General features: G+C 39.3%; 1 protein-coding gene and 1 long non-coding RNA gene across 3 annotated transcripts; one reads left to right on the top strand and one right to left on the bottom strand.

Annotated features, from left to right (window-relative positions):
• Positions 1-53172: 53172 nt before the first annotated feature.
• Positions 53173-56670, bottom strand: irx5a (iroquois homeobox 5a). The gene is made up of 3 exons (XM_047363734.1): positions 55973-56670; positions 54763-55168; positions 53173-54172 (listed from the first exon to the last, which is right to left on the bottom strand). Exons 1-3 carry the CDS (start codon positions 56213-56215, stop codon positions 53472-53474), a joined length of 1350 nt encoding a protein of 449 aa, XP_047219690.1. The 5' UTR covers positions 56216-56670; the 3' UTR covers positions 53173-53471.
• Positions 56671-57664: 994 nt separating this feature from the next.
• LOC124867331 lies at positions 57665-65492 on the top strand. 2 transcript variants are annotated; one of them, XR_007038022.1, is made up of 3 exons: positions 57682-58466; positions 59260-64951; positions 65164-65492. It is a non-coding gene; the product is annotated as an uncharacterized LOC124867331 (long non-coding RNA). The 2 variants fall into 2 exon arrangements; XR_007038021.1 differs by lacking the exon at positions 65164-65492 and having other exon boundaries at positions 57665-58466; positions 59260-60918.
• The last annotated feature ends 6597 nt before the right edge of the window (positions 65493-72089 follow it).

The raw sequence follows: 72089 nt of genomic DNA, 5'->3' as shown, positions 1-72089 counted from the left end.
GACTGTAATTCTAGCTAGTGAACTTTGTAGAGAAAAATGTAGGGACAGAAAAGTGTGTTAAAATCCCCAAATACCTTTCATTTTTAATACATTTCTTATTTTACTGTAGAAATTTATAAAATAAAAACCAAATGCTATCAGACAGAAATCCAACAACTTTTCTTTAAGGACAGATGAGAGGGAGCAAAAAAAATAATGTTTAAGAAAAAGAAACTTCTGGGAAAACAAAGTCAGGCAATGATTGTCTGTCTGAAGTAGATACAGGTTGATCTATCCTCTAAACAGTATATATATATATTTATTTTAGGCAAAGAAATTATTTCATAGTCATTAAATCTGAATTATTCACTATTCTTTTGTGTTTTTGTGTGCTGAAGCAAGGGGATTGGCTCCCTAAGCAGGACCAAACAGGTGACAAGTATATTTGTATTGCCATGTAAAAGTGTTTGTACCTCATGATCTTTTTTTTTCTTTTTTTCTTTTTCTTTTTTCTGTTTTTTTACATTTTGTGACATTACAACCACAAATGTCAATGATGGATTTTTTGAGGTGTTGGGACCACAGCCATGGGTTTCAACACTAAAACTCAGGTATATACTTTCCTGGAACTTTTCAAAATAAAGTGCATTAACCTTCTTCCAGCACAGCCAGGAAAGGGGGTAACTGCGGACTTCCTGTGGTGCCATTACCCAAATAAAAGCCCCCACCTTTCCACAAATCTTTCTCTTCCACACGGCCTTCCAGAGGTACCGGATAGGAGGGAAACACAGCGCACTGATGTATTTTGCTGGCAAAAAGACATAAATTCAACTGGATCCGAAGCCATACGATCACCGATCATATGCAAAGTTAAGTAGAATGAAATACTGTCTGTGTATCCAGTATTTTCATTCATGAACGGGGAAATTAAGGTGTAAGAGTTGCTTACATTTTCTCTTCGAGGCCCCACAGAAGCAAACGGTGTTCGAGAGAAGCCCCGGTGGAGAAGCTGTTTCGACAAGCCGAGTCTGGAGGAAAGACTACGGCCCACAACCGTGTTTACGGTAACGAACAGCTGGTCACCTTCTGATCGGGAGAAACTGAAGAAGTTAGCGGGAAGCTAACTCTTTGTTCACGACGGATATCTTCTTCAAACTTCGCCCTTGGACAACATTCCCTCAACAGGTTCAGAGGTTGGGTTTGGGCAGATTAACAGATTAACAGTTAGGATGAAATAATCTGAACGTTTTCATTCTATGAAGTTTGTTTTGTGGAACCTGGCGATCTTTAGCGCTAGTAGGCTAGCTACGGCACGCTCCGGTTCCGTGTTCTTTGTATGTTTTAAAGCTAAGATAAACTTTATTTAAAGGGTGGTTTTAACCAGAACATTGCTCATAACGCGCCCTCCGCGCTTATGCATTTTAACCCTGGTATTTTAAAGGTATGTGTTGATTCTGGTGCTAAGCTATCTTCTAGCTTAGCACTTTAGCTAACTTCTTTGTTAGCCAAACGGCCAGCCGGTAAGAACACGTGTGCTAGCATTAAGGCTAGTCAACAGAAAGGTTGTTAGTTTTCAAGCTAGTGAATAATAGTCCCTGAACATCATTTGCTAGAGTTGATAACTAAGTAAACACCATTAAGCCCCATTTCTCCAGAAAGATTTGGCTCTTTTCCAAAATACTCAATAATATTTTTCCAAATATTATTTTAATAAATAAAGGCAGTTAATTAGACACCGTTGATAATTAGTCATCCAGGAGGTTGGTTTTATTCAGCAGATCATTATTTAAAACATTATTTTATTAAAATAATATTTAATCTGATCTTGCATTGTGAAGGGTTGTCTAAATGTTGCTGATTATTTTCTAAGTTAGTGCCAAAACTAACTTAACTTCATTTCCAGATTCTTCAAGATAATCCTTGGTTCTCAAACATAAACTTTGCATGGTAATGTTGCATCACTCTTTTTGGTCATGATTTCTAATCATCTTTAATCAACTTGTTTATATTGTACATAGCCCATTAGTCTTCATTATTCTTTAATTCTGCTTGGTAGTTTAGTTGGATTGTTTTAGCATAGTAAAGAGTTTGTTGATTGAAATATGTTTGACTTTGAGTTGACGTATTTTTGTTAATAAATTCTTGTATTTTAAGAAATTGTGTGAATTCATTCCATATGTGTGCAGAGTTTATGCTGTTCAATAATGCCAGAGCTCGTCTCACACCTTTCTATTCTGTCCTAATACCATCGCCTTAATGGGGCTGGTATTCACAGGACAATCCTTAACAGACCGGAATATTATTTGGTAAAATATTAAAATATTAATATTAAAATATTAAATATTAAATAATATTCTCAGATTCATATTTCCAATAGAGGAAATGTATGCAAAATACCAAAACAAAGTACGGTAGTATTCAAATGTGAATAATATTATGTAATATTATTCAAATTGCAATATTATTTTAAATTTGTTAACAGATTTCTGAAAGTTTTGGCATGAATATTTTTCAGATCTCCTAGTCATCATTTTGTAGAATCACTTTAACCTCCATTGGCAGCTGGAGATCTTTTAAGCAATGTCTCTACAGCCTTGCACATCTACTTAAAACTTATGAACATTATACTTTGCAAAATAATTTATTCTTATTAATAGATTTAGTTCGGTACTTTGTCAATGTCAGAAAGAGTAAGCATTTATACAAACCATTTCAATACAGCTCTGGCTGTATGTGGAGGGCTGTTTCGATCGACCTGGTATCAAGTCTTTCACAGCCTGCAACAGCTTTTTTCCAGGATTGCACTGTAGTTTTGTTCAATGCCTGTGTACAGGTAGAAATGCAAGCACTGTGATTGGCTGAGTATGATTGCATGAACAGGAAGATTGTCCTTTCTCAGAAATATCCTAGGAGAGCTTCTTGTTGTTGTTCCCACTTTTACAAATACCATACCTCTGTCTGAATCTGTAACCTTGCTATAACAAATACAACATGACAACAGTTTCCTTTATAAAGTTATTAAGTCTGACTGATTCCTTTTAGTTTTTTTCACATTTGTCTCAACACCAATCTTCCGTAAAAGCCAGATTTGTGAAGTGTACATTCTGATGTTACATACAGGTTCTTTGACATTAGCTGTGGATCTCTGCTGCCCCTCTAGTTAATTAATAAATTAATGATTTATTTTCACAGACAAAGTGAAGCACTGTGCAAGATAGAAAATAATAATCACAAGACTGCGGGCTGGGGTGGGTTTGCTTGTCGCCCCCCAGCTCAGTCGTCTCGTGTTGGGGTTTACCCCAGTGGATGAGAGGGTCGCATCCCTGCGTCTTCAGGTTGGGGAGAGGTCTCTGACTATCATTTCAGCCTACGGGCCAAGTGGTAGTGCAGAGTACCCGGCCTTCTTGGCATCCCTGTCGGGGGAGCTGGATAGTGCCCCTCCTGGGGACTCCATTATTCTGCTGGGGGACTTCAACGCCCACGTGGGAAACAACAGTGACACCTGGAGAGGCGTGATCGGGAGGAATGGCCTCCCTGATCTGAATCCGAGCAGTGTTTTGTTATTGGACTTCTGTGCTAGTCACGGATTGTCCATAATGAACACCATGTTCAAACATAAGGGTGTCCATCAGTGCACTTGGCACCAGGATACCCTAGGCAGGAGGTCAATGATCGACTTTGTTGTCATATCATCAGACCTTCATGTTTTGGACACTCGGGTGAAGAGAGGGGCTGAGCTGTCCACTGATCACCACCTGGTGGTGAGTTGGATCCGCTGGGGGAGGAGAAAGCCGGACAGACTTGGCAGGCCCAAGCGCATAGTGAGGGTCTGCTGGGAACGTCTGGCGGACCCCTTGGCCAGGGATGTATTCAACTCTCACCTCTGGGAGAGCTTTGACCAGATTCCGAGGGATGTTGGAGACATAGAGTCCGAGTGGACCATGTTCTCCGCATCTATTGTCGATGCTGCTGCCCGTAGCTGCGGCCATAAGGTCTGCGGTGCCTGTCGCGGCGGCAATCCCCGAACCCGGTGGTGGACACCAGCAGTAAGGGACGCTGTCAAGCTGAAGAAGGAGTCCTATCGGCTGTGGTTGGCTTGTGGGACTCCTGAGGTGGCTGACGGGTACCGTGGGGCCAAGCGTGCCGCGGCCCGGGCGGTGGCAGAGGCAAAAACTCGGACCTGGGAGTGGTTCAGTGAGGCCATGGAGAAGGACTACCAGTTGGCCCCGAAGCGATTCTGGCAAACCTCAGGAGGGGGAAGCAGTGTGTCGCCAACAATGTTTACAGTGGGGGTGGGGAGCTTCTGACCTCGACTGGGGACATTATCGGCCAGTAGAAGGAATACTTCGAGGATCTCCTCAATCCTGCCATCACGCATTCCCTGGTGGAAACAGAGGCTGGGGACTCGGGGTTGGACTCTTTCATCACCCAGGCTGAAGTCACCGAGGTGGTTAAAAAGCTCCGCGGTGGCAGGGTTTCGGGGTTGGATGAGATCCGACCTGAGTACCGCATGTCTTTGGAGGTTGTGGGGCTGTCATGGTTGACACGCCTCTTCAATATTGCGTGGCAGACAGGGACAGTGCCTTTGTATTTGCAGACTGGGGTGGTGGTCCCCCTACATAAGAAGGGTGACCGGAGGGTGTGTTACAACTACAGGGGGATCACACTCCTCAGCCTCCCTGGTAAGGCCTACGCCAGGGTATTGGAGAGGAGAGTCCGGCCGATAGTCGAACCCCGGCTTCAGGAGGAGCAGTGTGGTTTTCGTCCCGGCCGTGGAACACTGGACCAGCTCTATACCCTCTACAGGGTACTCGAGGGTTCATGGGAGTTTGCCCAACCAGTCCACATGTGTTTTGTGGACCTGGAGAAAGCATTCGACTGTGGGGGGTGCTCCAGGAGTATGGAATCGGGGGCCCTTTACTAGGGGCCATCCGATCTCTGTACAAGTGGAGCAGGAGTTTGGGTCGCATTGCCGGCACTAAGTCGGACCTGTTCCCAGTGCATGTTGGACTCCGGCAGGGCTGCCCTTTGTCACCGGTCCTGTTCATAACTTTTATGGACAGGATTTCTAGGTGCAGCCAAGGGCCAGAGGGGGTCTGATTTGGGGACCAGAGGATTTCGTCTCTTCTTTTTGCAGATGACGTGGTCCTGCTGGCCCCCTCTAGCCAAGACCTACAGCATACACTGGGGCGGTTCGTAGCCGAGTGTGAAGCGGCTGGGATGAAGATCAGCTCCTCCAAGTCCAAGGCCATGGTTCTCGACCGGAAAAGGGTCGGTCTACGTTCCTACCCTCACCTATGGCCATGAACTTTGGGTCATGACCAAAAGAACGAGATCCCGGATACAAGCGGCGGAAATGAGCTTCCTCCGTAGGGTGGTCAGGCACTCCCTTAGAGATAGGGTGAGGAGCTCGGCCATCCGGGAGGGGCTCGGAGTAGAGCCACTACTCCTCCACATCGAGAGGAGTAAGTTGAGGTGGCTCGGGCATCTATACCGGATGCCTCCTGGACGCCTTCCTCGGGAGGTGTTCCAGGCACGTCCCACTGGGAGGAGGCCCAGGGGACGACCCAGGACACGTTGGAGGGACTATGTCTCTCGGCTGACCTGGGAACGCCTTGTGCTCCCCCCGGAGGAGCTAGAGGAGGTGTCTGGGGAGAGGGACGTCTGGGTGTCTCTGCTGAGTCTGCTGCCCCCGCGACCCGGTCCCGGATAAAGCGGAAGACGACGAGTACGAGTAATCACAAGACAAAAAACTAAACAAACAAAATAAAAAAATAAAAAACATGACAACATGCATATGAAAGCTCACACAACAAAACAAGCAAAAAGAACGAGCGCAAGATAACAGATATACAGTACATAAATACTAAGGCATAGAGCACTATAAAAATTCTGGATTAAATATGTGTTCAGCTCTTTTTTTTTAAAGAATCCAATAAATAAACCAAATGCAGATGGGCTATTCCACAGCTTGGAGACAGGCTTGATCACCTTTAGTTATCAGACTAATAGCTAACAAATTTGATCCGTCTTGTTAACAGAGAGAACGGGAAACTGAATATTTAGTGAAAGATATTTAGTGAAAGAATCGGACAAATCGATTTTTGCCAGACCATTCACTGCTTTATACATGAACACTTGTATTTTATGACCAATGCCACAATGGGGCTCCTTGCTGTTTCTCTAATTAACGCTCACTTTTCCAGGGTTTTCAGTTTGAGTGGATGGTCATATCTTAGTAGATTTGCAGTTGTGTCCCACTCTTTCCTGTTTTGGATGATGGATTAAATCATCCTCTGCCAAATATTTAAAGCTTGGAATGTTGTTTAATAACTTAATCCTGTTTTAAAGTTTTCCAGAACTTCTGGTTTTGAGATGCTGTTTGCTCACTAAATGTTTTCCCACAAAAGTACAGTTTGCTCTGTCCCTTCTTGTAGATGGCTTCACAATTGCATCTCCACTCCAGTCTGTTGTCCAGGTGAACACCGAGGTATTTATACTCCTCCACCACCTCCACCTCTTCTCCCATGATGGAAATAGTTTTTGACTTATTCCTGTTTCTCTTAAAATCTACAATCATCTTCTTTGTTTTAGTCACATTCAAGATGGGATGATGGTTTTTACACCATGCCACAAAGCGGTCCGCCACCTTCCTGACTCAGCTTCTTGTCCATCTCTTATCCACCCCACAACTGCAGAATTATCCGAGTATTTCTGCAGATGACAGGAGTCTGTCTTGTACTGGAAGTCTGTGGTGTACAGAGTGAAAAGGAATGGTGAGAGTACAGTCCCCTGTGGTGCTCCTGTGCTGCTGACTACCTGGTTAGACACACAACCCTTCAGTCTCACAAACTGTGGTCTGTTGGTCAGGTAGTCTTTGATCCAGGAGACTGTTGAGGCCTCCACCTGAGTCTTCTGGAGTTTCTGACAAAGCAAATCAGGTTGGATTGTATTAAATGCACTGGAGAAATCAAAGAACATGATCCTCACAGTGCTGCTGGCTTTGTCCAGATGACAGTGGGTTTGTTGAAGCAGGTGTATGATGGCATCTTCAACTCCAACTCCACAGCGCTAAGCAAACTGAAGGGGGTCCTGATAGTTTAATGTTTGCTTACTCAGGTGGGCCAACAGGAGTCTCTCTAGGACCTTCATGATGTGGGATGTCAGGGCAACTGGTCTATAGTCATTGAGGACTGATGGGTAAGTTTTCTTTGGTACTGGTACAAGACATGAGGTCTTCCACAACACTGGAAACTTCTTCTGGGCCAGGCTAAGGTTGAAGAGGTGCTGCAGAATCCCACAGAGCTTCTCTGCACAGCCCTTCAAGACTCTAGGGCTGACACGATTTGGACCTGCAGGCTTATTCCGATTCAGTCTCTCCAGTTGCATCTTCACCTGACTTCTTGAGACACACAGGTGGAAGGGGGAGTCAAAGGGAGCATCAGCATCTTCTGATATGGTTGAAGGCAAACATGTAGAAGCAGAAGGGTCTACGGCTGAGGTGGAAGATAAAACATTTGAGATGTTACTGGACAGCTGTGGGTCCTGTGAGTCAAAAGAGGGTGGGATGTTTGGCTGTGAGCAGGAGAGGAGGTGGCTGAGCTTGTTTTTGAACTGAACCTATTGAAGAATGTGTTCAGTTCATTGGCTCTGTCCAGACCTCCTCGGGCTGATCCTCCTTATGCTTGAAGCCTGTGATCTACTTTATCCCTGACCACACATCTCCTTGCTGTCTCTTATCTTGACTTTAAGTTGCTTCTGTATACTCCGCAATCATTCTCTGTCTCCCTCTCTGAAGGCTCTTTTTTTCTTGCTAAGCAGGTCCTTCAGGTCACTGGTGATCCAGGGTTTGTTATTGGGGAAGCATCTTATGGTTCTGGTGGGGATGATGTTATCCACACAGAAGTTTATATAGTCGGTTACACACTCAGTCATGGCAATGATGTCCTCACCATGTGGCTGGCACAGTGCGTCCCAGTCTGTAGCCTCAAAGCAACCTTGCAGGGCTTCTTCAGCTTCCTGTGACCATTTTCTCACAGTCCTCTTTATTACAGGTTGTCTCTGAATAAGGGGCTTATATTTCGAGCAGAGAAAAACAAGATTGTGATCTGATTTCATTTAGATTGTTTTCTAACTGGCTGCAATGGATTTTATTTAAGAGCATCTCTGTACAGGGGTGAACATGAATCCCACACTTTTCAGAATTTCATTTTAAAAACTTCGAAAACTATGTTTATTTTCCTCCCACCTTATAATTATGCACTACTGTGTGTTGGTTTTTGGCTGTTATGTGAAAAAATTGAAAATATTTCAAGGGGTTTTACTACTTCTTCAAGGCACTCTACTTTGCTGTTTAAGTGGATTTGATGATAAAGGTTACTTTTGGACAGTGGTGAGAGATGCACTGTCCTTAGGTGTTGCTTTGAATTTGATAATCTGCTTGCTTTGTTGATGCAGTCTTGTTCTTCTTCTTTGCATTCTCTGTATTGCTGGCTGACTGACTGTATCAGGAAGCGGTCAGCGGCCCAGGGTATTTAATTTTCATTGGATTTAGGGAGGACTTGCAGGAGGTGTGCACATTAGTGGCTCAATACAATCGCATTTGTCAGCATGATCCTTTTTAAGTGCAATCCAATTAGGCCATGATTCTTTGATTTTATTATGCCCAGCCTTGCTGACAAAATGTTCTCTGTTGCTTCAACATGGCTCTGTTTAATGTACACAATTCAATTTTCCTAATGAATTAACATGCTTTTCATGTCCTGATTTTTAAAATTAGCTTTGATTCCACTATCTGCGGTGGCAGGATTTAAATGAAAGGGGGCAGGCTAAAAACACATGTTAGGCCCATTATTAAATAATCTGTAATTCATTTGTATTTATGAGGGTGTTAGAGTGCTTTTGCACCCTTTATCTGTTTTTGGACAATTATCCTATGCGATTGAGCTGATACAAGATATTAATGTGGATGTGTTTGTGTGGTTTCCTTCGTTCTGACAATTGTCATTTGCTTGTCGTTTCTTCCAGCTCTGGCTATTGATTTAATGCACCAGCCATCTCTTTTAGACACAGGTAGGGGAAGATTCTGTATTCTCTTGTTTGAGCTGTGTGCATAAGCAGTCTTTGTAAACTAATTTTCTGGAAGGAGGGAGGCATGTTGAAAAAAAGCATGTTTTATTTCTTTGGCAAGTGGTTAGGTAATTGATTACGTTGTTAAATACACATGCACAGGCACACACACTTGCAGGCACACCATGTTCTTATGCATCTCTGCACTAACACATGGAAGTGTCACACTGTTTCCATACCTGCTGGCTTCACACAGTGTCACTGGAGCACCAGCAGAGATCCTCCTAGCCTGCTGCAGATTGAACCTGAGTAGTTGCCTCTTCTGTTCCTCCTTCACAAGTTTACATCCAACCCATTTTTATAAAGAGACACATAAAACAAGGTATCAAATGAAAGCCATTACCGTGTCTATTTATTCCCTCATAACATCTCCTAGTTCGGTTCCTTTGCTTTTTCCCTCTCTTGAATCTTTTTCCAAATATGGTGTTCTGTCCATTAACAAGGAGTGAGTCAATCACCTGGCTTTGGCTGCCCTCATCATATGACACACGGTGGAGCAGCACGGCTGTCAGCACCTCCCCCAAGCCTGGATCAGGTGACCAGATTATCTTCCTGCCGGCTTTAATTTCCCACATTCCCGTGTGCCACAGTGACAGCAGATCACCCACAAACAGGCTGAAACCAACCAAATGACCAACCTGTCCGCTGTTTTCACGTCATGAGTCACAGAAATGGTCATGTCGGACCTTGATGACTCACAGATGTTGGCATTATCTTTTAAGTTTGATGGCTGTGCTTTAAAGTCTGACCTGTGAAACACCTTTTTGAGTTTTCGCATGTTCTAGTGCTTAGAGAGACTGTTGGGTGTAAGGGAGAACACAGGTTCTACCCAAGGCTACAGCGAACAATGTCACCACCTTGTCAAAGCATCGGTTATAAAATAACTACCTGCCACCACTTTCTCAGTGAATGAGTTGTATTTTTCCTACCCTGTAGTTTTAAACTGTATGACAAAGTAAGGTTTCAAAGCTCAACTATATAACCGTTCACTCCAAGTCTGGATGATTTCATAAGATCATTGAAATCATAGCATAATATTTATGCCATCACATCTCAGGTCAAAACATGTATTGTAAAAAAACTAAATTTTTCAATTATATTTTCAATTTAGAGTTTAGACAAGCTTTGATTAGATATATAAGATATATAGGCCACTATTTTCCCAGTAAAGGTCAGGTACACCAGTTTTTGTTTTTTTTGTTTTTTTCAGGGAACAGTTTTAAATTTTGAAAGATTTATATGCTTTGTTTAACTTCATTAACACCTTTCTTCAAACTAGAAGTTTGTTTTTGTCTAAACATAATGAAAATTATAAACAAACAATCAGTTTGGAAAAAAAACAAAAACTTTCTCTCTCTGTTTTTATTTACATTTGATTATAAATCAGTGGCTATATCCACTGGTATTGTGATGATTTATTTTAGGTGATGAGCTCTCAGTCTTTGAGTTTAGCCTCCTGCCTTAAAACCTCTCCACAGATTCTTTATCAGTTTTAAGTGAAATCTCTGGTTGGACCACTCCAAAACATTAGTATCACTTGTAGTCAGACGAAACATATTGGTCAAATTATACGATTACTTAAATCTAAATGGAATAATTGAATAAATTAATAACTTTGGCCATCCATTGGTCTTAACTATAAATAAATTTGTAATCTATTAATTTTTTCCCTTTTTTGGATGATCTTGATTCCAACTTAAATGAGATTTCTGTATATTTCTCAGGGTTCAGAAGTGCTACTAAGAACAGAAAAATGTCCCTGTTGCAGTCAGAATTTGGACTGCTGGCTTACTCATGGAACTTGAAGTAGATCACTCCAGGTGTCCAGCTTCCACAGAACTTTCTCAAAGCTCTTCTAGTGGGAATAATTCTTTACAAACACTTTTTCTTCTAGCTGGTAGGTCACCTTTTGAAATACCCCATGATACCCCGCCTTGAAGTTAGAACCGGGGTGGACACAAAGGAAAACAAAAACTGATCACATGTCCAAAGTGTTGAAAAAACACAGAACAAAAAATCTTGCGGGAACTTTGCACATAATTAGAAAAATATGGTATAGAGCATGAATCCCAGAAAGACGGTTATCATAACCAGGTCTTGAGATAGTAATAAGTCGTGGCTCTCACCTGGTAGGGCAAGGGTTTTTTTTTTCAGGTCCTCTGCTTCTGTCTTTGTGATTTATGAACACAGCTGATTCTTCTAGGCAGCCAGTGCTTCCAGGGAGGAGACATCATGAGGGACTGATTACCCTATCAATGGTTGATTTAGGATAATGTGTGGGTTATATTAAATTGCACAGAATAGTACAACTGGATTTGACAGTTTTCTTTATTGATAGTAAAATGACAGTATCACTTTCAGAATGTAATACACTGAAGTTAAATAACCATGGGTAATTTTAAACCTTTCTGAATTTCTGAAGCAAAGCCAGGTTGTAAAAATGAAATTCAGATACAACTTCTTTTGAGCACACCATTTCTAAATAAATAAAAAAAAACATCTAAATTTTGAAGATGTTAGGATGGCATCAGCATGAGACCAGGCATTGTTGTCACTAGATCTAAAAGTTCAGAAAGGACATGTGGAAGTAACTTATATGAAAGCTTACTGTTCCATGTTAGTATGCACTACAACTTTGTTTGAGCTTCCTTTATTCTCATTGTGAGAGATGTATGGATGAAGGTAACCTTTCACGCAATTGTGCAATCCAGAATGAATAAACTTGCATATGTTCTTCCACTTTAAAACATTCATAAGCTTAATAATCCCACAAAAAAAAAAAAAAAAAAATTGTAAGACCAACTATGGAATAGTTGTTGGATTCTTCTGTTCTGAAGCAACATCCCAAGGCTTCTATGACTCTATATGCTTTTAATCAGAATTTATTAAAATTAAAATTAAAACATTATGTCTGAAACTTCTGTCAGTATAAATGTCATGGTCTAAATAATACAGATAGAACACAAAAATATACATTTAATGTCATGAAAAAGTTCAAAATTTTGTGTCTCTCAGAAAGTGAAACTAATATAATACATGGGTTAACAATGTACATGTAGAGTGAAATATTTTAAGCTATTACTCCTTATAAATGGATGATTATGGCTTACAAATAATGACATTCCAAAACTCAGTTTCTAAGAAAATTAGAATATTGTGAAAAAGAAAAAGAAACACTGAAAACTTATGATTTAACACACTAATCTGCTAATTAATTTAAAACTCCTGCACAGCTTTCCTGAGCCTATAAATTAGCTCTCAGTCTGGATCAGTAAGCTACACAATCATGGGGGAAACTGCTGACTAGACAGATGCCCAGAAGACACTTATTGACTCCTTCGTCAAGAAGCCTAAACCACATAAAGAAGCTGGTTATTATCAGAGAACTGTCTGTAAGCATATTCATTGAAAATTGAATGGAAGAAAAAATGTGGTGGAAAGGGTCCATCAGCAACAGGGATACCTGCAGCCTTAAGAGAATTGTCAAGCAAAATCCATTCTAAAACGTTTTGTAGCATTGCAAGTAGTAGACTGAGGAAAAGGGACAGACTCCACCTTGCTTGAAGTCCAGTGGGAAGTTTCTACAGTCAGTGATGATTTGGGTTGCAATGTCATCTGCTGGTGTTGGTCCACTATGTTTTCTGGAGTCCATAGTCAATGCAGCCATCTAACAGGAACATTTTAGAAAATGCCATGCTTCCTTCCACTGACAATATCTAGAGATGCTGATTTTATTTTCCTGCAGGACTTGAGACCTGCCCACTTTGCCAAAGGTACCCATAGCTGGTTCAGTGACCACTGTACTTGACGGACCAGCAAACTGGCCCAACCTAAATCCCATACAAAATATATGGGGTACTGTCAAGAGGAAGATGAGAGACAACAGACTAAACAATGCAAATGACATATAAGCTGCTATCAAGGCAACCTGGGTTTCCATTACTCCTCATACTAATCACCTCCACACCACACCGTATTGATGGAGTAATTCATGCAAAAGGAGGCCCGACAAAGTATTGAGTGCATAGACATGAATATTAATTTCTGGTTAAGATATCCTTTTTTATTGATCTTATGTAATATTCAAATTTTCTGAGAGAATGTCAGGGTTTCATTATCTGTAAGCTATAATCACAGTCAAATAAGAATCATCTCCTCTGTTCAGCTGTGTTTGATGGAACACATTTCCCCTGGTCCAAGACTTTGCTTTGGGTACTCCTTACTTCAAATGTTTCTGGCAAGGGCCCTGGCGAAACTTCATCCCCATCAGCTCAACCTCTATGTCCTGCCCTCTCAATTGACAATTCTTAGAGACAGTTTGTACAGGCAGATCAAATCCTTGACCTGCCCCTTTCCTGTGACCTTTCCCTGTGGAGTGGAGTGCCGTAATCTGACCAGTGCACTCTTTTCAGACACGGTCGGGTTCCTTCTGTTGTGCCATTACCAGCTGAGTGTTATTACCCCTCTATGCACAGGAAAATATGCCTTGATTCCCATCGACCCACCACAGAATCAATGCTTTTAAAAATCTTAGACACCTTTTACTTAAGAGCAAAAGCATGCATTTTATGTTTTGACATGGTGATATTGATTTGGGTGGCGCATGGAGACAGTTCGAGTGTGGTTTAAAGGCGGTGCGTTAGTGGCGAGTGATGTGTGTTGACCTCTTACTAACGCTGGTTTCTCCCTCTCCTCCAATCTTTGCAGTTCTTTGCTTTACACTCTTTCTCGCTGCCCATGTCTGGTAACACTGCCATCCTTAATGGCTTTCCTTTGCTCCATATAGACCCCCTCCTCCTCTTTGAGCAACCCCTATACCGATCTCTTTTTTACATCCACTCCACCTTCCTGGCCTCTGTTCTATCTGGAGACCCCCCCCCACCACCACCACCACCACCACCACCACCACCCACCCACCCTCTGCCTTACTCCCGTCCCTGCACTATTCTGTACACCCGTCCACCAATCAATACTCAGTGCTTCCCCCTGTCCACACCCCACGTCCCTCACATTTGGCTTGTTAATAAATTATAAATGGGGACCCTCTCACATCGCATCTAAAATTTCTATTGTGTTTGTCAATGGATGATCGATACTTCACCACGCCAAAGCCTCAAAGCTCCTCATGCTTCTGCTCTCCTTCAACTTTCATTCCCTGACTCTCCTACCTCTTTTTGTTTATCATTTTGAGTTGCAAAAGGTGTAGCAGGTGCTGAGGTCTCCAGGGCATCTGAGATTACAAAAAGGTAATCATCAAATAAATGCATCCGCCCCTGCTCTTTTCTCACCTTCTCACTCTGCCACTTTTATCCCTTAGTGTGCCCTTTATGCTGCCTTTTCCTCTCCAGAATGTCATTAACATGTGTCAAGGTTGGGTTCAGTCAAAGCATCAGAGTTTGAAATCTGTGGCTTGATGCCAGTTTTTGGATAAGCGCCCTTATTTTAAGAAAACCACACATCCCTCTATTGACTGTTTTCATTGACATTCTTTAACCACCCCCAAACCTTGAGATTTTGTAAAGACAAATCAACAAACACAGCTGATGTTTGACGTGAAATAATATAAAAGGCTGGAGAGCTCTGCAAACATACAAAAACGCTCCTAGTGGTCATTCGTTTCTGGACTTTACCTTGTAAAGATGCATCTCTGTAAATCAGAATATCATCAAGTTATTATGTTTTGGTAATTAATTACTAAACATAAAACTTGTATTAAATTGATTAATTAGATAGAAATTTGAAGTTTTTTTTTTTTCAGAATTCTGATGTCTATAGGTAACAACTAATAACAATATATTTAAGACCAATAAAAAAAAAAAAAAAATTTTATAAAGAAACAGACATCCCCAAACCATCACTGGCTGTGGAAACTTTACACTGGACCTCAAGGAACTTGGATTCATTGCCTCTCCATTCTTCTTCCAAACGATGGGATCTTGATTTCTAGAATAAATGCTAAATTTACTTTTATCTAAATAGAGGGCTTTGGACCACTAAGCAAAACTTCTGTCCCTTTTCTCCTTAGTTAATTAATACACTTGTGAATTTGTTTCTGTTTAGGGAGTGGATTACAACAATGAGGGCCATATTTATAGCCCATGCCCTGAATGTATCTGTGTATGGTGGCTCTTAAACACCTCAACTTGCTACAGTCCAAGCATATTGAAGCTTCCATAAACTCCCGAATTGGCTTTCCTTCGCAATCTTCCCTGGAGTGCAATTGTCTTTGTTGTTTTTGCTTATTGTTTACCATATTTTGCCCCTAATATGCTTAGATACAACACTCTGTGAACAACCAGCTTCTTTAGAAATCACCTTTGTGCCTTATCGTCCTTAAGGAGAGTGTCAGTGAATGTCTGCTGTACAACTGTCAAGTTAGTAGTGATCTTTATAATTATGTCGGCCATAACATCTCGATAACATTTGTATGTTAATAATCTTTTTTTTATTAGTTTTATGTTTTATTTAACTTTTCTGGGAAACAGAAACTGTAGGCAATATAGTTGCACTTTCCTGTGTGTATCCACTAGTCTAAGATTTTATTTTATTTTTTTCTCACACTTTGACTCCCAACGTTCTCACTTTCTCTTTATAACACCATCCAAAGCATGCAGGGTCAAAGTGGTGGTGGTGGTGTAATTTAAGTGGCGTACAGGGCTTATCGCAGCCTTACGTTCAGCTGTGATCTCAGGCCCAGAGCAACACCTGCTCGTCACACCAGTTCTCACCTCCCACCTGCTGACGAGAGAAACTATGCTGCCCAATAACTTCGGCGGCGGCTCTCTGGCTCCTTTTCCATGACCACTTAACCCCTGACACAGCTTTTTAAGTGAAGGTCTGGTATGTGTCTACTAGCCTTATAGCTTGGCTGGTGCTTTTGTACCATTACCTGAAGAGACATGCAGTCATCTGTTAAGCATTGAGACATAAACTACCTACAGTAAGACAAATTGGATAAAACAAATAACAAACTGATTATTTGTTGTTTAATGGCACATTGTCTTTGTATTATGGGACACAGAACGTTTATCTCTGAAGTTTTTAAAGTTCAGGGGCATGTCCATGGTGTGCTTGCAGATATAATCCAAAAAGGCTAAGATTGTTTGGGCTTAACCTCTCAAACTCTCATCTGCTTCTTGTCTTTCTGCACTTCAGCAACCTCTACGTCAATCGCAGTGCTGCACTCCCCACCTAGTTGTCCTCCAGCCCACTCCAAAGTAAAAAAACTAAACCTCTCCAAACTGCCTAAGATGGATATTACAGGGTTACATGAAGAGCACAATGACCCTATCTTTTTAGATAGACATCAAAAATCCTACAAAGACCCATCCAGATGCATGCATGTAATCTCACTGAGTGAGTGTGTTCAGAGGAGTATAGTAAAAGGAACTTCTGTTTGGAGTCAGTTATTTTTACCTTTAGTCTGGAGCTCTATTGATCAAGACCATCTATATCTACCTATTTTCCAGTTGAAAGGGCAACAGAAGCAAAATGTGTTTGTAAGGGTGTTACAAACACAGCCCTGAGTTACAACAGGAAATGTGGTACGGACTTTTCTGAAACTTTCAAAATAAATTGCATTGACCTACTTCCAGCACAACTTAGGAATTGGGTGGTAACAGCGGACTTCCCATGATGCAACTGCCCACATAAAACCTGCAACTTTCCAATGGTCCTTTCTCCTCCACACGGCCTCCAGAGGGACCGGATAGGGAGGAACAGCGCGCTAATGTCTCTTTGCTAGTAAAAAGACATAAACTCTTGAAACTGGATCCAAGGGTGTCATAAGATCATGTGATCATATGCACAAGTTAAGTACTGATGAATTACTGTTGAAAGAATCCGGTATTCATTCATAAAGGGAGATTAAGGTATAAGCATTGCTTTACTTTCTCTCTGAGGCCTGCAGAAGCAAACTGTGTTCCAGAGTTCCCTGCAGAGACACTGTCTCTACAAAGCAGAGCGGTTTTTCCCCGGTCTGAAAGGACGACAACAGGAGCCGCATCACCATGGTTACGGTAGCGTGCAGTTGGTTGGCGGAGGTTAGCTGGAAGCTAACCGTTTGTTGACTGTGGACGTTTCTTCAAACTTCGTCGTCGCCCGGACAACTCCTCAACACGTTCATGAGGTTAGGTGTTGGGCAGAGAGATAGAAGTGATTTAGAATGAAATAATATAAACGTTTTTCCATTTTATGAAGTTTTGTTTGTGTGTTGAACTCAGCTATCTTGGTGCTAGCAGAATTTCTGCAGCACACGTGTTCAGGTTGTGTTGTGTGGGGGTTTTTAAAGTTAAGGCAAACTTTATTTAAAGGGTGATTTTAAACACAGAAGATCGGCCATAACGCGCCGTCCACGCTTATGCATTTTAACCCTTTTATTGATGGTATTTTAAAAGGTGTGTGTTTGATTCTGGTGCTAAGCTATCAGCCTCATTTGTTAGTTTCAACTGCTAAATAATATTTACCCAGAAAGGTTGTTCGTTTTCAATCCAGTAAATAATGTGTCGCTGACATCATTTTACTAAATTTGATAACTAAGTAAACACCATTAAGCCCCATTTCTCCAGAAAGATTTGGCTCTTTTTTCCAAAATATTCTCTTAAATATTTTACCATTTCCTTTAATAATATTTCTTTAAATATTATTTTAATAAATAAAGGCAGCTAATGGGACCCTGTTGAGAATTAGTCATCCAGAAGTTTGGTTTTATTCAGCAGATCATTCTTAAAACATTATTTTATTAAAATATTATTTTATCTGATCTTGCATTGTGAATGGTTGTCTAAGTTAGTTCCAAGACTAACTTCACGTCACTTCCAGATTCGTCAAGATAATCCTTGGTTCTCAAACATAAACATTACATGGTAATGTTGCATCACTCTTTTGGTCATGGTTTTAACCATCTTTAATCAACTTGTTTATATGGAACATAGCCCATTAGTCTTCCTTATTCTTTAATTCTGCTTGGTAGTTAGTTGGATTGTTTTAGCATAGTAAAGAGTTTGTTGATTGAAATATGTTTGACTTTGAGTTGACTTATTTTTGTTAATAAATTCTTGTATTTTAAGAAATTGTGTGAATTCATTCCATGTGTGTGCAGAGGTTTTGCTGTTCAACAATGTCGGAACTTGTCTCACACCTTTCTATTTTGTCCTAATACCATTGCCTTACTGGGCTGGTATTCACAGATAACCCTTAACAGACCAAAATATTATTTGATAAAATATTAAAATATTAATATTAAATATTAAATAATATTCTCAGATTCATAATCACAACAAGGGTAACAGAAGAAGACCAGACTTTGAATCTGAAAGTCAGAATGGCTTGAAAGGATAGTCAAGTACAGCTTACAAAAATTTTAATATCATGAAAAAGTTTAATATTTTTAGTCACTCATTTCAGAAAATGAAAGCAACTGCACTGTTGGGTCTGTTGTCTCTCATCTTCCTACCGACAATACTCCATAGATTCTCTATAGGATTTAGGTCAGGCCAGTTTGCTGGCCAATCAATCACAGTAACGCCATGGTCTATGAACCAGCTTTTGGCACTTTTGGCAATGTGGGCAGTTGCCAAGTCCGGCTGGAAAATGAAATCAGCATCTCTATGAAGTTTGTCAGCAGAAGGAAGCATGAAGTGTTCTAAAATATTCCTACCGTGCAGCCCCAACTGCCTTTCCTCTTCTGAAAAAATACTGAACTTTTTCTGAATTTTCACATTTTCTGAGCTGTTTTTGGACATGCTTTTGCATATCAACTGAGAGAAGCACCCACATTATTTCCTCCATCTGATACCTAAGTTGTTTTTGATCAGGCTGGCCCAAAATATCTCAGGTTCTCTAGCTTTAATCTCATGCTAATTCTGTTGTGTTATGATGGCATAGGAAAAAAAAAGACAGAATACAGCAACATTTTTATCCAATTAAAAATTGGTGAAGGTCTGTTAAATTTGCCCTTTAGCAGTTAGAAAAGAAAAATAATCTGTTGCAGTAATAATCTGCCATCTGCTCAAGACCTCGATGCCAAGGTACACCAGTTCACAAACTTTATTTAACATCTACTTTAAAGCAAAACTACATTTCACCTATAGGACAGCTAAAGTGGCTAGGAAAGACAGTCAAGTATGGAAGCATAGGGCAGATTCTGGGTGTGACATTAGCACAGATCTTTTATGAAGTTCCTGAGAGTGAAGCAGTGTGTACTTAGACTTACTTTTAGACAATGTTAAAAGAAAATCTCTTGCAAATTTACATAGAGTCAGCATACTAGCACAACATTTGTATTGCCCTAGCAGATTTAGATTTAAAATAATTTTCATTCAGATACAATGTTTGTTTCTGGTCGAAACTGAGAGCAGGGTCTCTCAAAACATATTAAAACACTGTAAAATTAGCATAAACTTTGAAAAAAACATTTTTTTTAATTTAGATTTTATTTTCAAAGGTGCATGTCGAAGGTGGTCATTCTTCCTTCCTTCTTCCATGTACTAACACCCCGCTGCAGCTGAGCACAGGCCTGTCTGCCTCGTAATGGTGAAAAACGAGAGCTGTCATGTCGTAATCGTGTAATAACAGTGGATGGTGTCACTTTCAGCAATTAATGGAGACGCTGTGACTGGGTTGCGTAAATCCTGACTAACTTGGCTCCAGCTGGGTGATGCAGTGGAGGAAGGTTGCTGAAGCATACGTTATGATGTATTCGTTTTTTGTGTCTGGTTTTAATAATGTTAACGGTATGGGTTATATGTTGTATGTCTACATCATTCTTTCACAATGCTGTGGAATATTCTTGGCTCACTCGTCATTGGAGCATTGCTTAATTTCAGCAAGATCTCTGTAAACATAAATACATACCTCATTTAGCAATCAAGTTTCATTCATGCAGATTTCTAATTTCTTCCTTATAGACATTCTGTTGTAGACTTGCTTTTTGTATAGGAACATTGTCTTTTTACAGGGTTAATTTAGAAACAGGTTTCAGTTCTTAGACAGATAGTGGAATTGTAGTTTGTTTGAAAGACAGTAAAGTCCTCAGATTTAAAAGCAATGAAAACAAAGCTTTGCTAAGATGTCGCTATCATGTTTTTGTTTTTTGGACTGATCATTTATATTTAGTTTTTGCAATACATTGTAAACTGCTTAAGACAAAACATATTACCACTGGTCTTGTGTGATCAAAAGGACATGGCTCCAGAAACTTGAGTTTTCTTAGTTATTTTTTTTTTTTCTAAATTAATTATTTTTACAAAAGATTTTGTATGAAGTGACCTTTATTGACAGCAATCAGATAGGATAAGGAGTCCCACCTCCACCTTTACTTCAAAGTAAAATAAACACTCACCATTGCATATAATGTAATTTTGAGCCGCCAGTACAGCTTTCAGTTTGACACACTCTGGCCATTGTGGTCCTTAGTATTTTTGTAGTCCCTCTTGAGTTTTTTGTAGCTTTTCCCGGCACTGCGGTGCTCTGTAAAATTAGTGGCTTGTCAGTCTCCTCGCCACCATGATGAACCCCTTCTCATGCCACTGACATATGGCTGACCATGCCCATGGCCAGTCAGTGTACAGCAGTCTGCTCACGTCACATTTCGGCCCTGCTCAGCCCCGATGGGACCTGCTGACGAGCAGGTACCAAGAGAGCCAGTAATGGAAATGGTCGCAAAAAGGGCGTGGAGTGGACCTGACTAAAGTAGAACCCATGGGACCCATGGCAATAGGGGCAAAAGAGCTTGTTGAGGGAACTAAAGATTAGAATAATGTAAATAAATCTGCCAGGGATATGAATAATTTTGAGCTTAACTGTGTGTAACTTCAGAAGTTGTGTTGCTAGATATTTTATGTTATGGCAGGGAAGACATATTTCTGTAAAAAAAATCTTTATATTTCCAAAATTCACTTACTAGTTAGCATTTCCAAGTCTGTGTGGATGTTAATGATTTCACATTTCAATATACCTTCTTCCACCATTTGAATGATCTCAGTTTAACCTTTTGTCAGTAGCTCTAGCTGCTGTTCTAAAATGCTATCCCAGTGGGCCTTCAGTTTTGAAGCTATAGCCGATTTCATATTCAGGATCTGTTGCCTCCTCCTGGTGTGATCCAAAGTTTTTATTAGCACATTCAGGAACATTCCCCTTCCCCTCCAGTTATGTCACTTCCGGTGACACACTGGGGGCACTATTTTCAGACTCAGTAGTGAGAAAAGCTACATAGAGGCGGTAGTAGAGTGTTTTATTTTGAAATATGAGCCATGTTTGCATCAAAAATTTGAATCTTAGGGCTGTTGCAATAATTAGGACTTCAATCTCACAAACAATCATTATCTCATGTATAAAACAATGAAACCAAGTAGGTGTATAAGTAAATATTAATGTTGTCCTCTCTGAGTTACTGTAGTTATGCACGTTACTGTTTGTCAGGGTAACATTATGTACAAGAACGTATGGGTTCTTTCTAATGTTCCTCGACAGTATGTGCCCTAAAAGAATTAACAGAATTAGTTTTTTTTTGTTAAATGCTCTCATTGAGCAAGTGTTTACAGGAAGTAAGCAAGAGACTGGCACTTTGACAGAATTGTGCACATTCTCCTCTTATAATGTGATTCATTTATTGACCAAGGGCATTCATGGACCGTGGGCTAGTATTGGCTTATAACAACCGGTTCATGTTTGCTGTTGCTTCACAATAATAACCACACATATATCTCCTAAACTGAACTCTGTATGACTTTGGGTTGTTTGAGAACAAAATAAATCTAAATCACCTCAGACATTTCCTGGTGTTAAGCTATTTTGATTATATTTATTTGAACATAACAGTACATTTCCAGTATATTTTTAGTGGGGTAACCCTTATTTATTTTCCAAATAATTCATAGCAATTCTAAGCAGTTTTAGTATATCTTAAATTGAATGTAGTAAGACAGTTAAAGATAAATATGTTAAATGTTCATGTGTTAAACTAGACCTAAGGATAATTATTTACCTTTATAACGTGCAACAATGCAATGCTAGTGGCAGATTAGATGGCATGAATCTGATGTGAGAACGTTGCTTAGGATTTTGGCCTGATGACTTGAGGCTTGACTTGGAATAGATTACTTTTGAAACGCTCTGGACTATAGACCCCATATTGTTTAGAAACATATTTGTAAACCTACTCAGATTAATGGGCAGCAACAGCTGAGAACTCCAGGGAAGCGTCTCCACAAAAGTTCTCATTGTACCTGTTTATCTACTATATTTTGCTAGCAGCCCCATGTTGCCTCATTCTTTCTTACTTCCTATGAAAGCTTCAATAAAGGACTTAAATACACTGCATGTGCACTTTGGCTGAGTTTTTGTTAAATAAATAATGACACTGTGAAATCTGTTGAAAGTGATGTAGGTAATCTGAGGTGGTGTTTATCTAATTTTATGACCTGATACAATTTTATGACCACTTGGTTTTTAGGTAGGTTTTCATATTTCAAATCAAATATTAGGTCTACATTGTGTTGCATGCATTAGAGGGTGGAAAGGTGACTGGCATCACTGCAGTTAGAATACATTTTGAAATAATTAAACTTAACTTAGATGAGATGGTGTAACATTTCCCATAGACTTCCTACCTCAAGAGCTCCATTTTAGATATAGTGTCAAATTTCTAGGTAAGCACAACTTTAACAAGCTGAGAAATATGCTAATCTGTGTGTGTAATCTTTTGTATGAAAAGATTTACTGAAGAAATATAGGCATATATTTGGTTGGAATATTGTAGATGACTTAAGCATTTTGTCTAAATCATCCTAAGAAGGTCCAGGAGCCATAGGTCTAAGAGGTCAGGGGGTGGGGCTCTGAGCTTCCCCACAAGGCTGCTCTTCATAGACAGAAGACAGATGAAGTGAGTAGGGCAAGCTGTCACCAAAACCTGAGAAATGCATACAGCAGTCTGCTCCTGCCAAACCCTCAGATTGCTGTAAATTCATTGGGTGTGGGCAGTCTCTGACTTTACGATGTGTTGGGATTGTATGAAGTTGGTCTGTGTGAAAACAGGCAAATATTGGTGTATTTCTTTCACCACCTCTTTTCTGAAGCACTTCAAGGTTTAGTTTGGAACCAGTGTCTAATCTTAAACCACTTATTTGTGTTTGAAGAACAAACTCTTAACTATCTCTTGGCTGGTGTATGTGTAAGAAGTATTGAAGTGAGGCAGTGGTACAAAAAGTATTTTCTGAATTTTGAAAAAAAGTTGAATTGTTAAGACAAAGTTAAATCATTGCATGATAATCAAAACTACTGGCATTATTTTCCTTTTTTAAATGTATGATTATAATTTATAGCTGTATAACATATTTTATTCAGCTTTACATTTAGTCCTTCAGAAAACCACACAGTTTGCCTTCTCTGATTGTAAGAACTGTATGAGACGTTCTTTGTGTCCAAAAATTTACTTTCAGGGGAATTAGTCTTTAGAAACACAATTATAGTAACTGCACTGACACCAGACTCTACTTTTTTAAAAACTTACTTTTCCAAATTGAATGAACAAAAGTAATGTACTGATTACACTCTGCATTATGATTAGATCCACATTAGCTTTGTTTCTACATGGTGTTGAGATAAACATTGCGGTAAAAAAAGCTTTCCCTCAGCACTGTTATAAACCTTAAAGGGCTCATACCATAATTTTCAAAGCCTTTTCTTTTTAATTCAGTTTGGAGTTGTAGCTCACAAAAGTTATATGGACTTCCATGTTTGAAATTGAGAAATATGTAGTAATAGTAAAAATGAGCACAAGGCAATCAAGCTGAGGAATGATGACAAATTTCTAAACATCAAACCCAGTCTCCCATCCAGAACAAAATGGCCACTCAAGACTAAAGTATTGATATCGAAGTCTGCAGCTCGAATTTGAATTCATCAGGTGAAGATTTATGTGACAATTTGTCCAATGAGGAGCATAAAATCAGATGAAATGCTGTCTGAAGGGAATAGCTTGGAGACTTATCAGTACAGCACCGTAATAAAGGGCATCAAAGCACTCTGGTCAGTCCAGTCTGCCTGTAATTCACCACAGTGATGAATGACCACTTGTTACAAAAACTGTAGAACTGTAAAACACTAAGTGGAGAAACTGTTTTTGGTGGGTGAAGAGAAATCCTTCCTCCATGCCTCTGTTTACTTCCACTGAAATTTTAAATATTTCCTCCACAAAGGGATTTTGTAGCAAAAGTCTTAACTATATCATTAATTCTGTCTTCTATAAGCAGCGGGCCATCCATTGACATTTCTGTCAAGAAGGCATTTTTGGACAAGAAACAAATAATTTTGCCACCACCATGACAGGGTTGTAGATGATGCAATTAGATCATAATTCATATAATGCATATATAATTTTGAAAACATTGGAAAAGCTGACTGTGATCTATTTGCGTTTCACACTTACAAGATTTTGGGGGTTTCTGGCTGTAAAATATGCAGATATTTTTCCATTAAACCTCATCGACATCTCACATTTTCAAATCCTCTTTGGCAGACTAAGGATTATCTGTGTGTTTCCACTATTTGTCTGCCTATGTCTTCTGTGCTGTTGCTTCTGTTGGGGAATCAAAGCCTTAACCAAAGTGTTTCAAACTAAAATAATCAATTTCAGTTTGACTAGAAATTAGCTTTTAAAATGTTAATAGCACATTTGGAACAGTCATTACTGTATTCATATCATTATTGTAACCATGATACAGTTGCATCCTTTAAACGCCTTACATTAGATGATAGAATGAGGTTATTGTGATGAGAAGAGCAACTGAAAATTTGTGACAACATTGTTGATCTAAACAACAAAATATAGAAGGGTCAAAAACACGAGCATGCTTCTGTCACCTCTAAAATTAAAGTGATGCAAAGCCAAATTGTATAATTTCTTATTTTTGTTCAATTTTTATTTTTCTAATATTCTATTTGTACAGACTGTCATGTCCCTGGTTCAGTTCACATACAAAAACTTAACCATCATGGAGAAGCTCTCAGTCCTTCAACTAGCCTCCTATCGGGAACCATAACCTTAATCGTATTAACTCTTCATTCTCAACCAACTGTGCAACAGAAATGTTTACTGTTTTGTTTTTGAAAAAGTATTAATCCAATCAAGGATTGAAAAGAGTACACTTGCATACACTGAAGGTCTTGTGGTTATAGTTTTGGAAGTGGAAAAAGTTCAGTAAAATTTTAATAGTAGAAGGTTATCTCCTTTTGTCCATAAAACACAAATCTGTCATATGTGTCTGTGGCCTATGCTGTACCCTTCTGAAGACTCATCACACTTTCTCTTTCTTCGGTTGGCTCGTCAGTTCTGTGACAAAATCAGTTTTGTCAGAAGTATTGATGTATAATGCATTGGCATCAGTGAGCTTCTTTCCACTTTAATAAAACTGAAAACTTTTTTAATATTAAGTGATTTTGCATAGATCTTTGTGACAGAATGAAAGTGGTACAGCAATGATCAAACAGTGTCTTGTTTCAGGTCACATCTCTTCTGTCTTTCTGTCAAAGCCGTTCCAGAGAGGGCTGGGGAATGACAGCACTATTACTGGAGGGAATTTCTCCTAAACAATGCCAGATCACATGGTTTTTCCTGCTCCTCTTAGCCACTGTGGAGACGTGTCAGAATTCAACGTCTGTCACAGTATCCCAAGGCGGACTCTATATCCAACAACGAGCTGGTGCCTCTTGTCTTGTCACCTGTTATCTCTACCATGTTTCAGAGTACTGTGTTAGATAACTCACAGCATTCTTAAAAAATTCACGGAATGAGTTTAACAACATGGCTCATTCCCTGGAACTTACAATGCTCTATTAAAGCTAAGAACTTGATTATGAATAGCTGGAAATAGGTTCAAAAGGAATAAGGAAGTCAGAATTGCTATCTTGCCAATTAATAGTTTAGCAACTATTTACTTAATATCCAGGAGTTCTTCAACCAAATTACAAAAAATACAAGATGCACAAGTATTTATTGGTGAAAGATTTTCACAAAATTATATTCATTTCTGCTTAGCTTTTTTACATTAAAAAAATTTAAATTTAAGTGGTGGCAGAAAGTGGTTTGGTTTTTTTTTTGTAGCACTTTAATTGAAAAATGTATAAATGTTTTCTTATTTACAATTTTGGAGCATTTGAATTTGGTATTATTTGGAAATTATTACCCATGGAATGCAACTGACTGTGTTTATTGAAGGTCAGTTTAATGAAAATTGTCCAAAAACATTTTTATAGTTGAACAGCCAACATTAGACACTTTATTACTTTATTAGAGACCTTTGTCTCTAACAAAGTGCACATAATGGCTTATACACAGTTTATACTCAGATGAAATCATATGCAGGTGGACACATAGAAAACTTGTTACTTCTGTAGGCATCCAGTAAAACTGTACTGGTTGGCAGCATAAAGGGGACTAAATACAAATCCAGGCTACACCTATCAGATTTTTTTGTTGTTGTTGTTAAATGTTTAGAAAACTACGTATCATTTTCCTACCATTTCAGAATTGTGTGCTTGAATGTTTAAGTCTATCACATAAATTCCTAACAGAATACTTTCACGTATGTTGTCGTAAAAACTTCAAATGTTACATACATACTTTTACAATGTAGAATGTGTACACTAAGCAAAATATGGCACTGGTACAATTTTGCTGGACTAAAACCTTGAATAGCTGTTTAGTTAGAAGTCATACACTGCTGCTTTTCATAACCCAGATGCTCCTTGGCCTTTCTGGACCCAGAGATTTGCACAATGAATGCTTGATTAGCTATCAGAACAAATTTGAAAAACAAATATATTAAGGCCACATTTTTGTTGTCTCTTAAAAGTAAATGTGTCTGATCAATCATACATTTTATTCGAGTCCCAAAAGTTGTTTTTGCTCATCAGTCATATATCCTGATCCCAGAACATTCTTAAAGAAAATGTTAAAAAGGAATTCCAGGCATTTAATATTGATTATTTCATATATTTAACTTCATCCATGGCTTTAAAGCTGTACTATCACACTAAGGAACCTTTACATTATTTGTTTAACTATTTACAGGGTGAGTAAGAAGCAAATTTGCTGAAATGGGGAGGTAATAAACCAAAAGAGCTAAACAAAGTTTTCCAAGCAGCTAGATTTTAGCTTCAAATATATATCACTCAAAACATAAGTCCTCTGGAGAATACTTCTAGAACCACTGGCGTTGGTTGCAACTAATGCTGCATTCCATTTACTTATGTAGTTATATCTTGGATGAAGGAAAAACATCAAACCCAACTTATTTATGTTCTATTTTCAAGGCACCAAACCAGTAGGATTTGTCAATTGCTGTACTCACTGACCAGATTAATTACTGTCAGAAATAATAATGAATTTCTGTAAACACTCGAACAATAGAGGTTCTACAAACTGAAAGAAGTCCAAATAAACTATTTATTTCTGTAGCTGTATTTGTGCACAGAACTCAAATGTTTAACCAGTTACCCAATATTATTTATTTTGTTTTCACGCTACAGGTGCTATATCTACACTGATGAAGACCCAACCCTCTGCATGCAGACTTGTGCATGCATGGCCTTTGCAAGTGATGGCATGGCCTACTTTTTGATTAATTTGGCTAATAATTATCTGAGTACTTGGAGTCATTTATAGAACATTAAACTTCAGTTCCAGATGTTTAGGGAATCCTTATATAGTGGGGAGAACAAGTATGTGACACACTGCCAATTTTGCAGGTTTTCCTGCTTGCAAAGCATGTAGAAGTCTTTAATTTTTATCATAGATACTCTTCAACTTTGACTAACGGAATCTAAAACAAAAATTCAGAACATCACATTGTTTGATTTTTATGTAATTAAATTGCATTTTATTGCATGACATTAGTATTTGATATATCAGAAAAGCAAAACCTAATATTTGGTACATCAACCTTTGTTTGCAATTACAGATAGACGTTTCCTGTAGTTTTTACGACGTTTGCACACACTGCAGCAGGGATTTTGGACCACTCCTCCATACAGATCTTCTCCAGATCCTTCAGATTTTGGGGGTGTTGCTGGGCAATACGCATTTTTAGCTCCCTCCAGAGATTTTCAATTGGGTACAGGTATGGACACTGGCTAGGCCACTGCAGGACCTTGAGATGCTTCTTACCGAGTCACTTCTTAGTTGCCCTCGCTGTGTGCTTTGGGTTGTTGTCATGCTGGAAGACCCAGCCATGACCCATTTTCAATGCCCTTACTGAGAGAAGGAGGTTGTTGGCTAAGATCTTCTGGTACATGGCCCCATCCATCCACCCCTCAATACGGTGCAATTGTCCTGTCCCCTTTGCAGAAAAGCATCCCCAAAGAATGATGTTTCCACCTCCATGCTTCATGATAGGGATGGTGTTCTTGGGGTTGTACTCATCCCTCTTCTTCCTCCAAACATGACAAAGTTTAGACCAAAAAGCTCTACTTTTGTCTCATCAGATCACATGACATTCTCCCATTCCTCCTGGATCATCCAGATGGTCACTGGCAAACTTCAGATGGGCCTGGACATGCGCTGGCTTGAGCAGGGGGACCTTGCGTGTGCTGCAGGATTTTAATCCTTGGCGGCGTAGTGTGTTACTGATGATCTTCTTTGAGACTGGGGTCCCAGCTCTCTTCAAGTCATTGAATAGGTCCTGCCGTGTAGTCCTGGGCTGACCATCACCTTCCTCATGATCATTGATGCCCCACGAGGTTAGATCTTGTAGGGAGCCCCAGACCGAGGGAGACAGACCGTCATCTTGAAATTCTTCCTTTTTTTTTTAATTGCTCCAACAGTTGTTGCCTTCTCACCAAGCTGCTTGGCTATTTTCCTGTAGCCCATCCTGGCCTTGTGCAGGTCTACTATTTTATCCCTGATATCCTTACACAGATCTCTGGTCTTGGCCATTGTGGAGCGGTTGGAGTTTGTTTGATTGAGTGTGTCAACAAGTGTCTTTTATACAAATAAGTTCAAACAGGTGCAGTTAATATAGGTAATGAGTGGAAAACAGGAGGGCTTCTTAAAGAAGAACTAACAGGCCTGTGAGACCCGGGATTCTTACTGGTTGTTAGTTAATTAAATACTTATTTCATGCAATAAAAGGCAAATTAATTAGTTAAAAATCACACAATGTGATTTTCTGGATTTTTGTTTTACATTCCATCACTCACAGTTGAAGAGTACCTATTAAAAAAATTAAAGACTTCTACATGCTTTGCAAGTGGGAAAACTGGCAAAATCTGCAGCGTATCAAAAACCTGTTCTCTCCACAGTATATGTAAAAAAACAAAACAAAACAAAAAACATTCAAGAGAGTGACATTACAACAAAAGGTAACATACCCCATCCTGATGCACTAGCATTCTCTGAACTCCTTAACCTTAATCCCAATACACACACACTATTCAGACCGGGAGCTCATGCTTTACAGATGTGTCGGGCTGGATGGTCCACAAAATCAGCTTCATTTTCTCCCATTTAAACCCATGCAACATGTATTTTTCTATACAATATACAGGTCCTTCTCAAAATATTAGCATATTGTGATAAAGTTCATTATTTTCCATAAAATCATGATGAAAATTTAACATTCATATATTTTAGATTCATTGCACACTAACTGAAATATTTCAGGTCTTTTATTGTCTTAATACGGATGATTGTGGCATACAGCTCATGAAAACCCAAAATTCCTATCTCACAAAATTAGCATATTTCATCCGACCAATAAAAGAAAAGTGTTTTTAATACAAAAAATGTCAACCTTCAAATAATCATGTACAGTTATGCACTCAATACTTGGTCGGGAATCCTTTGGCAGAAATGACTGCTTCAATGCGGCGTGGCATGGAGGCAATCAGCCTGTGGCACTGCTGAGGTCTTATGGAGGCCCAGGATGCTTCGATAGCGGCCTTTAGCTCATCCAGAGTGTTGGGTCTTGAGTCTCTCAACGTTCTCTTTACAATATCCCACAGATTCTCTATGGGGTTCAGGTCAGGAGAGTTGGCAGGCTAATTGAGCACAGTGATACCATGGTCAGTAAACCATTTACCTGTGGTTGTGGCACTGTGAGCCGGTGCCAGGTCGTGCTGAAAAATGAAATATTCATCTCCATAAAGCTTTTCAGCAGATGGAAGCATAAAGTGCTCCAAAATCTCCTGATAGCTAGCTGCATTGACCCTGCCCTTGATAAAACACAGTGGATCAACACCAGCAGCTGACACGGCACCCCAGACCATCACTGACTGTGGGTACTTGACACTGGACTTCTGGCATTTTGGCATTTCCTTCTCCCCAGTCTTCCTCCAGACTCTGGCACCTTGATTTCCGAATGACATGCAGAATTTGCTTTCATCCGAAAAAAGTACTTTGGACCACTGAGCAACAGTCCAGTGCTGCTTCTCTGTAGCCCAGGACTGGGGAATGCAGCACCTGTAGCCCATTTCCTGCACACGCCTGTGCACGGTGGCTCTGGATGTTTCTACTCCAGACTCAGTCCACTGCTTCCGCAGGTCCCCCAAGGTCTGGAATCGGCCCTTCTCCACAATCTTCCTCAGGGTCCGGTCACCTCTTCTCATTGTGCAGCGTTTTCTGCCACACTTTTTCCTTCCCACAGACTTCCCACTGAGGTGCCTTGATACAGCACTCTGGGAACAGCCTATTTGTTCAGAAATTTCTTTCTGTGTCTTACCCTCTTGCTTGAGGGTGTCAATAGTGGCCTTCTGGACAGCAGTCAGGTCAGCAGTCTTACCCATGATTGGGGTTTTGAGTGATGAACCAGGCTGGGAGTTTTAAAGGCCTCAGGAATCTTTTGCAGGTGTTTAGAGTTAACTTGTTGATTCAGATGATTAGGTTCATAGCTCGTTTAGAGACCCTTTTAATGATATGTTAATTTTGTGAGATAGGAATTTTGGGTTTTCATGAGCTGTACGCCAAAATCATCCGTATTAAGACAATAAAAGACCTGAAATATTTCAGTTAGTGTGCAATGAATCTAAAATATATGAATGTTACATTTTCATCATGACATTATGGAAAATAATGAACTTTATCACAATATGCTAATATTTTGAGAAGGACCTGTACATGGCAAGATAGGAAACTACAGTATTTGACAACAGCATTAATATTTCGTGAGGTGTGGTAGTTTTAACAAAACGTTTAAAAACAACAATCCAAATTTCTGTAAAAAATCTGTTTTTTGCAGGAATGCAGAAAGTTATACAGAAAGGCAAAAGCACTTGCATAAACTTTGAAACTTTGTCCCAAAAATCTCAGGAACGTGTCAATTTCCTGCAGGGAATGAGGCATCTTTGCCTAAGGAGTTTGTCCATGACTTCACCGTATGGTTTCCTCTTTTGACATCCCCTTTGACAGGCAGATTACTTTCAGTTCTGAAAAATCTTTGTAGGTACAAGCATACAGTATGTACTTTGGATTAACGGGGAGTGATAAATGTGTAAAGAGCAGTGTACTCCGTAAACCCTGAGAGGCCCTGTGGTGAAACGCTAAAGGTACGGATTAGCAGACAGCTTGTGGCAACATAACATCTCCTACAGGTGTTTTAACATCAATTTGCGTGTGTCGCTTTCTGACATTGAAATATTCTAAAACACTCTAAGTAGCAATATTCATAAAATAATGTGGTGTTTATATTATTACATCATTAAAATATGTTTAAAATGTTTGTCAGCATGTATGTGCTATGCCTAGATCTGTCGTTTTAAATCATATTATCAACATTTGCTTTCAGAGTTTTATAGAATGTCACATTCCTGAATTTGTCATATTGGGTCCACTGAGGTAAACAGTAAAACCCCACAGGCATACCAGTCAGCTTAGACACACCACAAATATCCACCCTGAGATATGACACAACCCTGAAGTCAGGAAATAAAATGTCTCCTGACTGATATGATTGTTTCTTTGTTTTCTTCTTTGTCTCCTTTGTTTCTCTTTCTTTCTTGCTCACTTACCTCTTCCCCCACCACCTCCCTCTGTCAGTGTTCCTGCAGATTCCCCTGCTGTCGGCTCTCGTCACATTCCCCAATCTGTTAGCCTTCTGATACCGGGGCCAGACTTGAAAGGAAGTCTTAGGGACGAGAGCTTATACACTGTGCCAGATTTTGTTAAATAACTACGAGATGTTGGTGCCAATTCATTGGTAATTGTCCCTTCTGGCACGGTCTGTTGAAAGTCCTGGAGAAGCCTAAGCTCAAGATCACTGCAAGTGTTAATCTTCTTATACTTAAGGTATCAGGTTTTCTTTTGATGTCGCTAAACATGTTGACTCCTATCTCAGCACAGAAGGCAATCCAGACATAGCTATGAGCGAGATGGGGGTTTGTCTGCATTCGTCTTCCAAGAATCTCATAGTTTGTGTGTTCTTTTCCCATAGCGTTCATCATGCTGCTAAAATAATTCAGCAGCAAAATAAGATGGAGAAGAAAAAAGAAAGAATGAAATTGATTCCATGCTAATTGTCTTTTTCTTGGTGTGACTGGACTTACTCTTGTTTGGTGTAAAATGGCTAAATTCATTTTTAATTAGGAAAAATCCTGTTGCTCAGACAAGTCGGTTTAATAGCCCAAGGTTGTTCTTTAAACATGTTTTGTCAGAGAGCTCCTTTCAAGATCAACAGAAACATCACTTGTCTCAAAGTATAAATGATTATATATATAATTTTTTCCTGACCTACATGCATGTTGAATTAGTTTTAGGTTCACACAATCCACTTGTGAGGCAGAGTGTATGCATTTATTCACATAGTTGCAGTGTTGACCACACAGATTCCTGTGCTAGGGAATTTGCCCAAGGGAGTCAGGTGAACAAGCACAAGGAAGGTGTGCTCTCTTGAGGCCCACACTCTTTGGCATGCCGGGCCTCCCTCAGGTGCTCAGGTGAGCCTTGGTGATCAATCACTGATACTCTTTGTCAGATTAGATTCTCCCATTAGTCAATCAGTCACACATTTGGGCAGGGCCTTAGGTGGTGGGTGATAGTGCAGAGGCTGTGGGATCAGGGCGAGCTCCCACATGTACAACTACACTGATCCCACACACAGGTGGAGATTTGTCATGAACTGCAAGCAGTTCAACTGTGATTGAATATTGAGTTTGACTATGACACACAGGTAGACTGTCAAGTTCTGTCACGTCTTACACACATCAGCTACATATAGGTTTTATTATATGTACCACAGAAAACCAACATATTTATATTATTTTAAAACTTACACACAGGTAGAAACGTCTTTATTCCTCATGCTGCAATCAAAATCAAGCATTTCTGCCTGGAGTGAATCTTTAAACCCTATGCATACTTCAAGGTTTAAGGCAATTTAATTATGCAAGTTTATCAAGGCTGTTGGGAACTGAGGTGAGATATGTCTTATCAGTTTACCTCTCTGTCTCTCTATCTTAAAATGCTTGCATAATCCAACCTGTACTTTACTGTAATTTAACTTTTGATTTAGAGCTGTTTGTCTCTGGCAGGCTGTGGTCATTTGCCACCTCTAACAAGTTTCCTTCCAGGAATGCCCTGTTTTAGCTCTATCCATCTTTCCATCAACTCTTCCTCCATGTCCCTGCTGAAGAATGCATTCTCAATTGATGCTGCCACTTGTTGTGACAGAGTACCTCCTTATAGTTTGTTGTGTCACCTACAAGGCTTATGGCAAACTATAACCATAATATGCCTCCTGCTTACCACTCACAATATTTTTTAAGCGCACAACTATCAGTTCTGCTGTCCACAGATATTCCCACCTGAGCTATCGATCTCTGCGGCTCCTCTAGAGTTGTCAGTGGACCCCAGTGAGCTGTTACACACTTGGGATTTTAGATGTTGTTGAATGATCCAAACCTGCTTTACAGTTCCCCACAATTTTAATCCCTGACCTGTTTGTTGTGTTATTTCTATTATAATGCTATTTGTTCACTAATTCATTTGGAGAACATCTGTAGCTGTACTGAGTTTGAAATCTACACATGTTGACTATTTTTACAAACTTTGTGACATTATAAGGCAACTGGTCACACTGGATTTTATTTGGAGATGTCAGATTAAAAGGGGATTAATACAAGAGCATGCCACACTTTTCCAGTTTTTATTTGTAAAAACATTTCTACCATGGATCATCCTCCTATCGCTTTAGTTATGTGCTTCTTGTTGTCCATCAACTAAAATTCCAATAAAATATATTGAAGTTTGTGGTTGCATGTGACAAAGGGGGCATAAATAAGTTTGCAAGGTACTTTACATGTTGAGGTCCTAATGCCCAAATCTATTGTTGGTCAGATTGTGATGAACTACACACACTACAGAGCTCAGGTGGTGCTTGGTGGGCAGTCTCGCATTAGTCAAACCTGCCTGGGGGTCAAAGCAAAGCTGGCACTTAAAGTTTTAACACACAGTCAGCACACAAATTATCCAGCTAATGATGGAATTACAGCACTGACTCACCATGTAGCAACATGTAAGCGATGGGAGGAAGGCAATAGATTATCGTCTGAGAAAAGAGGCATTTCCAAGCAAAAGCTGCTGCTGCCAGGGAGGAAGAGAGGAAGAGTGAGAAGGAAAGGTGGAGATGGACATAAACTCCCAAGAATGGAGGTTTAGATGATTGTAATTATGACTCTCTATAAAACACTCAGTACTGTCATTATCATTGAGTCATATGTCCATGCGAGTGAAAGGGGTGTTTAAATGGATGTGTCATCGGTGTCTGAGGTTGAGATGGGGAAGAGAGGTTTACAGTGGAAAGGGATAAGATACACAGACTGTCTTTTAAAATTGGCACTGTCGATAAACAAGTATAACACATCCAAAAGGATGTAATGGATTATGGTGACTCAGTGTGTGGACGTCTGCAGGTTTGTGTGGGGGTCTGATGACTCGAGTGTCCAGAATATCCATTGTTTTAATTGCTTTCTAAATGTTTTTCACAATGTTACATGTGGATTTGTTTAAATGTTTATATATTTGTATGGAGCTGTGAGTAGATGTATGTGTGTGTGTGTTGAGAGCCTGAAATCTCTGTGGTCCAATATAAGAAAATGTACATGGAGGGACGATACATTTCAGTGTTGTGGCCCCTCTGTGTAAATGTTGCAGCCACCTTGTTTTCTTACTTTGGTTTCAAAGTAAAATCTTTGAAAAAGTATCCATATTTTCAATGGCAACTCTGACAGGACCAACAAAATTCACAGGGTGCTGTATTTTTATCCTCTTCAAGTAATGGAAGTTCCAGAAGACAAAACCGTAACAGAAAGCGGTGCGGAGACTAAAGGGCGGAGGTAGATTGTGGTTAAGAAAGGGTGCAACCATATTGAAAAAGCAACTAGCCATTTGGGAAAAGCAACTATGAGAAGGGCTCCTCCGCCTGCGCTCTCTCCTCAAAACATCAGCCATAGAGCAAACAGTGTGCAGGATGCATGTTGACCTTCTAAAGTGAAATCCATTCATTCTAGGTTTGAATATTCTCAAGCAAAGTGGCTCCAAGTGTAATTACACATTATATGCTGCATGACAGTTTCAGTTGTGCAATGCTCAACCTAACAAGGTTGCGCTAAATCGTCCAGGCATCCTTGTTCACACAGGAGTCAGTGTGCCAAGACAGGAGGGAACAGCCCTCAACAAGAGGCCCTCTTAACTACTCTATTATAGTAACACATGCCTGTAGTGAACGAGTTACCTGAGACCCAAAAAGCAAGTAGCTAAAGGCAAGTTAGATGGTCAGTTTTTTTCCAGCTTTACCATCTTGTACCTGACTGTGTCAAACTGTTATGGTTCTAATGCTACTATTTTTATTTTTGGACTCATGCATCTAGAGGAGATTATCTGCTGGCCCTGTAGCCTTGGTCATGAATATTAAAGAGTATTTCCTTTAATCTGAGTTTAGAGAGACAACATTTCACTGTAATCCCAGCAAACAATACCATGTTTATATTGATAAATACAATTTAAATATCTGTGACATTTGCCATGTCCTAGGCATTTAACTTGCTTTGCATTGGCAGTTTCTGGATTTAATTCACGGCTCATACGTGTAACCTTCTTTCCCTTTAGTGGCAAAACAAAAGAAAGAGGAGCCCCTCTGTGCAGCTTGATCACTACAGTGGTGGGAGAGCTAGAACCAACCCTTCAAAATATTCCCTCTTAAAACCACCATGAACGAGTAGATTAGACCCCCATTTGTTGGCAGTCTTATTTCTTCAAGATATTTGGGGCATTAAATTCAGAAACAATGCAATTGACGTCTAATCCTTTTTTTTTACTGTAGTCTGTTATTATTACCATTTCAAACATTAATTAAAATGTAAATAAAAAAGAAGAAACAAATGAGTGGCACAGATACGCAAGTTCAGATGCTACCAAATATGCTTGTGTCAGGCATAATTATTCTCCCAATTGACTCTTTTTCTTTGGTACACACTGAAGTCAGGGGAATAGAATCTGAGTAACATTTGTGTGTACCTGTGCGGCCTTTGTAGCAGCCATGTCATCAATGACACATGGCTGTATGCATATTTCATTGGGACATGCATATTTTACAGTATAATCTTTGGCACGTCACTGCTTTGTTCAAAGTATGTGGAGAGTCCTGAGGATGACATTTTCTTTGACTTCGTTGTGTTATATTGGTTATGTTAAACTCAGTCACCCCTTTTTATTACTCCTTTGAGGCCTGTGAAAATCACAAAGCCATCTCCCTGTGGAAGTACAGATGTAGTGATGTTTGATTGTGCTGCAGGTGATGGAACACAGTGGAGAAACAACACATTTTTAAGTTGCTGCCACACTGTATTCTACCTCATAATGTATGCTAGTTTTTTTTAAAGTGTGTGTTAGACATGTCTGAAAATGAAGGGGATTTTGTGGATCCATGTCCTGTCATGTATTTGAAATATGTGTTGTCACAGTTTGATTTTATTTTTAACTGTTGTAGGATTTGTTTTTAATTTAAGGACCAGCTGATGCTGATGCTGATATATATATATATATATATATACATATATATATATATATATATATATATATATTTATATATGGAACTTTGAGCCTATTTAACTATATAATTTGGCCATTGTGATACTTGAGTTGCAGATGTACTGATTCTGTTATGGTTGCAAAAAAGTATTTTCCCCATGACAAATTTCGTCTTTTTTTCCCTTTTTTGTCACCCTTAAATGTTTCAGATAATCCAGCTAATTGTAATATCTGACAAAGATAATCTGTATCAACACAATAAAACTGTTTTATATGATGATTTTATTTGTTAAACCAAACCAACGTGACAAAGTATGAGAAAGTAATTGCCCCTTAAACCTGATAACTGCCATCAAACATTTACAACAATGGCTTTTGCCTCTTTTAGATCGCAATAGAAAAACTTCTGATTAAATTTTGTTAGTAATGTTGTTTTAATTCAGCCACACTGAATACTATTTTGAGCATTAGGAGCTTGTTTAAGGTCATGCCACAGAATTTCAATTCAAGTTCAGACTTTGACTATGCTGCTTTGAAACTTTCACCTTAAGTTCACAAATTGATGTAACCTTTATTCTAAATATTATTTTCCCAAAGGTCTTGGCACTCATGAAGATGTTTAATTATTATTATTATTATTATTACTATTATTATTATGGGACAGGCCTTTATGTTCTTTTTTGTGAGCACTGTTTTTTGCCTTGGAATTCTTCCATAGAAGCCTTCTGCCAAGTCTCATTGATACTGTTCAATCAGGAACACTGACCTTAACTGAGTGTGTGCTTGTATATTGGTTTGTCCTGTTTTATGTGTTGTTTGGTGATGGACTGGCGAACTGTCCAGGGCGTACCCCATTACCAGGTGTGGCCACCTGGATGAGTCAGCAATTCATCAATCACTGAAGTAATTATGGTGGGCGGGCCACTCCTGGGGAGATTCACTACGATTCCATGTTTTCTGCATTTCTGCATAATCTCTCATTGTGGTGTGTTGGACTCTTGAAGCCTTAGAAATGGCTTCGTAACCCTGTCCATACAGATAGATGTCAGTTACATGGCTTGCCACTTTTTGAACTTTTTCACATTGGACTTTTATGTGTTGCTTTTTGAGAACTTTTAGCCTACTTCATGTTGTCAGACAGGTTCTAGTTATGTAATTTCGTGATTCTACAGGTTTGGCAGTAATAAAGCCTGGGCGTAGCTATAGAAATTAAACAAAACAACATGGTTATTACCAGTAAATTTAATATGTTTAGGAAGGATTGTTTTCCTATGGCATCTTCTTACACCATTAAAACAAACGGGAGATACATGACAGTGTAATGGAGTATTAAGAACAGTTACAGTATTATATACAGTTTAGTATTGTGTAAATATAACTGTTATTGCTATGATATGTTGCTTTTAAAATTACAATAAATCCTATGCAATATCATTTAAAAGTTGTTGCAGGGGAGACCTTCAGCCTAAATGAAATGGCTTCCCAGAATGCCGCAAAAGCCAAGAACTTTGAGACTGTTTCAGACTATACAGAAGCTGAGTGAAGCCAAATGTGCTTTTGCAGCAAACATGATTGCTTGTGTTAATTCCCTGCACTCACTTTGCAAGGTGTTGTGGTTGAAAAAGTGATTATACCGTGCAAGAGAAATGCTAATGTGTGTTTTCACAAGAGGCATAACATCCAGACATAACTAAAAGCACAAATAAGTGTCCGCCAGTGTTTGTGTTAATAAGCAGGTTCATTGGAGAAGGGAATGAGGATGGAGAGTAGACAGAGGGGAGAGAAAGGGAGCACAGTCACAAGCACGTGTTGCCTGCACTCGGTGGAGGAAAGAATGGCAGCACTTATAAGTGGAGTCCAAATGGAAACAAGGAGGGGAGTTGTGTGGACACTGGGATAAATACCAACTGTTAGGCTACACACCCTTCCCCCATGCTACCAAACGCCACCACCCCCAACAGTGCCAAGCATCAAGTCTCGGCAAAGTTCATTGGAGCAACTTCAAGCATATCACTCACAACTAATAGCCCTCCGTATTCTGGCTACTCATGCTCCCAGCACTTAATCATTGTGTTGTATTGTGGTACTCTGGGGTGCTGCTTGCTTTATAGCCATCTGAACAGACAGTTAGGAATTCAGTAATAGTTATCTACAGCAATTGGTCAAAAAACGCCTGAATTAATACATTCATCTAGAGGAAACAGAACAGACGATTAGCTCATTAATGGTTAATCCAAATACTCAAATTTTCCCGCGCCCATTTTTCTGCCCATTTGGGAGAGTACAAGCTCACTCATATTGGATGGGGAGCATTTGTGATCAGAAATTTTAAAATCTTGTCACAGATTCCAAATTGGATTAAATCTGAACTTCAAGTTGTTGCTGAAAGGTAAACTTCCGGTTGCCTCTTTTGCAACCTCTGATAGATTTGCTTCTAAGATTAGCCTAAATGTAGCAATGTCCATTTTCCTGTCAACACTGAAGACTACTAAATGAAAACGTCCCCACTGCATCATGCTTCAACCACCATGTTTCTCTATGTGGATGACGTGTACAGTGATATTTAATAAATTAGAATTTGTGCACCAGTGAGGATTGTTTTTTTTTGTTTTTAAATAATAATCTCTAAGCATTTATAAAACATATCTTTCAAAAAGCCCACATTGTGTTGTTTACTATTGGTCTAAAGTAATTTTCTAATCTTAAATGTCATCAGATGTAAGCAGAAAATCCTCATAATTAACAAAGCATAAATGCTTAAAAACATCAGTTTGTGTGCAGTTAATCTATATAATGTGTTTCACTGAGTGAGCTAAGTTACTGAAATAAATGAACTTCAGTCAGTCAGTCAGTCATCTACCGCTTATTCCATAGTGGGTCGCGGGGGAGCTGGTGCCTATCTCCAGCAGTCTATGGGCGAGAGGCAGGGTACACCCTGGACAGATCGCCAGTCCATCGCAGGGCAAAAATGAACTTTTCAACAATATTCTAATGTACTGAATGGGTTTGTACAGTATTAGTATTCATTCCACCTCACATAGAATTTGGATGTAGGCCAAAAAGTTTCATTTGGGTCTCATCTGACCAGAGTACCATCTTTTACTTGTTTGCTGTGTCCACTACATGGCTTGTGGGTAGCAACAAATGGAACTTCTTATGACCTTTTTTTTCTTCTTTCATTAAGGATAAAACTAATAGTCAATCTTAAGATCTTGGGATATAATTTTATAACCCTGCTTTAAAGTTCCCTGCAATTTCATTCCTGGACTTGTCTGGTGTGCTTGTTGGTCTTCATAGTGCTTTTATTCAATAATGTTCTCTAACAAACCTCTGAGACTTTCGCAAAACAGCTGTATTTTACTGAGATTAAATTACAAAAAGAGTGACTTTATTAGCTAAAAATGTGACTTCCAAAGACATTGCTTACACTGAATTTTAAATTAGTTACAACAGAGTAAAAGAGGCTAAATAAATACAGACTCCACACCTTTAAGATTTTTATGCCCAAAACAAAGTTAAAACCATATCTCCTTCCACTTTATTGTAATGCACTACATTGTGTTGGTCTATCACATACAATTGTAATACAAGTTGTGGTGGTAAATGCAAAAAAAAAAAAGAGAAATGAAATATTAATAAGGTGTTGATGGTTTTGCAAGGCACTGTACATATTCACGCATGCATGCATGAACATAGACAAGTGGATCTTAAGTAAAGATTAGGCAATTTGCTGATACTCATTTATTTGGGAAAGAGTTTTTAGTTTTGATTTGTTCTGATTATATAAAAATACATCGTAATTGTTGTGTCCAGAACCATGTTTTAGTAATCAGTACTCGGCTTGAAATGTCCATGATGTTCTCTCTATTCTTGCCCAATCATTGGTTTTGATAGGCACCATCCCTTCTGGGACCCTGCAAGAATAAGCGAGCGTAGACAATAAATGGATGAATAGTTCTCAGCATTTTCACACCAGTCTTTTTAGCATTGTTTATTATTTGAAACTCTGATGATGCACCACAGCCACAAAACATAGAGGGTGTAATAATAAGAGATCTAAAATATGTACAAGATATCCAACTCTTTACCTTTGGGCCATCCAATTATTAGAAATTTACTGGTATTATATTACAGCAAAATTTTTGGTTAGAACAGAGATGATCACACTGTTTTGTAATGCTTTATTGCCCACGGTTGAAACATGACTCACCCCAAATCAAAAACAGGTCCCACTCACTTTAAACACTATTGCTCATTCATTGAGAGGGTGGCGGGGGAGGATCACATGTCGTGTTCATATGTTGCCAAAACACAAAGTGTCTCAAACTATTCCAAGATTACAGTCTGAGATAGCTCTGGCTGATCTATCTGTCACTCTACAAAAAGTTAACTTTTATTGTTCAACTTACTCAGTATACAATATCTTGCAACAGTGGGACTACTTAACATTCTTTCGGAATTTTTCATGTTACAACACTGAACTTCAGTATGTATTATTGGGATTATATGTTTTATTGTGACCAGTACAAAATATGGTTTAACTATAAAGTTGAAAAAAACGTTTTTGATTTTTTTGATTTATTTTTTATCATAAAACTGTGGTGTCCTTTTAGATTTATCTTAACCTCAGTCAGATTTGATGGAGAATGCCTTTGAACATTAGCTGTAAAGTCTTGCCATGGCTTTTGCACTGGATTTAGGCATCAACAAACCGGCCTGTTCTTCCCTGTTGACAAAAGTCATTGTTGCCGCATGATACTGCCAAAACCATGTTTCCCTGTAGGGATGATGTGTTCAGGGTGATGTGCTGTAATGTCTAGGTGAAACGACTAAAGGAGCTACATCCATTAACATTTACTTTTCCTTCCCATACAAAGTACTCCTGGATCAGTGCTTCTTTGTTCTTTTTGTGTCTCTGCTCTGTTCTCTCTAATCCCCAGTTGGTTGTGGCAGATGGCCGCTCACACTGAGCCTGGTTCTGCTGGAGGTTTCTTCCTGTTAAAAGGGAGTTTTTCTTCTCCACTGTCGCTACATGCATGATCAGTATGAGGGATTGCTGCAAAGTCAACAGCAGTGACTGTCCACTGTCTCTACATGCTCATTTGGGAGGAGCAAATGTTGCAAGTCACTGACTGGATGCAATCTGCTGGTTTTCCTTAGATAGAAAAACTTTTATCCAATTTGAATAAATAACTGAATCTGACTGCATTGTTCAATGGTTAAGATTAACTGGAATGTATGTACCTGACTTTTGTGAAGTGACACAAAAGAGAACATGTGTTGTGAATTGGTGCCATATAAATAAACTGAACTGAATTGAATCAATACCGTCCTGCCACACATTGTTTTGACTGTAGACAAAAATATTCAATTTTGGTCTTTGGCAGTCGTTAAATAGTACTTCCTATAGCTTACTTTCAACAATGGTTTTATTCTAAAAACACTTTCATACAGGCCAGACATTTTGGGTGTATGATTAATACTTGGCTTTTCAGCAGATTCTCAGATCTGAGCTGTGGAGCTTTGCAGCTCCCCTAAAGTTTCCATTGACACCTGCTTATCTTATTAATGTTGTCCTATGTGGCCTGTCCGTTTATGTGGACAGTTATGAACATTAAGAGGTTCTAAGTATGCGGTTCTATTTTATATATATGACTGTGCATATATCTGTTGGATGGTGTTGCTTCTATGTATGGCAAAAACATTTTAATTAGACATTTTGTAGATGACAACAGTGTAGATAGGATACAGAGGCAGAGCTCTAACCTCCTCTGTACTGCACACATGCACAGATCCATTGCTCTTTGCATGCTTTGTATTTGATCTAACAAAATATCAATTGTTCCACTGTTAGTCATTCTTTATGATGCCGTATTATACCTGCCCCCATATAGCTGATTTTAACGATGCAATAGATTTATTTCATGATTTGTCTTTGAAGATTTAAAAGTCTGAAAAAAAGTTTGTCTTTGTCTTTGGTGTTAACCTGTACTCATTCAATGAGAGAGGAAGAAGCTCTTCGTCACAAGGTCAAATCCTTAACTCATCTTGTGCTATTGATTGCTGCTGACTTACAAATCATATGTATTGATCAAAGCAGCGATAATGCTGAATGTAGGGCGGACAGTAAAATCCTATCCATTTACTCCTAATAGCCCACATTAAAGCAATTATGCACACAAATTAGGACTTTGTGACTGTACACTTATTATAATCAATATATCTTTTTCCTTTTTTTTACCTTACATTTTTATCCATTCAGTTCTGATAATGAATCATGCCAGCGCTTCCTATTGACTGCCAGAGGTAGTACAGTTGTAATTGGTTGGACAACCTTTTATCAGCTCCTTTAGTTTTGTAGGTAACTGCTGCAATCGATGACATAATGTGGTTGAGATTTTTATATGCATGTCAATACTCATGTATTTACTAATGACAGAACAATCATAGATGACCCACTAATGTAGTCACTTTGAGTCAATCAACAGGTCAAGGACTGAAGAGCTGTCTGTTTAAGTGCCCTGTGCAAAAGAGAGAGGGAGAAAACCAGTTTATTTTTCTCTGTTTGTTTTTTTCAGGAAATCTCTAGACAATGCCTACCTTAGTCAGGGGCATGCTGGTTACTACTTATGCTTCTTTTCCTTTATATTATTCAAGTGCAATTTATCAGAATGTAGGTTATTTTAGCAATTTTGTATTCTGAACTTCTTTGCTCTCATGTTGTCTTTAATTTCTTCGTTTTTTTCAGTTGACCCAAGAGTCATCACCAAACCCACAAAGACCTTATTTGGGAAAAATAATTACTTGGAGTACCTAGCAAAAGGGCAGCTTTTTTATATTTTGTCATATTACAGCCCAAACCTTTAATGTATTTTGCTGGAATTTTATATGATAGAGCCACTGAAATTAAAATATTGCATAATTGTGAATTGGAAGACAAATGATGCTTAATTTCCAGTGTTTCTGCAACAACAGTGTGGCAAGCTGTGATATCCCTGCAAGAAACCTATTAGAGATTGCAAAAAACTTTACCATGGGGAAGTGAAAAAAAAAACCTAGTTATCTTAAACCATGTGTCTTGTTTATGTAGTTTTTGGTTTTAAAATACTCTTCAAACATATTATTCCATCCAGAAAGACATGGACCCTGAAGCATCATTCATTAAAATTCCAGCATTCCCACACAATCCAAAGAGTATGATTACAATCTAGCGATGATATACGCAACTGCACTTGCTGACTCTTTGTTCAGCTGTGTGATTATAACTTGTTGGTGATATATGCAAGTGAACTTCTGACCAATGGTTCAATAAGTTTCCAATAGAAGAAGAAGATTAAGTTATCTTTCTTTCCATTTTTTTTGTGTGGAAACTATCATTTGAAAATGACTTGACTAAAATTATATTGCATAGATACTAACAAGCTCCATAATATGAGGTTTAACTGTTCCTATTCAGCATAGAGTATGCAGTACAATAAGTCATATTAAATGCATAGTTGTCAGTGAACTGAAATGGTTTGTGAAGCAAAACACCCACTTAGAATCTTGATTTTTAACGTTTTTATTCATTCGGTTGATTCCTCTTTTTCCATGACCACTTTTGTCTCTTGTAGGATGAAACATTCTCATAAAAAAATTATAATCTGCAGATGCCGATCCCTCTGATTGGGTTGTTGCTGTCTCTTGTTTTGAGGAAAAGAATTGAAAGTAATATCAGGAAGCGATGAGCAGATCTCAATTTCTCCTTTTTGACAAATGCATTTCATCTCCACCGTACTGAATAAAAGAGGTTATTGGATCTAGAATAGCTAGAATAGCCTGTGCTTGAACCCCTCCATCCACTCTATCAAACAGAAGCAGAGATCCTGAGAATGCAACGAATATTTAAAGAACTTTAACTGGTAATATGTGATGTGAAACGTGAAAGGCAAAGCACCACAAAATTTGCATGGGCCATTTACTATGCTGCATCAAACTATATTCTTCTAATTGCAAGTACAGTCCAAATTCTTAGGTTATGATTTTTACAACTGTTATGTGCAGCATGCAAAGCGATACACAGAGCATTGAAGAACCGACATCAGATAAAATGTATGTACACTAGAAAGAGACAGAAAAAGAGCTTTCTCAGAAAACGTATGTCATGAGACTCTCATAATCTAACTTTGGCACCCGAGAGATCAACACTGCCAAGAAGATACAGAGTTATAATTGCTTTTATTGGTTTATTGTGTGAGCGAAGGAGCTCTTTGATGTATTTAAGGGACTGAGCTAATGAATAAGTAAATGCAGAATCCAGTCTATCCAGGGAACTGATCTCGAAGGGGGTGATGGTGGTGAGGGGTTAGTACTAGTTGGGTTGTTTGTGGGGGACGACTGGAGTTACAACAATGCGTTCTTCAGTTGCCAAAGATTGTGAACATGCTTGAACTTAATCAAGCAGAGTGGAGCAAAGAGCGGTGGATAGGTACACACCAGGTGCAATCATGTGTAAACTTCCTATACAATGCTGAGCAGAGAAATATATGACCCTGGATTTATGGGAGCTGGATGGGTGGTGGGGTGAGGAGGTGGGCTTATTTAGCAAATATGTAGACGTGCTTTTGACCCTAAAGTGACCGAATCACAAACCCACTATCACAAACAGACACACACACACACACACTCCCTCTCTGCCCTGGTTGTCGTTAATCATCATCTGTGATGAGAGCAGGCCTTGTTGCTGCTGAATAATAGAACATGTGAGCACTTCTTTTTCATTTTTCAACATGTTGGATGTTTCCTGTGTAAACTGTGTACATGATGATTTTTGGCGACTCATTAATTAGACTCTCTTGCATTTGTTTTCGTCATTCTTTTGGACTTTGTAGGCTGTCGCCCCCAACCCCTCCCTTCCTCGTTTTCCCATAAAAGTGATCAGAGTCTGAAAGTTGACAGCATGTCTCCCTGTCTACAGGTTTTCTTGCATTTCCAGTTTAACCTTTTATTAAACTGTTTATTGTGCGTTGACTCGGCCCACAGACCGCCCGCCACATTCTCATGCCCATCAGGTCACTCAGGTTAACAGCCGAAGGGAGGCTGGGGGCAGGAGGGCATTTCTATCTTATCCTAACCCCTCTGTCTGAAGTCTGGGGAACACATTTGCAGATAGAGAGAGAGAACTATATACTACAACCGTTTGATGAGCAGCAGGGCAATAAATTCATTAATCATCATTATATGCCTCATCAAACTCTTTGCCAGACTCTCCATGGGAGTTACACAAATTAGCCAGTGAAAAAAGCAGTCATTTTAGAGGAGCTAGGTAAGTGCTTTTTGATTGCTTTTTTGAACAATGCTTCCCATGACAAGCTAATAAATCAGATTGTTCTATACTTAAAGTGCAGCTACTGTGAACCCAGTCTGAGCTCCCCAAACAAAAAGGGAAGCTGTGTAGGACGAGGGGTTTTACCACAGACAGAGCTCTTTCACTGATTTGTTTTGGATTCCTCTTCTTTATTCGGTAACAAAGAAGTCTGGGTACAAAGCTTTTGATATCTGAATGAACTGCTGTTAGGTCTCCAGATGCAACAAGGGATTTTCTCACTTCGGATCAAAATAACCTCGTGTTTGCATTGAGATGAGAAAAACCAAACCATAGTGACCATATGGTGAAAAATTTCAATGAAGCTTTTCTTCTTTCATTCTTTTCTTCATTCTAAGCTGCTCTGGTTTTATACATAGGCTAAAGTGGGATGATGATAGCTGCAAACTGCCGGCTTCTGTGTGTACAGAGAATCTCAGCTGGCAAGTGATGCATACCTACTACAGCGAGCACATCCTTCCATCCAGATGGCCATTCCATGCAAGACCAGCAAATCATCCATCAGACTGGAAGTAGCTCTTTTTATTGAAAATGAGGTCAAGAGATGATTTGAGCCTTGGTTTAGACTGGCTATGTTAGCCTGCTTCAGGTGTTAGCAGTTCTCACTTAACGGGTTTGATGGGACATCTCGGGTGGGGAGGGATGCAGCTGGCAGAGGGTGGTAGTTAGGGGTGGTCTTTTATCTGTTTAAAGCCCCTCTCTGATGAGATTACCTATTGGAGTTGGCTGTAAACTGTACTGTTAATCAGTGTGCAGCAGCTCACTTCCACTGGCAGCCAGCCACTGCAGTTTTTATCCCTTAATTTTTTTAGTTTGGACTTAGACAGGGGTGCCTCCAGAAAGTTTTTAGAGTGGCCCAGATTGGGGAAATTAATAATCTTAAGATCAGATGCTATAATAATTAGGATTTTTTTTTTTTTTTCATAGCATTTTGCAATGGGGAAATTGATTGTAAAACAACCTAATAGTCCATAAATGCATGTTTTCTCATACCAATATCCAAAAGAAATCTGAAATATTGATGTTAGAACAAGCTTTTTTAATCCCCAGCTAAAGTTAGTGATGAAGTTCTTGTTTATCCCTAATGTTTGACGTAAATATGTTATCCTGGTGTTATTTGAGGATGGGGCAGGGATTGAATGTCTGGAACCCAAAAGGGGGCACTGTGAAAGTCAAAAAGAGAAAGGATATTTAAATAAACAAATAAATGTTGCAACTTATAAATGATTTCCTTTCAACTTTCATATCTTTGTATTCTTTCCCAATAATAAGATTGCTAGATAGTCAATGACTCAATGCAGTAAGGTGAGCTTCCATAGATAGACAACTTAATTACAAATTTGCTGAATGTTTTTCTATGTATATGGCAAAATTGTATTGTGATGACTTGAAAAGGTTATGCTCCCCCCCACCTGTAGGCACTTTTCCTAAATCAGCAGTAAGATGCTGCCCCACCCCGAATCAGTGCAGCTTCTGTCCTTGTGGGAGTGAAGTCTGGTCTTGCCCATAATTCCCTTTACCACTGAGCTGAGGCAAAGCTTGGAATAACTTGGGGAAACTGGGTAGAAAGAAAGGTACCCCCTTTTATCTCCATCTTGGGAACTGATCCAATTAAATAAGGGCCCATTTGCATCCATCAGACTACACCAAACTGGAAGCACAGAAAATTAGAAACTTGGCACAAAAAGGCTGAGCAGTGAGGGAAGGTCCATTTGTTGTGCAAGGTGGTTTGAGTAGGGTAAAGTGTCCCAGATGCACGGTGGATAATGGTAATGTTACAGGCAAGGCTTGTGTGTGTGAGCGCAGGCATTACAGCGGTCATTAGGACAGATATCTGTGTGGATAATGTAGAGCAGATGTTGAGAAGAAAGGGATCATTTAAAAAGGGCAAATGTAAATAAACATTGAGGCTGCGCAGTACCCCACCTCCCTTGTGGACCCTGTGAAGTCACCAAAAGAAAACAGTACATTAATCTTCTTCACGGTTGTACGTTATATGAGATCAGATCTCTGAATCGAGATTTATAGAGACCTTCATTTTTATTTTATTTTTTTATTTTACTGAATTTAACGACAAGGACAACTTCTCAGAGGGTTATAACATTATGAGATGTGAAATGATTGCAAACTATACATGTTTCAAGATTGTGTATATGTGTTTATTGTATAGAACCTGGTCACCTTCAAAGCAGACTTCAATGCAAGGATACGTGTGCATGGTTAAAGGAAGAAAAACCTGCTGGTGTCTCCACCTTTGGACTGGATGCACACACTTACTGCTCTGTGGCCATGCATACCTGAAGGGTTTTGGCGTGGAGTTTAGGCCACAGGTCTCTCCCTGGATATATGTGTGTGAGTTTGTGCATGTCACCTCCCCCAGGGCAGGGCAGCACCCCTCGGTGTGAGCTCCGCCGAGCCCTTACATGGCCACTGAACACAGGCCCTTTGCAGTCAGAGGGTCAGAGGCTCATGCCTCACTGCTGTCAGAGCAGATTGGTCCCCTTTCAAGGAGTCAAGGTGCTTTCAGAGGAGAGCTTTGTGGATATGCATGTGTGTGCTTGTGCAGATTGTGTCTCCAATTAAGTAAAATTAGGCGTCTTGTTTGCACTGTAGAAGCAGTTCAGGAATTTGAGCTAATTGTGTTATTATCCTTACCTAAATCCAGATAACCCTCTTTTTTTATATAAACAGGTGGCAGTCTTTCAAGGATTTCATAGTCCATAGTCTGTTCTATGATTTTTCTTTTTCGTACTTCACAAAATGTTTTATTTATGTTGGGGAGGTAGGTCACTTAAAACATCTCACGGATGAAAATTACACATGTAATCTCTCCCAGAGGGGCTCTATAAGCAGAAATAGAAAAACAGTCCCCGAAGTAGAAGAAAACAGTGGTAAATCACTCTCTGACATTTTGTCTGGGCCACTTAAGCAGGTTCAAGACTGCTTTATAACTCAATTTAACATGAACAGCTTGGTTTTCCTTGAGTGTAATGTTACACTGATTTCACAGTTTTATTTTTTATTTTCCCTAAAACTTGGTTATAGGCTAGGCAGCCAGTATAGATGTAAAGGTGAACTGGATTTGTCCCAAATCAGTTATGTGTATCAGACTAAAACCTGAAATATTGCATAGTTAATTAACACCTTATTTCTAAACTTAAAACGGTGCACGTATATTTATATTATATTGTAGATATGTTTATACTGTTTAATTTGTATTGTATTGCACCGACTACGCCAAAACAAATTCCTTGTATGTCCAAAAACTTACTTGGCAATAAAGCTTTTCTGATTCTGATTCTGATTCTGATTCTGATTGAACCTTACTAACTTGTGGGCAAAGCAAACTTTGCAACAATATGTGTTTTAAATACACATGTGACCATCTAAATATATATTTTAGGATATAAAAAATTCAAATTCATCACAATTCTTAGCAGTAGTGACAAATATAAATGACTTCCCTTTCTAAGGACCCCTTTTTCTTCTTTTTTGACCGCACTTGGCATCGTTCGCATTTCAGCTCATGGGCTTGACCCCTGCGAATAATCCGAGTCGCTCAACTGTACTGCCGGTGTCTATTTACGCAGTCGAGCTGAATTCGACTCCCAACTACAAAGTCGTGTTGCATCAATAGTCTTGCTTATATAAGATGCTCCGTGCGCTGTGCGAATCAACAGATTCTGGTTTCACTTTACGCACAGGCGCAGAGAAACAGTCGAGAGGCGTTCAAAGACCCAGTCGATATTGGATTAAGTCCTCTCCTCGCAATTATTTCACCCTGAAAAGAAACCTCAGAGGTTTTTTTTTTTTTTTTGTTAATTTTAAACTTATAAAATATAATCGAATTTATTAAAATTATCGCCTAAATAAATAATGTAACGGTTTATTTATTAAATTTAGCTTTGACTTGGATTAAAATGAGAGTTTTTAGAAAAACATGGAACGAAATGGTTGTAAACTGCTGCTACAGGTGCCCTACTTAATTTGTGTTGTTATGAAAGAAGCGCTCTTTTTGTAATTAATTTGATATATATATATATCAGTCTAGATTTTTTAAACATCTATTATCTGGAACAGGAAAAGACCATCCAAGTGCTGAAGAGAGGAAGTGTACAAACAAATCAGCCGCAGAGTCTTCTGCAAATAATTAGTCGCAACGATTTCGATTTGACTGTGTGGTTTTTATGAGGCATATTTGATTTAATTAAATTTAATAAGGCGTCTTTTGGGGACCGCAGGATTTGACCCATACCCCGTGTTTTACTTAAAGCACAAAAAGAAAAAAACACCCCCTCCAAAAAAAAAAAAAACATTTTTAACCCGATTCTGTACGCTTAAGGTTCAGTAACAAAGTTGGAGTGAAGGTTACAGAGCTTCTCTTTTTCCTCTCCAGTTTCTCCCCCTGTCGGATTATTTCCCCCCTTCATTTTCACACGTGGGAACGGCTTCAAGCCTACTTAGTATTCTCAAATTGTAACGATCCCAACAATGAACCGACACGCCATTCAAGCGGCTGGGAAGCCAGTGACAGAATTGAGGAAAAAAGTTGCTGGGGGGATCTCCCCTGCAGGCTGTCATGCCTTCTCTGATGAAGGCTCGCAAATTCTCCCGCTCCGCTTCCTCAAGTAATCTGGGGTTAATTGACTGGCTTTTATCACGCAGGGAAAGAGAACAAGAATAATCAACGATTATATACAGTCTATATTAATTTGGTGGGTGATTTTCCCTTTTTCATCTTCATTTTCTTCCCCGGAAACTTGAAGATAATTACAGTTAGGCCTATAATTCCTGCACAACCCCTTCAGCAGTACAGCATTATAGGCTTATATAGATATTGCATATGTTAAATCCCTATATTTTATATTATTATTATTAATAATAATAATAATAATAATTATAATTATAATTATTATTATTATTATTATTATTATAAAATAAATGAATGAATACATACCCGAGTAGTACATTTCTAATGAAGATAAAATAATGTAATGAATGACGACAGATAACTAAAAATAACGAAAGTATTTTTTTTTCTGAAGAATTTGTATTTTGCGTTCTTAATTGCCAGCCTCCTAACACTCCCTTTAGATCAAACGTGAAATTTAAACAAACTAAAATAAAAATTAAAAACAAATAGCCGTCATTAATGCACTGCCATCATAACAAAACTCGCATCCTAAAGACATTCAACAAAGCACAAAAAAAATATTTTAATGTCTCCACACACATGATTTGGTAGTGTTTTCTCATAAAACTCCTAAACACTCTCTGAGGAGACATCTCATCGAGCAGTTTCTCCCTCCGGGGATCAACAGCAGGCAAAAGAAGAAGAAGGGGGTAGAAAAACATAATTATGCTATTTAGCCGGCTGATGTGTCGCAATCACTGCTCCTGCACACTCTGTCAGATTAAAATAGAGGAGCTGAACAGAGAACATTAAGGCTAAGGGAATTATAGAAACCTCAGGGGAGATTTCACGCACGAGAAGTGGGGGAAAAAGCAAACTATAGAGATTAATGGCGGCCATAAACAAGAGCATGCCGTCCCACTGCAGTGGAGGTCAACAATAACGACATCAATAATAATAATTATGCCTTTTCAATGTCCTTTAAAAGGGGGTAATAAACAAATAACAAACGAATAAAAATGGCTGAAGAAAAAATAAACTAATTAAATTGGGCCTTTTCGCTTTGAGGCCTAGAACATATCTAAAGCTGATGGTTAATAATATTTTTAATGTTAATATTTATCATTAACTTTAGTAGGCTTAAGTTTTTCCTTAAAAAAAATAAATTTAATTTTACCATAAATTTAGCCTAATTTCCTCTTTCTTTGCTATGTACTTTTTAATCTCTTGAAATAACAATGATTCTTCTTGTTGTCCCGGTGGCTCCCCATCTCTTTTCCACTTCCTTTTTTTTTTATGTGTAAATGTAATAATTATCATTACTATAATCATTTTTACCGCAGTTCGATCATAGATGGGTTTCCGTTAAGATTACCAGGGTCCCCCATTCAACCCCTCCCTGAAATTATAGGAGCAAGTGTGACACCTACCTGCGGAAGTTGGAAGAGTTATGGGGAGGGCGCTGGCTTGCACACTCTCATATGTTTCTGTGTCTGCTGCCTACATGGCAACATTCTGCACTTTCAAAACCAACGTGCAATTAAAACAAGAAAAAATTGAGGCTCTCCATTAATGATATATAATGGGCCAGTATGTTTTAAATGCATGGTCGCGTCCCTTTTTAACAGATTTGCCACGCCTTAGAAAATAGTAATGAGGTCTAAATTTGGCATAAAATCCTGCTCATTACCGGAGTTCAGCACCTGATTGCTCTGGGTAGAACACGAAAAGGTAATTGGGTTAAATGGCTGCGCTTTGCTGCTGTTATTAAGTCAACATCCACTTTTAGAAATGTGCGCAAGTAAAAAATAAATAAATAAATAAACGCAGGATAGAGAATTTGAGAAATCAAATTAATAAAAAAAAAAAAAAAAACTCCAAAGAATTTGTAAACCCAAAACCTGCATGTGTTTTGTGAGATCAATTGCCTTTAAACCATCTGTCATCGTGTAAAATGCAGGTGAAACCTCGCACATAATATCTGGCCTCAAAGCACTTTGAACACATCAAGCAAAATCAGCTGCTCACCCAAATAACCTCTGCACAAGCGTGTAGTTTTTTTCTCCATAATTTACTTCAAAGATAGCGTGTTGTCCATTTTAAATACAAAAAGCTACATTAAATATACATGTTAGTCTTTCGTACAAATAGGCGGCTGCAGCGATTAAGACCATTTTTGTTACATTTTTTTAGGATTAACCATTCAGAAACTAAAATTTTTTGAAGATAAGCATTTACTCAGAAAATAACGATATTCTCAGAATTTGCTTCATCATTCTTGCTCTCTTTTTTTTTAATGCAACCACAAAAAATAAATAAAAGTCCGCGGTGAAGTGGAAAATATTCAGGTATTAAATATTTGACATACCTTTCTTTAGTTCATAAGGGGATTCTTTACAAAGATCTACCTGTGTTTGGCCTCTGACTTTCTGGCTTTCCCTTACCAAGGCCTCTGCTCTATTTAACACAGTCTGGTTTAATCCATTGAAATGTGCCGTGGAGCCCGTTGTCATCGAGCCGTGGTTACTGTGGAGGTGTCCAAAACTGCCGCCATAGTTCGTGTAGCCGGGGTAGAAAGGGGAGGTGTAGTACAGGGGCCTGGACAGGACCGTGCTGTTGGGGAGCGGACACTGAGGGGAGGAACGGGAAGGAGATGCGTTGGTGCCCAGCACGTTGCTCTGACCCAAACCGGGGCACGCCTCACCGCTGCCCTTACACCTGTCTGAGGACGTAGCGATTTCCGCCAAAGACCAGAGTTTGGGTTTGGGGGCTGAGGGAGGCGAATGGATAACAGAGGTCACGTTGCTGGTCACCGTGTTCTGTGGGATGCTCAAATCTGACGGCTTGTCTTGCGGCGCGCAGGCCTGGCTCCCCCGGGGCATCGACGGTGGAGATGAGGTGGTTGGCTTTGCGGAATCCGGCAGCAGCTCTGTAGTCCGCTCCTCCTGCTCTTTTAATTCCGAATCGCTCAGGAGGGGGTCTGTTTCTTTGCCATGGCTCTCTTCTTTAAACCTGTCACAGCCCAGGTCCCCCGGGTTCAGTAGTTTGTGATCTAGAGAGCAAATGAAGAATGGTATTACTGCCAAATAAGTGTAACCCACATGTGCTGATAGACCTTAAAAGTGTGTTTTAGGTGATCATAAGGCAAGAACCTGCTAATCTGTACTAAAATCTCAAACTTAATCATAGTTACATTCGTTTAAATGCGCTTATAAATTCCCTAATAAATAAGGGTACTAGTCTAAGGACTGCCTCATAATTACAAATTTAAAGATTATCAACATTACAATGCGTTTTTTTCTAATATACACATTTATATTATCCATTAGAATCATAATAGGGTTCATTAGAAATAATCAGGGTAAAACCATTTTCACTTGAATTCCCAGCCCATTTCAGCATTTGCATCGTTATTATGCCGTTAAAGATAAATTGACTGCTAAACACTGTGCGTCACCAGCAATTTCAGCGCATGAAAAGTCAAACGAGAGTAGTTCAAGGTGATTATTATTTAAAGCAATTGTCTCATTATAAATTATATACCACCATTAACCAGCAATCAATTGTGCGCCCTGAGTGGAAACGACTGCGATGAAAAATTTATGATTTTTTTTTTTGCCCTTTTTTTCCTGCAACACTGACCTGCCTCCGTGTCTGTTGAGTCTCCCTTGTCGAGGGGCTTGTTTGGTTCGTCGTCGTCGTTTTTCTCCAAGTCGATGTTCTCGTCCTCCTCCTCGTCCTCGCTCCGGTTCCGCGGGGTCCAGGTCATCTTGTTCTCCTTCTTTAGCCTCCTCCTGGCGTTAGCAAACCAGGTGGACACCTGCGTTAGTGTCATTTTAGTGATGATGGCCAGCATGATCTTCTCCCCTTTAGTCGGATACGGGTTTTTTCTGTGCTCGTTGAGCCAGGCCTTGAGGGTGGCAGTGGCGTCCCGCGTGGCGTTCTTGCGGTATGCGGGGTCACCGTAAGGGTAGGTGCCCAGGGGCGCCGCGTAAGGGTGGTATCCTATAGAACCGGCCATTCCCGTTGTGTGATCATAGGGGGAACTCTGGAACAAAATTGATAATAATAGGTAAATACATAAATATTTTAAAACTTGATTTTTTTTTTTTCTAAACAGTTGCAAAAACATCTCGAAAGTAAGAATACACTCACATGGGCGTGCACTGTAAAATAAACACGCATGCGGACGCATACAAAAGTACAAATTCAGCAAAATTAACGTTTGTAGAGTTGTGCGGAACTGTCATGTTTTAAATAAAGTCTGACAATTTATTTTCTTGCTATTTTGTCACAACATGTAACTGTGTAATATGTGTTACACCTATTAAAATGTTTTATTCGCAACCATAATACAGTGATTTTATTTGTGATATTTTTATAATACTGTTTTGTGTGGCCTTTTTTCCTCTGTCTTTCCTCATTTGTATACCCTTGAAGCCAGTCTGAGAATTTATCTTACAGAATAAATGGGAAATCAAACTAAAAGTAAAATGCCAAATATAATTTTCATTGTTGCTGGGGCTAAGTTGTGCAGCTGACACAGTTAATAAGCTTACGGGAAACAGAGTGACCCATAAGCTTCCATCACACGGCGCTTCTGCAGTCTGCTATGGACAAGGAATTTAATGAAGTGTTTCTCCTTAAAAAAAAAAAAAAGAAAGAAAAAAAAAATATATATATACTTGAGGGCATGCAAACTGCTCAATATGTTTTATTTTCTTTACTTTTCTTCTACTTTTCTTTAACAGCACAGCCGCTTCTTCCCCATTCGATTAAGCATAACCATAATACTTTTATAATCCCTTCGCTTTCTGCGTCCTCTCTGAATCAATAATCACCATTTACTCACCACGTATGAGGTGAAAGTGGCAGCCGCCGCCGCGTCCGCACTGTACGGTAAGTGGGAGTTGTAGCCCGGCGAGGCGCTGGTGAACGCGGTAGATCCGGCATAGGGCGCAAACGCCGATCCCGAGGAGGATCTCCCAAGTTCCTCGGTTCTGGGTCCTGATATGACGCTGGTGCTGTATGCAGGGCAGGAATACAGGGCTAAAGAGGCGGACGGCTGGTACAAGTAGCCCTGAGGATACGCCATGCTGGAGCCCAGAGAGTGTGAAGTCACTTAAACTTGCGCACTTTCTCCCGCTTTTTTGTTTCTTCTCATGCGCTGCTGTCGGAGCGCATATGAGCTATGTGTGTGCAGAACCCGCTGTCTGTCCCCTTCTTGAAGATGACAACGCAGAAAGCAAAAAAGTGAACAACCGAAATAAAAAAAGAGGCGGATTATGTTTGGTCGCTGCCAGCCAGCCAGGCTCTGTCCGTCGGAGGGGTTCTCACTCTGCTGCTGCTTTATCTGAATTGCACCATGGCTCTCATGTCTGTGCAGAAGTTTTATTTATTTTTTTGCCCGTCGGACGGGGGGCTTTGCATGGGAAAACGTCCTGCCAAGATGCTAAGTTGGAAATTGAGGATCCTGACGCCTACTACGCTGCGCAGCACGCTCCTCCTCTTGGGGTGTAGTCACCGAAGGGAAAGGCAAGCTTATGCTGGGTAACCACAACCCCTATCCAAACCCATACTCTCTCTCTCTCTTTCTTTCCCTTTCTCTATCTTCCTCACCCCCTCCCTTCTCACGCGTTAACTAACAAGCCTTCTCATTTTCAATTTCTCTATTTTTCCCCTTTTTTAACAAGGCTCGTTGCAGTGAGCCTCAAGTACGCCTGGCAGCCCCCCTTTGGACGGCGACGCCATGCGAGTCTATCAGCTCCCAACTTTTCTCCCCTTTTCTCACAAATTTGAAGTCCTTACTTTCACACTTGATCAATAACTAATCGACTGTTGCATGCAGGAGATGTGGGCTTCCACGACTCCGCCAGGAACGAAAACGGCGCATCGCTGCAATATCTTTTTTTGTGCGATAAGAAAAGGAAAACGCGTCTTTTCCCTTCATATTTCGTGCGCTAAACGAGCAGACAGATGCTGTTCGATCTCTGCGCGCATTGTGTTAACATCCGCGTCTATGGAGGGAGTTGTTGGTGGTGGGATCGGGTGGGGGGGGTGGTCGGGGGGGTTCAAATGGATTATTGCAATTGTGCACGTCGGCTCTCTTAAACGCCAGCTGAGGGGTTGCGTTTCAAAAAAGAAAAAAGAAAAAGAAAAGGAAGAGTAAGATGGCGCAAGCTGAGACCGAACAAAACAACTTCTGTCCTCCTGAACAGCTTTTCTGTAAATTTAGGAATACAAATCCCCATCATTGTTTTGTCTACTTTGCTGTTTTTTTTTTAGAAGAGTGACTTTCATAGCCAGTACTAAAAAAAATGAACTTCAACAGATTTAACTGAGACGGAGACTTAATAGTTTTTTTAATGGATCTTTGAATAAACCAGCCGCATACGCGCTCTCGGAAAGTCGTAAACCCTGAAGCCGGGGCAGATTAGTCCCAACTACACCAAATCCACCTGGACTAGTGGGTGTAATCTCATTTGATCTCACCAGATACATTTCTATTCTGAAATGCAGGTTAGCAAAAAATAGAATACAACAGATTTATTTTATTTGTATTTATTTGTATTATATACTATTTATTCCCAGTTAAATATAATATTAAGCTATAATAATAATAATAATAATATAAAATAAAATAATAATAATAATACAATTTTTATATTAAAGGTGGTTTGGTTTTTAAGCATAATTAAAAATGGTTAAATTGTTTGTTGACGGACTGGAGTTCAAGTCTCAGATAAGCCGAAAGGGATCGCTGTAGGCGCTGCTAAAGAGTGTGTGCACACACTCCGTCACGTGTTTCTTACGCTCTGAAACCCCTCCAGAGAGCAAAGAGTGATGACGGCGTTACACAGAGCGAGCACACTCAGACTTTAGACAGGAGAGTCACAGAGAGGAGAGGAGAGGAGAGGAGAAAAAGGAGAGAGAAGAAGGATGGATGCACAAAGCGGCCTCTACGACACAGCCTGATCAGATGAAACTGATATTATGAGACCTGTCTAGAGAGTCAACTAAATATTGGAACTTTCTGTTAGGAGACTTTGAAAGAGTGTCTTCTTTTTAAATATTTGATGTTATATGAAATACAACCTAATTAGTAAAAAAACAGCAAATTTCTTTATTAGTAGAAGCTGTATTTGTCATTAGCATTTAATATTTTTTACAATATTGTGCTTATTATATGTTTGTTATAAGAGCTGGAGAGAGTGTGTCATGTTTCCTCATTGTTGCGTTTTGTTTCAGAGTCTCCTCTTTGAAGTAGAAGCCATAATTTGAAGATCACGCAGCCTTAATAGGAGCGGTTGCTACCGCCTCTCAATATCGCGCAGATAAAGAAGGAGGTAAGTAGCGTATTCCTTTTTTCTAATGCGGGAAAGGGATGTCATCTCAGGTTTTTATATTTAGTTTTATTTATTTCATTTTTTTTTTTTTACTTTTTCGCCATCTCTACTTTCCCTTCAAATAATTCCATCGCGTTTTTTTTTTTTTCCTGTGACGCATGAAAACTGACTTGGGAGAAACGAATGAAAGATGTGCATGCCACTTAAAATGCCAGAGGGAGCAAATGTAATCTTAATTGGATATAGAGACTATTATTACACAACATTATGCATTGTGGTGGACTAATTGCGCGGCTGGATGAAGTTAAACAGTCAGTCAATGTCGAGTGGCGGACAGGTTTCTGGAGCGCGCAAGGTCAGTTGCGCTCCGCCCCAAAGTCTTTAGTGGTGTACAGGAAAAAGAAAAAAAAATGCTTGAAGTATTCATGGGATTTTTAACCATTCTAAATCTGTGTCCTAAACCGATTAGTTGACACCAATTTTTCTTTGATGTATTAGCTGAGGGCTTTTGCCACTTGGAAACCAATTGAAATTCAAAACAGTTTTCGCTCCAAATGCTTTGGGGAGATCTGCGGCAAATAATGGATGTAATTTATTTTTGACCTTGCATTTTTTTTTCAAGGGTTATTAAATGATTAAACAAATATACATTATGCAGCACCTTTGACTGTTTAGATGCATTTTTTTTTTTGTTTAAAAATGTATTTTTTTTCTTTTTGTTTCCTAACAAAAATGTAACTTGTAATTTTTCAAACAATGTTGACTGATTGTTTCTTGTTTGAATTTCATTCAGATCCCTGATGTGGACATTTTCTCAAGTCACCCAGCAATGAAACATACTCCTTCAAGCTCCAAACACTGTATACAAACAGTTTGTGTCCACCTCCATTTATTTGACTTGTTAATTGTTAATAATTATCTGCTCCTTCATTTTGTGAATGTCTTTAAAAAATTTATAGTTGTTTTGAACAGACAAAAAAAACAAACAAACAAATGAACACGAACCCTGTGCTGATATGATTTTTAAGGGTGGCATGTCTGTTTTCTCTTTAATTCTGACTTAAATGAAGATGTATTGTGTGAGAACGAGTGTGTGTTTTCTTCTGATGGGGTGTCTCTACTTGTGCACATCCCACCCTCACTGCCCACAATCTCCCAGTCAGGGAGAATGGCAGACCTTTGGATTGGCTAAGTGATGAAATGATGACCCCATTATGAGAAGTGATTCCAAAATGAGAGGTATCAGACAAAGATTGCACACCTCTCGCTGTCTCTCTCTCTTCCTGTCTTTAGCTGCAGCACCATCCTCCAGCAGTACACTGCCAGCGGAGCAGATGATGATTGATTCACCTGAGAAGGATCACAGGAAGCACACATTGATTTCTTTTTTTGGTGTTTTATTAAAAATATTTATTTAGCCCTGTATCTGTGGGGCATATCAAGACTTACCTCATAGTGGTAAAGCTATAAATGGGATAATTCACACTTTTCCATCACAAGATGGATGACCTGAAGTATTACTTTAGAAATCAGTCAATAGACTCAGTGAGTAAATGAATATTGATTGAAAATAATGATGTCTGAGTGTGAATATGGGCTCAGGCAGTGACCCCTCCTTCAGACTTTAGGTATTTTAACAGCAATGTCAAATGCTTGAAAGAAAGTCTCTAATAAAGGGGCATGTCAAAAGATTTGTATATCTTTAATAGTACATTTATTTCAGTCATTTCAAAAAGTGAAAATCACATAGATTCATAACCTACAGAGGGATACATTTCAAGTCATTATTTCTGTTTGTTTTGCTGATTATAGCTTCCAGCTCATACAAACCTAAAATTCAGTTTCTCAGAAAATTAGACCTCCAAAGTCCAATAAAATGTCTGGGCTTTGCTTCACAATTCTTTCAAGGCTGAGGTTATAGCTGTTGCATGTCCACCTTTTTCTGTCACACTTTTGTCTTCCACTCAACTTTCCATTATTATGCATGGATACAGCTATTTGTGAACAACTGTCCTACTTAACAATGGCCTGTTGTAGATTAAGTTCCTCATTGAAGATGTCAGGGAATGTCCGGAAGACTTATTTAGGAAAGCTTTTACCTGCTAAATTTTTAATTTACTCTAGTGTTTTTTTTTTTTGTTTTCTTGTGTTTTCATCGTAGCACTCTGAGTTTCCTCTTAATGAAAAGTGCATTATGAATAAAATTCTGCTAAGTTAGCAATTATCCCCATGATTATTTTGTGCCATAATATAGCTATAACAGAACATTTATGACATTTTCTTTATTGTGTAATAATAGTTTTCTGATCATTTCAATAACCAGAATTGTTTAAAATGTGTCAATTTCTATTTAATTAATCTATATAATCTATAAAATTTCCCTTCAGAATGTAATTACTAAGATAAATACACATTTTTTATATTCTAATTTATTAAAAAATATATATAATTATCTCCCTCTCACTGGTAGTACTTGTTTGTTTCAGTTTAATTTCTTACGTTAGTCTAACGAGAACTAGAGTATGTTCTGGAGGTGCCGTAAGGTAATCCCAGACTACCTGTCTGTGGAAGTCTGTGCCTTCACAAAATGTAAGGTGATACAATGTGCAAATCCAATGACTGCCAAAATGCTGAAACCACAGTGTGGGAGCAGTGTCCCAGATATTTGCTCTGACTTAATCCAATTGAAATAGTATGAGTGAGTTGCAGGGGCTCTAAGGTCTGTTCCTTGCTTATGTATGTGATGCATAATAGAAGTTGACGAGGTTGGTGATAGATCACAGCCCAGGTAATGTAAACACATTAATCCCTCAGGGTTCATGTGCATGTTGTTTCTCTCATTTGGTCTCTTCCCCAACACAGTGCCAATCCAACCCACCCACCTTGGCCCTACCTACACCCCCTTCCACCCTAACTCCCCAGTGTTCATCATCTTTCCTAAATGCGTTACTGGAGCACAAACCAGAAGCAGCCCTAATCTGTCAACATGCCCTTTAATTGGAAGAAGAAAACAACACGTGCTCCTGGTTGTGCCATTCCTAAGTGCACATGCCAAAGAAATCCAGCGGTCACGGAAGAAGTGATCCCGGGAGAGTGGGGCATAATTAAAAGTATCTTTTAATAGGCTTGAAATGCTGAGCCTGACTCTTGTTGCCTTAAGTAGAGTGCAAAATCTGTGGCTGGAGACGGACATGCAAAGACGGCTTTTGCTAAAGGAGCCTGTAAACGATACACTGCCTCCACCATCATCAGACATGCTGTCTCCGCCTGAGTCACCACACTGAGGACAACAGCGACTTTCAGCTCCTGCCGTGAAAACTTCACCTCACCAGCTAACCGTGTTTCTTTGTTCTCTGAATGAGAGCTTCTCCTCCACAACACAACTTTAGCTCTACAACTCTCCGTCCCCCATGTTGCTTTGCCAACTTTTGCTCTACCTCCAAGTCACAACACCAGTGGGCAGTGAGAACTGGGATTAAGGAGTTGATTTTAGGCCTGCTACACTGTAATCAAATGAGACTGCTTAGGAGAGAGGAGGAGAAGGAGGAGGTGGAGTATTATGTTCTGTAGTGCATTCCACTGCAGCATTTTTTTTTTTTTTTTGTCAGGGCAGGCTTTGATGCTGTATCACCTTACCTTTGTAGTCCCGGTAGCCATGTTTCATAAACACGGAATAGGAAACATCCCTGGCATTAGAAATGGAGATTGCTGCTTTCCTCACCGCCACTCTGCATTCTGCACGTGCCCGGTCGCATTCTCCATATCCCAGCACTGGGGTATTAAGTTTCTTCCCCAATGCCTCTGATACATTTAAACATCTCACAATCAATCCCAGTGATTTAGAGTGTCATGTATAATCTGCGGCAACAACAATGCCAACATTGCTTTGTGTCCTTGTGGCTGTCATATTTTCTTTTTTTTTTTAAGACAACTGCACTTGGAAAATGCTTAATTCCTTGAAGCTGAGAAGCTAGCATTAGTGCAATTTAGACTTTGTCTTCATGATTGAGTATATAATATTAATACCAAGCTCCTCATTCCGTAGGGTACCCTCTTGCTTTGTATTATTACACAGGGAATTGTCTGGTCTCACTTCTCTTTGTAGTTAACTGAAACCCTCCATGGGATTGAGTTTAATTGTATTTCTAAATCTAACTCATTAAAAGCCAAACTCTTCAGTTCTGCTGCCAATATTTAATATTTTTTTCTCTCTGCAGTCTTTACGTTATTCTGTATTCTCATGAGAGTACTTTCACACATGATTTATTATATAAATGTCAGTCCTGCGAATCAGTTAAAATAATTCAATTATCCCCCACATTCTTTTATCAGACAAGGTACAGGATCCTCTGTTTTACCTGTCAGAAATCTTCTCTGTTGTCTTCTTACATTTTGTCCAACATCTGACACACTGCCCTGGGTGATTGAGCCAGACGTGGAAATCCAAAGCGGAGATGCTCCCCTTAATGCCTGACACCTGGTGCAGATTTGGAAGGGATTGTACTGCAGGTACTGACTTACCATTTTGCGAATCCCAGAAAGTCCCCGAGGAATTTCCTTTGCTGTCCATGGCTGTGTTTGTTTCTGCTCTGCTTTGCCACCCACCAATCAGCCTGCATCAGTTAGTCCAACTGTGTTGGGATTAGGGTGAGAGGGTGTTGAAATATGATGCCTATCATCCGTTAGATACATGCAGTTCTGATTTGTTCAGATATTTGTTAGGCCTAAAGGATTTCAGCAGGATTAATGTCTTTCTCAGGTGTATCCCGGGATTTCATAGGTTAGATAATATTTTGTTGGCGGGGCAGAACCCTATAGATTTGAAAAGGTAATAACAAGATGTAGTTAGATTAGTCCAAATTAAACAAAAAAAATTACATTATGACTGCAATTAACTGCTTACCAATACTTCCCTAATACTGCAACATTCTGTGTGTCAAATTACACCAACACTCTGTTTCAGGGGATGATTTACAACTGAATGTCTTGCTCAGTTTATTTAATTGGGATTCTATGTGATAGATCAATACAAATTAGCACATTGTTGCAAAGTATAAGACAAATGATATATAATTTTCAAACTGCTTTACAAATAATGAAAAAAAAAAACATTGTTGCATGCCTTTGTGTTTAATTGCTGAGTCAGCCCTTTGTTGAACGGTCTGACCGTAAACTGAATGTTGCCCCCGTCTCAAGTCTTTTGGAACATCTAAGAGATTTTCTTGAAGAATTATTATGTATTTAGCCCCATCCATCTTCCTGCCAACTCTAAATAACTTCACTGTCCTAGGTAAAGGATAGCACCCCACAGGATGATCCCTCCACCACTAGGTTTTGTAGTGGGGAGCATGTTTAGGGTAATGTGCATTGTTAGTTTTGTTAAACACATGGAGTTGTGTGTAGGCCAAAAAATAATAACATTAGATCAAAGCACCTTCTATCAAAAGGATCCTGTGTCCTCTACCTTACTTCATATGGCTTTCTTTCCACAATGGTTTTCTTCTTCCCATTCTTTGTTAGTGCCTGTATTTTGGATCATACAACCAATAGCTTTCTTGCCAATGAATTATCCCACCTGAGCTATTTATCTACGTTGCTCATCCAATGAAACCAATTACTTTTGTTGCTTTCCTTGCCAGACATTTCAATTTAGATGGATGGCCATGTCTTGGTATGCATGACGTTATGCCGTACTATTTCCATTTTTGAATGATGGATTGAGTAGTTCTCTCTGAGATTTGCAGAGTTTGGGATATTGTTTTATAGCTTAATCCTGTTTTAAACTTTCCCACAATTCTGGAACTGTAGTGTAATGTCATCAGTTAAAACACAGATAACAAGGATGAAGTGTTGAAGACACACCATAATAATGTACGGATTCCTGCTTGATAAATAGATATATTTTGCACCAGTGAAAAATGTTAAAGTGTGCACTTGGTGAGCTTTTCAGGCATACTGTTTATGTTGACACATGCAACTCTCTTCCTGATGCAAATCCAATCTAAACATTAAGCAGAGGTAAGGCAAGCGTAGCCCATAAAGGCTGTGAGCTCCAAACACTTTGAACAGACAACTATCACTAATCACTCCCAGAGCAGTGCGGCGTGTAATTACTCTGCCAAACGTTTGCCTTTCACAGCTTAGCACCGGGAGCCCTGACCCTGTCTTTCCTCACCGCCATGCATGTGGAAGGCTTGTGCCCCCTCCGCACATTCACCCCCCCAACCCCATTTTCCCTTCACTAAAGGAAAAGGCAAGCTAAGTCTCCCTCTCAGTATTTCAAGGAACTGTAGCGGAGGAAGGAGAAAGGGAGAAAGACGGAGAGGGCCCGAGGTTGCTGCTTCCGGCTGTGTAGGAGCCCGTTTAAATGGGCTTTGAAACCCTAGCCATCCGGAGATCAGAAATAGCCTTATTGACTGCGAGGGCCCAGAAGTGACTGAGCACGCAGTGTTCTAAGAGTTCACCCTTCTTGGCTGCTCCGAATGGTAGGAGGGGGCATGGAAGCTAGGGCCAACCAACGTCCCAGGACATAAATTTTATATCGGGAGAAAAGTATTATTTTTCTTGCTATGTTTAAATGGCACAAGGCTGTGCTTTTTTGTGGCATTGCATAATTTCTTTGTGCTTCTTGACAGACACATTTCTCCCTGCCTCTGCCTTATTTATTGATATTATTGATGCGGCTGTCATTCTGCAGTGTGATCTGTCCTCTCTCTGGGTGAATGCTGATAAGATGACACAATGCAAATATGAAGCCGGAGCAGGGACGCCTTGGCAAGCAAGTAGTGCATGTGCAGAGGCTGGCATCCCCATAATGACTATTAGGTGGATTTCACAGCCTGCTTCTGATGTCTTGCAATGACAGGGGGCCTTTATAAGAGGATGGGCAAACCGCTGCCCCGCCTTATAACCCCGCTAACACACACAGGCACATGAATACACCACCCAAATGAATAAAATAGTCAGAACAATATGTATGGGTTTTAATTTATAAAGAAAAAGGATGCTCTTTATCACCTGAATACAGTTTTCTGTAATTTGTTGCATCTTTAAATATGTTTTCACTTATTGAGTAACAAATAAATGAAACATACTGCATTTTTAAATGAGAAATTATGCTTATATATGTATGCTGTTTCTTTATTTTTATTTCTCTACATGTTATCATTCCTGTGTTGTGGTATAAGCCAGCACTGCTGTACAAGTTGATTTTGACTTGCAGCCTCTTAAAGAGCTATCTTGGTCGCGGGTTGATCTTATAAAGGCTTTTCAGAGAGCCCCCATTTTATCTCTGATGTAGTAATTTCACTTCATCAGTCAGTTGTGACTAAAAATACATCAGGGATTAGCTTCATGGCCAGTCTATCTCACACTTCTTTGATAACATAATGGGGTCTGCCTGCTCGTGGTTACAATCATCTGATACGTAGGTTCATAACATTTAAAACTGCACTTACAATATATGGCCTTTTTGAAAAAGAATAATAGAGAGTGATTTTTTTAATGCTAGTGAAAATGGTGTGTCTTCCTCTTTTTAATTCCTTTGTAGGAGCATTTTGCAAAGATGAAAACAGCACCCACCCCCCTAACTCCTTTCCCCTCTCCAGTCTCTATTCTACACAAATTAGCTATGGTCCTGGAGGGCAAAATGACAAGAGGTTACTGGAAGACTATGTGTTTAATTAATTGAAAAATGCTTAAATTGCTTTTACAGTTGTTATGTGGAGTGAAAAAAAGGGAATCCGTGTTGCCAGTACTCACCCATAATTAGCACCCGCGGGAATTAAATATTTAGCATTAGCTGTGTTGCAGCATTTAGGACACAAATTTCTATTTTAACTATGAAAGCAAGGCTGTCTTAAGTGCATGAGTCTGTGTGGACAGCTGTGCAAATGGGAACAGCACAGGATATTTCAGTGAAACACCCCAGTGGCACTCTGGGTCCTTCCACATCACATGTGTAAGAGATATGGCAGTTGCATTCCCAGGGGTTAGGCATTACTCAGAGTATTTAGTTTTCTAATTAGGCTGAGGGCCTTCGTCCATGCCCACCACCATCACACTAACCAATGAGAGTTTCTTCTCAGAAGTGTGTGTCAAATGCTCAGTCTAAGAGGAGGAAAAAGAGCAAAAATAAATCGAGAGAGAAAGAGAAAGCGTGTGCGAATATGCGTGAAAGAGCAATGCACACGTGGTTTGAGGGAGAAATAAAAAGACCAGGAGGAGAGCCTTTGTTTATTCCAACTTTAATTACATATTGCCTTTAATGACTCTACTTGTGTGTTTGAGGCTACCAAGGGAGAAGCTGTGGAGCCTTAATGATCTGTAGAAGTGGATGTCAGCCAACACATTGGGGATATAAAGACAATTTTTTTGGAAGTCCCTTTTGGTTTGGGCCTAGAGGTGACATCAAAAATGGAGTTCATGTTAAGCCTCACCAGACTAGACTCTGGGACTGTTTCAGTGTCTGGTTAGCTGATTTCATGCAAGGACTGGGCTGTTTGGCGGTATCAGCTGACCTCAGCAATTGTTAGACATGTCATAGCAAGTCTGGTTTTTCACTAATTAGAAGTATTAAGGCCTATTCCATTCTGTGCAGAGGAATTTGGAAGTTAGAAGTGTGCTTTAAGTTGAGAACTAGAAATTGACCTGAATGTAATATGTGTACAAAGCGGGTAGTTGGGAACATATAACTAGTTAATAACTCTCACGCAAGAGCTTGGATCAACATTTTTAGGATTGAATAACTGAAGCATTGATAAATAAATAAAAAACTATATTCTATTAAAATCAATGTGATCAGTCACAATCTTTCAAAAAATAAAAATAAAATAGAAACATTTGTGAAAAATAGCTTTTTTCTACATTGAAAAATTATCGTAGTAAGGAAATTTTGTATATTTCTCAGGTTAAAACATACTTGGCATCACCAAAAGGATTACACTTCAGTGAGTTAAACCAATTAAATTCATTTCAATACGAAAAACCACCGGAAACGAGTAATCAATATTTATTAGACGTCTATTTTATTGTTCCTACTACACTTTTACAGGGGAAAGATGGAAACTTTTCAGAGTAAAAAATTAATGTTAAAAATTATTGTTAGAGACATTAGCAGCTTAAAGTCTTTTATCAATACTTTTATCAAATGTTAATCAGTCTCTGAGGAGTTTAACAAAAGGGGTCTCGAAAGGGTTTCTAACACCTGATGTCAATTTCAGAGGGGAGAGGAATTCAGGGTTTTAGATCCAGCTTTAATCTATCAGCTTTTCACACCAAAACCTGATAGTACAGGAAACAGAACTGGCTCACAGAATTGACTGGATTGCTCCAGGTGCGCAGGTCCCACAATCCCTTCTCTCAGCTCTACTGAAAGGTGAAGTCTTGGCATAACAGCTGTTTATTCCTAGGGAGTTCCTTACTTAGGTTTCAGAACCAGGTGACCTGGGGAAAAATATGCTCTTAAAATGAGTCCCTGAGTGACAATCAGTACATTGGTGATGTGGAAGAAACAAAACTTTGCAAGAACCTCATTAAAGATCTAAGGAACATAGCAAAACATGACGCAAACTAAAAGATGTATTGCAATCAAATTAGAAACAGGAATAAGGTTTGGTTGTGACAAAATTCAGCTGCTTTGGGAGCCAGCAGCTTCCAGGAAAGAAGTTGTCAGAAGAAGCTGTTCAACCATCATTTTCCCTCATCCATCTTTAGACAAGTGAGAGACCAGGAATGTAAACAATCTCTCCTTGTAGATAAAATGCAATTTGTAGGTTAAACGTATTTCCACATTCAAGGTTTCAAGTATGTAATCATTGAACAAGTCAGAGTTACAGTTAAAGTAAACCAATCTTGGGTTATTTTATAAGCTTACTGAATTTTTAAATTAGCAAATTTAGATAATTAAGAAAGAAATTGAGAAATTTTGACAGACATTCAGAAAAGACTCTTCTCTAGTTATTTTAAAGATTTATAAAGCCATCTCCATGTAAGATAAGAGGTTGTAGCTATCTAAAAGGTCTATCAAGGAACCATTGGAGAAAGTAGATCTTGTGTTAAACACAAAGGTCAGATCTGTGTTTTCAAAAACCCTATATAATCAGTACCTGGCAGACAAAAATCAGAATGATCGCACACGCTGTAGCGTCTGTTGTTCCCAGATAAATGGATTAGCACGTTAAAGAAAATGGCAGACAATTGCAGCAGACTGAATCACAAAATCATGTTCAATTAACACAACAGTACTTGTAACCCTCTGAGAAACTGTGTCATTTGTTTTGACAAACAGCGTTGTAAAAATTCTACCACCCCAGCTTCGGCACACAACGTTAAAATCCCTTGTTCTGTAAAACCAATTCTGTGGATTATTCAAAGCTTTGAGAATTAGGATGGAAAAATCCATGCGTAAAATTACCGTCCATTCAACTTCAGGCAATATTTTCCTCTAGAGGCAAATATGTTAATTGGTCTCTCTAAAGTAGCTCAATCCTTGGGTTATTTAATTTCCCCAAAAGCCTTAGCTGTGATGAATTTACAAGCAATATGGTTGTACAACTCCTTGCACCAGTGCGATGGTCAACAAGGGTGAAATGCCAGTAAAGGAGAGAATTGAAAAAGAAAGATTTAAGGCCATCAAGTGCATAAATATCAGCTTTTACTGCAGAAAAAGCTGAAGGGAAAAAAAAAGATTGCAAAGATGTAAATTATTCAAGAAGTCATGAAAGTCACTGTCATTTGCCAAAATGTCCACAGTTGTCGACAAAACCAAAATATGCTTGATCTGCCAAAGTCATCCTCGTCATGACTGTTGTGTTGTCTAATTGCTTCTGTTTGCTTTTCCCAGAGGCTGCATGCAGCGCTGTCACGGGTCCTTAGTGCTCCGGCCGCCTGGTCAGAAAGATATCCTGGCAGAGTCCCAGGGTGGATGCTTCACCCACGCACACTGCCCTCGCCAGCTCCCACAGGTCTTTGTGGCGAACCACAGACCGTGCTGTCCCCTATTTTCATCCAGCCCAGCAAATAATGTGTCAGAAAAAGATTATTGATAGCCCATAAAAGAAGAACCCAAATGTTGTTGCCTTTCTGCTCCAACTTTAAATAACCCTACAAGGGCTAAACCATCAGTTTCAATGCTGCACTGCCCCTGAAAGAGCAGTTTCTTTTTTTCTTATTGTTGTTCAGTTTGGATGAGAATAGCTTCAACTGGAACACAAAAAGTCAACAAAACCTTCTACATGCGTAAAATGGTTCTTCATTTTTCTTTACATTTGAAAACCTTGTAGTGAGGTTAACATTCTTGTTTTCTCATATCAAATGCAGAATAAAATTAACCAAAAAGACCATTCAGATTTGTTTGCTCTGCCAAAGCACTTTCATTTAGCCCAGTTTACCAAACACAGGTACAGCTGCTGTACATCTGCTTTAAATGGGTTAATTCTCAGACACATAAGAAAAGCCACTCTGTTTGCTGTGTTAATGCCACCCCTCCATCCACCACATAACAGCTGCCCATTGCACTTAGTTGATTGAGGCTATAGCTTCTTTCCCAGCATCAGACTCCACATCCAAACAGCTCTAGTTCTGTTTTTGCTTGTGAGAAGTATACTTTTATGTTCAGTGTCGGACTTTTAGTAGCCAATGTGTTACTAAAAATCCAAATGTTTGTACAACCTACAACTTTAATCATAAAAAACAAACAAACAAAACAAGAATCAGGTGCACAAGTTTGAACTTGCAGTAGATTTTCTTATATCCTTACATGTTCAAAATTATAGAAACAGGCTCAAATATTTAGATACACCCTTGCTATTACTTGCTGAAATATCACATAGCAACCTGCAAAGAAACCACACAGTTTATGTAGCTATCAACAAGGTCCTGGTACAATGTTGGCTGGATATTTGTCCATTCTTCTTGGCAAAATTATTAGAGCTCATTTAGACTGTTAGGTTTCTTAGCACAGACCTGCAATTTGAGCAAATTCCATGCGAAGCTTAATGTCAGTTTTAATTTGCCTTTGGCCTCATTACCCTGTTGGAGCACCCAATTGTGTCCAAGTTTTATCCCTCTAGCTGTTAGACTGCACCAATGCCACTGGTAGCAAAGCAGGCCCTCAGCTTGATGCTACCACCACACTGCTTGACAGTTTGAAACCAAACCCTAAAAATCCAGTACACACTCTGCAATTTTAAAACTCTCACTGAGCTTGAATATGTCACACTGTGCTAGAACTATATTATAAAATCCTGATAGTAAGCCATGTCACACTGTACCATGGAAAATGCCACAATTTGTTCCTACTGCAAAAGCACGTGAGGTCTGACAGAGATATTAATCCAGTAGTGACTGGACAGCCAATAACAGGTGGTAACACTTATTTGTAGCACTACACATTGCAAAAAGGAAAATGTGGACAAGGAAAAGAATGCGCCAGAGGAAGCAATCACTGAATAATAACAAATAGCCAATTCAAGCCTATGAAGAAAGACATTTCTATGTTTTCTTCAAAACAAAAGATGGCCTAAATTTGCATGCTGTAACATTAGCTACACCTTAACTCTTCCAAACAAACTTCTTGTTACTGAAACCAAATAGGTCAATCTGTTTCTCATCAGAATATAAAACCTTTTTCCAGAAGGTATTTTGCTTGTGAATGTGGACAGCTGTAAATTTAAGTCAAACGTTGGTGTAAGGGCGTTTTTTGTGTCCTGTCCTGGCAGCCTAGGCAAACAGTATGATGGGTCTGGCTGCCTTGCTGTGTCTGTCATTGGCAAAATGAGGAAAGTGAGGCATCATGTTTTATATTGCATTTATTGACCTAATAATAGACCACATATGATTGAACCAAAAAGATGACAGCACACAATAATCATATAAGACCAAAGTTATGGGTGAAGCTTGCAAAATAACAAAGACAATTATAGCATAATAAACTAACAAAGAATGGAAAAAAGAAGGTAATTAAAAATAAAAGTGGAAGAAAATAAAATAAAACACAATGAACTAAATGTATCTTCTGCAGGTGAATGTGAGACTGCACTTACAGGTCCTTCTCAAAATATTAGCATATTGTGATAAAGTTCATTATTTTCCATAATGTCATGATGAAAATTTAACATTCATATATTTTAGATTCATTGCACACTAACTGAAATATTTCAGGTCTTTTATTGTCTTAATACGGATGATTTTGACAGAAAACCCAAAATTCCTATCTCACAAAATTAGCATATTTCATCCGACCAATAAAAGAAAAGTGTTTTTAATACAAAAAACGTCAACCTTCAAATAATCATGTACAGTTATGCACTCAATACTTGGTCGGGAATCCTTTTGCAGAAATGACTGCTTCAATGCGGCGTGGCATGGAGGCAATCAGCCTGTGGCACTGCTGAGGTCTTATGGAGGCCCAGGATGCTTCGATAGCGGCCTTTAGCTCATCCAGAGTGTTGGGTCTTGAGTCTCTCAACGTTCTCTTCACAATATCCCACAGATTCTCTATGGGGTTCAGGTCAGGAGAGTTGGCAGGCCAATTGAGCACAGTGATACCATGGTCAGTAAACCATTTACCAGTGGTTTTGGCACTGTGAGCAGGGGCCAGGTCGTGCTGAAAAATGAAATCTT

The sequence above is a fragment of the Girardinichthys multiradiatus genome, chromosome 4 (assembly GCF_021462225.1).
Source record: "Girardinichthys multiradiatus isolate DD_20200921_A chromosome 4, DD_fGirMul_XY1, whole genome shotgun sequence".
Classification (NCBI taxonomy): Eukaryota; Metazoa; Chordata; class Actinopteri; order Cyprinodontiformes; family Goodeidae; genus Girardinichthys; species Girardinichthys multiradiatus.
Note: the sequence above shows the minus strand (reverse complement) of the source record. Positions and strands in the feature narration are given on the sequence as shown.

Excerpts from the sequence above, each read along its gene's own strand:
- irx5a (XM_047363734.1), bottom strand. The coding sequence starts at position 56,215 with ATGGCGTATCCTCAGGGCTACTTGTACCAGCCGTCCGCCTCTTTAGCC. Across the intron at positions 55,169-55,972 it reads CCACTTTCACCTCATACGTG|AGTTCCCCCTATGATCACAC; the intron begins GTGAGTAAATGG and ends ATTTTGTTCCAG. Across the intron at positions 54,173-54,762 it reads CTCAACAGACACGGAGGCAG|ATCACAAACTACTGAACCCG; the intron begins GTCAGTGTTGCA and ends TTTGCTCTCTAG.